This window comes from Mustela nigripes, chromosome 10 (genome assembly GCF_022355385.1).
Source record: "Mustela nigripes isolate SB6536 chromosome 10, MUSNIG.SB6536, whole genome shotgun sequence".
Taxonomy (NCBI): Eukaryota; Metazoa; Chordata; class Mammalia; order Carnivora; family Mustelidae; genus Mustela; species Mustela nigripes.
The window spans coordinates 28286280-28358368 of record NC_081566.1 but is presented as its reverse complement, the minus strand read 5'-3'; the positions used below and the strand labels follow the sequence as shown (position 1 = coordinate 28358368).

General features: G+C 38.7%; 3 protein-coding genes across 4 annotated transcripts in view; 1 reads left to right on the top strand and 2 right to left on the bottom strand.

Annotated features, from left to right (window-relative positions):
- Nucleotides 1-10712, bottom strand: part of SLC9C2 (solute carrier family 9 member C2 (putative)) — a 98542-nt gene extending 87830 nt beyond the window's left edge. The window contains exons 1-4 of the mRNA XM_059413937.1: nucleotides 10577-10712; nucleotides 8445-8545; nucleotides 5922-6050; nucleotides 1958-2123 (exon numbers count right to left, since the gene is read on the bottom strand). Coding sequence (XP_059269920.1) covers nucleotides 1958-2123; nucleotides 5922-6050; nucleotides 8445-8545; nucleotides 10577-10712 — 532 coding nt within the window. The remainder of the gene's footprint in view (nucleotides 1-1957; nucleotides 2124-5921; nucleotides 6051-8444; nucleotides 8546-10576) is intronic.
- Nucleotides 10713-14220: 3508 nt separating this feature from the next.
- ANKRD45 (ankyrin repeat domain 45) lies at nucleotides 14221-68919 on the bottom strand. 2 transcript variants are annotated; one of them, XM_059412881.1, is made up of 6 exons: nucleotides 68813-68919; nucleotides 58824-59181; nucleotides 42334-42501; nucleotides 24306-24400; nucleotides 21307-21445; nucleotides 14221-14514 (listed from the first exon to the last, which is right to left on the bottom strand). In XM_059412881.1, exons 2-6 carry the CDS (start codon nucleotides 59164-59166, stop codon nucleotides 14420-14422), a joined length of 840 nt encoding a protein of 279 aa, XP_059268864.1. In that variant the 5' UTR covers nucleotides 59167-59181; nucleotides 68813-68919; the 3' UTR covers nucleotides 14221-14419. The 2 variants fall into 2 exon arrangements, with proteins under 2 accessions (XP_059268864.1, XP_059268865.1); XM_059412882.1 differs by lacking the exon at nucleotides 14221-14514 and adding an exon at nucleotides 15595-18337.
- TEX50 (testis expressed 50) lies at nucleotides 36319-38046 on the top strand. The gene is made up of 2 exons (XM_059414042.1): nucleotides 36319-36642; nucleotides 37840-38046. The coding sequence occupies exons 1-2, from the start codon at nucleotides 36319-36321 to the stop codon at nucleotides 38044-38046; spliced, it is 531 nt and encodes a 176-aa protein (XP_059270025.1).
- Nucleotides 68920-72089: the final 3170 nt, after the last annotated feature.

Genomic DNA, 72089 nt, shown 5'->3' with positions numbered 1-72089 from the left:
GTTTGCATTCCCACTAACAGTGTAAGGACGTTCCCCTTTCTCCACATCCTCTTCAACACCTGTTGCTTCTTGTATTGTTAATTTTAGACATTCTGACAGGTGAGAGGTGGTATCTCATTGTGGTTTTGATTTTTATTTCCCTAATGATGAGTGATATGGAGCATTTTTCATGTGCCTGTTAACCATCTGGATGTCTTCCTAGGAAAAATGTCTGTTCAGGGGTGCCTGGGTAGCTCAGTGGGTTAAAGTCTCTGCCTTCCACTCAGGTTATGATCTCAGGGTCCTAGGATCAAGCCCCGCTTTGGGGCTTGTGATCTCTGTCTGTCAAAGAAAGAAAGAAAGATGTCTGTTCATGTCTTCTGCCTATTTCTTGACTGGATTTTTTGGGTTTTGGCTGTTGAGTTCTTAACAGACTTTGGATACTAACCCTTATCAGATAAGTCATTTGCAAATATCTTCTCCCATTCCTTTCATTGGTTGTTTCCTTCACTGTGCAGAAACTTTTTATCTTGATGAGGTCCCAATAGTTCATTTTTGCTTTTGTTTCCCTTGTCTCTGGTGATGTGTCTAGGAAGACGTTGCTACCGCCAAAGTCAAAGAGGTTTCTGCCTGTGTTTTCTTCTAGAATCTTGAAGGTTTCTTGTCTCACATTTAAATCTTTCATCTATTTTGAAGTTATTTTTGTATATGTTATAAGAAAGTGGTCTAGTTTTGTTCTTTTGCTTGTTGCTGTCCAGTTTTTCCCAACACCATTTGTTGAAGAGACTGTCTTTTATCCATTGCATATTCTTTCCTACTTAGTTGAGGATTAGTTGACCACATAGTCGTGGGTCCATTTCTGGGCTCTCTATTCTGTTCCATTGATTTATGTGTCTGTTTTTATGCTGGTACCATACTGTCTTAATGGTTATAACTTTGTAATAAATCTTGAAATCTGGAATTGTGATGCTTCCAGTTTTGTTTTTCTTTTTCAGGATGCTATTCAGGGGCTTTTGTGGTTCCATACAAATTTTAGACTGTTTATTCTAACTGTGAAAAGTGCTGGTGTTATTTTGATCAGGATTGCATTAAATGTGTAGCTTGCTTTGGGAAGTATAGACATTTTAACAATGTTTGTTCTTCCAGTCCATGAGCATGGAATGCTTTTCCATTTCTTAGTGTCCTCTTCAATTACTTTCTTAAGTGTTTTATGGTTTTCAGAGTACAGATCTTTTACTTCTTTGGTTAGGTGTATTCCTAGTTATCTTATTGTTTTGGTGCAATTGCAAATGGGATCAATTCCTTGATTTCTTTTTCTGCTGCTTCCTTATTGGTAAATAGAAATACAACAGATTTCTGCACATTGATTTTATATCCTGCTATTTCACTGAATTCATGTATTAGTTCTCGCAACTTTTTGGTGGAGTCTTTTGGGTTTTCTACATAGAGTTTCATGTCATCTGGAAAGAGTGAAAGTCTGACTTCTTCCTTGCCCATCTGGATAACTTTTATTTCTTTTTGTTGTCTGATTGCTTACGGCTAAGGCTCCCAGTACTATGTTAAATAGTAATAGTGGAGTGCACATCGAAAGGGAGGCAGTTCTAACAAAAGGTAGCAAGGCCTTGGAAAACTTTCCCTGAGGATAGCGCAGAGTTTCTACCTTGAGACTTAGAATTCAGTGGAATGGAATAAGAATGCTAATTTTTTATCACCTTCTAGAAAAGTTTCTTTTCTTCTTGAAAAAATTCTTTGAGATTATAATTAGTGCTATTTATCCCAGATTTGGGGTTGCCTTATTTGCATGGCATCTTTCAAGTCCATCAATGTCCCATCTCCAAGAAAAATAGCATAAATATCTACCCTGCTGCATGTATAGTTCATGCAAAAAAAAAAAAAAGAAAAGAAAAGAGAAACCAAGATTAAAAAAAAAAAGTATCTCTAATCTCCAAGGTAAGAGAGAGAAATAAATATGACTTACCAATTGTTTTCAGTGAATTCACAGAATGAATAGGATCTGTCATGCCAAGGATCATGCTAAAGAGTAGGGAAGTCTGCAAATCCCAGAAATCTCTGTTGAATTTCAGAACCACGTATCCAATTATGATGAATGACACAACAAAGCTAATTAATCCTGTTAACAAGACCTGTGAAACCAATTCATAACACAGAGTTAGATTCAACATTTAAAGATGGCATGGGTGCATTCACTTATGGAAGAATCAGATCTTATTTATATATTTTATATGACTACTCTGAAAAATAACTTTAAAAGGTATTCTAGGTTACCTGCCGCAAAGAAACCATCCTTTCCAAACAAAAGAAATTCTATCTTATTGTTACAAGAGCAATTCACTAATCTTTCTCTTTGTCAATCCAACTTAATAGTTCCCAACATCAAAATGTTCTTAAAATGAAATGCTGTTTTTTCCTGCTTCTGTGTGAAATGTTGCCTGGTTTCCTCAGTGTTTATTTACAGGGCTCTAGGCAGAAAGAGAGGTAAAACAAAGGGCAAAAAGCATATTCTGGCTGATTTGGCCCCTTATTAAGTGCTTTCTGGAAGCCTTACTCAACAGACTTTTGTATATATTTCACCAGTCACCCTCTCTTTCTGAGGCTACCCAGCTCCCACTTGCTGGGAAATAAAATAATTCACACTGGGCCCACTACCACACCAAGCAAAATCTAGTAAGTTTCTGTTATGAGAAAGAGAGAATGCATATCAGATAGGCAAGCAGTGTCTGCCTCAAAACATAAATTAAAAATTAGTTTTAAAAAAGCACTTTTGCTTTTTTAAAGGACTGCCTGGGTTGCCAAGTTGGTTAAGCATCTGCCTTTGGCTCGGGTCATGATCCCAGGGTCTTGGGATTGAGCCCTGCATTGTGCTCCCTTGCTCTCCCTCTCTGTCTGCAACCCCCCCTGTTTGTGCTCTCCATCACATAAATAGATAAAATCTAAAAAAAAATAAAAAATAAAAATAAATAGATTTGGACTGGTTTCTCAATATAATTTTGCACTTTGCATTTACCTTTGCTTCTCATTCTTTCTTCCCTTTATTTATTTAATTTCTATTTTTTATTAAGCTCGAAAACAATATAAAGACTCCTCAAAAAACTAAAACTAGAAGTATCATAAGATCCTATAATCTCACTTCTAGGGTTTTAAAAAATTAATTAATTAATTAATTTTTAAAAATAAACATATAATGTATTTTTATCCTCAGGGGTACAGGTCTGTGAATTGCCAGGTTTACACACTTCACAGCACTCACCATAACACATACCTTCTCCAATGTCCATAACCCCAACCCCTTCCCCCAAGACCCCTCCCCCCAGCAAGCCTCAGTTTGTTTTGTGAGATTAAGAGTCACTTATGGTTTGTCTCCCTCCCAATCCCATCTTGTTTCATTGATTATTCTCCTACCCCCTTAACCCCCCATGTTGCATCTCCACTTCTTCATATCAGGGAGATCATATGATACTTGTCTTTCTCAGATTGACTTATTTCACTAAGAATGATGCTCTCTAGTACCATCCATGTCGTCACAAATGGCAAGATTTCATTTCTTTTGATGGCTGCATAGTATTCCATTGTGTATATATACCACATCTTCTTTATCCATTCAGCTGTTGATGGACATCTAGGTTCTTTCCATAGTTTGGCTATTGTGGACATTGCTGCTATAAACATTCAGGCGCACGTGCCCCTTCGGACCACTACGTTTGTATCTTTAGGGTAAATACCCAGTAGTGCAATTACTGAGTCATAGGGCAGTTCTATTTCCAACATTCTAGGTATTTTTGTCCAAAGAAAACAAAACACTAATTCAAAAAGATATATGCATCCCTGTTTATAGCAGCATTATTTACAATAGCCAAGATATGAAAGCAACCTAAGTGTCTATCGATAGATGAATGGATAAAGATATGGCACATTTATTTATTTATTTATTTATTTATTTTTAAAGATTTTATTTATTTATTTGACAGACAGAGATCACAAGTAGGCAGAGAGGCAGGCGGAGAGAGGAGGAAGCAGGCTCCCTGCTGAGCAGAGAGCCTGATGTGAGGCTTGATTCCAGGACCCCGGGATCATGACCTGAGCCGAAGGCAGAGGCTTTAACCCACTGAGCCACTTAGGCACCCCTGGCACATATATTTAAAGGGCTATGACTCAGCCATTAAAAAAATGAAATTTTGCAACTTGCGACAACATGGATGAACCTAGAGGGTATTGTGCTAAGTGAAATAAGCCAGGAAGAAAAAGACAAATACTGTATGATTTCACTCATGGTGGAATCTAAAACAAACAAACAAACAAATAAACAAAAGCCAGAAATAGACTCATAAATACAGAGAACGAACTAAAGGTTGCCAAAAGGGAAAGGGGTGGGGGGGATGGGCAAAATAGTAGAAGGGGCCTAAGACATACAAACTTTCAGTTATAAAATAAGTCGCGGGGATAAAAGTACACGGAAAATATGGTCATTAATATTGTAAATCTTTGTATGATTTTGATAAAAGTCCACATCCAAAGCAAAATCCACAGACAAATGGTAACTATGCTTATCACGGTGAGCTTTTCATATGTATATAATTATCAAATCACTAGGATATACACCTGAAGTTGATATAATATTGTATGTCAACTATACTTTAAGAATAAATAAATAGGGCGCCTGGGTAGTTCAGTGGGTTAAGCCGCTGCCTTCGGCTCAGGTCATGATCTCAGGGTCCTGGGATCGAGTCCCGCTCAGGCTCTCTGCTCAGCAGGGAGCCTGCTTCCCTCTCTCTCTCTCTCTGCCTGCCTCTCCGTTTACTTGTGATTTCTCTCTGTCAAATAAATAAATAAATAAATCTTAAAAAAAAAAAAAAGAATAAATAAATAAAACAAACAAAATTCCTCCACACATAGGGAAAAAAATAATTAATGGTCTAAAGGAAAAGTATAGTAAAAGTTTTAGGTAGGTTCGGGATGATAATGAGAGCACTAAAAATCATGGGGGACCTGGATGGCTCAGTTGGTTAAGCATCGGACTTGATTTCTGCTCAGGTCATGATCTTAGGATTGGGAGCCAGAGCCCCTTGCTGCTCTGCACTGGGTGTGGAGCCTGCTTATGGTTCTCCAGCTGCCCCTCCCCCAGTGCCAGGTGTGTGTGCACTCCCTCCCCCAAACAAAACAAAAACAAAAAACACTAAAAATCAAAACACGGTGAAGCTAAAAGAATAGTTACAGAAAATTTAAAACTTTAAGTGTACAAAATACAAAAAAATAAGAAAACTAAAAATCAATCAACTAGCCTCTAACTCAAGGTGTTAGAAAAAGTACAGAATAAAACTAAAGAAAATGTGTTCTTTGAAAGAAAAAGTAAAATCATCTGACAAGCCATGATTAAGAAAAAGAGAAGCCACAAGTAAAACAATGTCAGCAGTGACAATAGGCAAATCTACAGATATATTTGAGATGAAGTCAGATAGGAGATCAGAATCTAGGCTCTGCCATTTGTCAGCCTTGTTTGTGATCTGTGAACTGCAATTTGTTTACATACAAAATAGAGACACTTGCTCAGTGCCTCATCACAGTGGTCACTCAGCAAATATTTATTCCTTCTCCCTCCCCCTCACTCCCTTTTAATTAGTAGTTTCACAGAATAAGGAGGATAGAACAACTAAACTGTGAGATTTGCCAATGACTAATCTTCTTTATAGACAAACATATTTTCTGCTAACATAAATAAGCAAGATTGGGGCGCCTGGGTGGCTCAGTGGGTTAAGCCTCTGTCTTTGGCTCAGGTCATGATCTCAGGGACTCTGCTGGGCAGGGAGTCCGCTTTCCCCTCTCTCTCTGCCTGCTTCTCTCCCTACTTGGAATCTTTCTCTCTCTCTCTCTGTCAAATAAATAAATAAAGCAAGATTGACCATAATTTTTTTAAATTGTGTTCTTACCTGCCAAAACACATTCTTGAGGATATAAAAGTCCACATCCAAAGCAGCCATAAATATAATTATAGGTGCAAAATAACAATAAAGTGAAAAGCTTGGTGTTCTTAGAAGAGGGTAGACAATTTGGTACACCTAAAGTAACAAGAACAAATAAGAAATTAGTTGGCTGCCATTTGGTCGTATTAAAAATCAGTGGTAGGTAATTTGAGGTATTAGAAATTGATGTGATATCAATCATTGTAAGTTTTAGTATATTCTAATCTGCAACTATCTGCAATTATCTACAAGACCAGTCCTGAGGGGTTTGTAGATTTCTTGATCTGACTGTCCAGATGAGGTGCATGCACAGTCCTCTGTTCACTAGAGAATTATGCGAGTTTGGGCTACATAAACATTGTTTGTGATAAGTACTGTAATCAGCATTTTCACAAGTGATACCCCTGCCACTGGTGATCCTTGACATGACTTTAGGTATCCACAGATAAGTATTTTTTTATTTGACTTTTAGATATTTGTTCTAATTTGCATTAAGAAACATAAAAGAGAAACTTGCCCAGGTACTTATGATTTCACAAACATTTGCTTAAGATTTTTCATTTCTCCTTCAGTGAGCTGGGGCACCTGGGCAGCTCAGTTGGTTGAGCATCTGACTTTTGGTTTTGGCTCAGGTTGGGGTCTCATGGGTTGTGGGACTGAGCCCCAGTTTGGGTCCCTGCCAGCCAGGAGTCTGCTTAAGATTCTCTCCCACTGCCCTCCTGTCTCCTGCACTCCCTCACACTGGTGCTCTCTCCCTCTCTCTCAAATAAATAAATCAATCTTTAAAGAAAACAATAAAGTCCTTCAGTGAATCAAGTAGAGAAAAATAACACATAGATAATAGCACATACTGTGTATGTAAGACATAAATTGTGAAGGTTGTATATTTAAAAGTTTTGGACTCAACTAATACTTTATTCTTCATTACTTAACCTCCCTGTGCCTCAGTATCCTCATCTGTAAAATGGGATAGAATACCTACTTCCACTGAGTTTCTGTGAAAGTGGATGAATTAACTCAAGAATTAGTAAGAAGTTGAACATAGCATAACACAGAAGTCGAATCACTATTTTGGATACCTAAAACAAATGTAACATGATGTGTCAACCATACTCAAATAAAACACATTTTAAAAATTAAACAGCTCCATTTTTAACTGGAAAAAAGAATAAATAATAAGTTAATAAACACAAAACACTTTAAAGAGAACCGGGCATATAGTAAACACTCAAAAGATGTTAGTAGTAATGCTACTAACATTACTAACATTACATAGTAGTGTCTCAGAAGAGTAACAAGAGGCTTTTAAAAATCCTAGACAGATACAAGCATCATCTTCATTTAAAAAAAAAAATAAAAGGGGAGACAAGTTGTTATTGATCACGTTATGCATTTGAAATCAAGAGTTAGTAAATTAAGAAAATGTTTCTTGTATCTATCTATATTATATATTATATGACACATTTTGCATTGAATCTAGCAGTTAGGAAAGAGTAACCATGTTTCATTATGACAATAACAGCTGCCTTTGATAATGTCTCTACATTATCATTATCTGCATTGTGTTGCAGACAATAAAGCCTGTGTATGGACATGGGAAAGAAACAAGAGCAAGGCTCCCAAAGCAGAACCCAAAGTGCAATCCAATTTTACTCACTTCCATACTAATGTCTTATCTTAAGTATAAGGGCCTACTTAATCAGAGGGAGCCATTTTGTTGCAGTAAACTTAGATTGTCCCTACGCAGTCAACTTAGATTGACCCCGTCCCCTCCCAGAGGAACTTACTTGCAAAGCCTAGATACAAGGACGGGTCAGGCCGGTGAAGACATCCAATCAGTGGGGCGCGCATATATCTACTCGGGTAAATTGAAATTCAATTGGCCCCCCGTATGTTACCTAGCAGTTTTTTCTGTGTGTGGCAGACTTAGCATGACTGCAGTTTTTTTCTGTGTATTGCAATCTCACGGGCCACCTGTGTATTGCCCGGCTAAACTACCTCTATAAAAGTTAGTCTGTGAGGCTGGGAGGGGTCACCTCTTTCCAAGAGACGGCCCTGACCCGTCAGTATGATTCTCGATGCTTGGCGCGAAATAAAGCTTTGCTTGACCTCCACTTTGTATCAGTCTTGCTCCTTTGATTACGGACCCTAATATTAGGGACCTCTAATTTATATGTCTTTTATTGTATGGTTTTTCATTTTCAAAATTTATAATATCAGATGAATTTTTTCAGAAGCTGTTCACATTTTTTTAATTTTTATTTTTTTATTTAAGGTGGATGTGGAGTGCAACCCCGGGGTCCGAACTCACAACCCTAAGATCAAGAGTCAGACACTTACCAACTGAACCACCCAAGAATACCAGCTGTCCCCCCACCCCCTTTTTTTTAATTCCATACATTCACAGACAGGGTGAGAGTAGACCTTGATTTTGGTCTCTGTTCTTTACTAACTTATTATTGTACACACATACATAAGGTACATACATACCTTAATAGAACTGTGAGCCAGTTGTCCTATCACAAACCCTGACGCTGAAAGAATTATCAAGACAGTGACTTCAGAACTCCTTAAATAGGTCCTCAAAAATCCTGAAGAAATACATGTATGTGTTATTTAGACATAATGTGTACTTTCAAAACATTTAATATCCCCTTTCTCTATTTCATTTTAAACTTCCTGAGGGTCACATCATATAAAAAACAATTGACAGCTCTTACAAATGCTGTCTCTTAAGAAACACATAATGAAGCTTTTCTTACAGGTGAATCTGGAAAATATTGAAGTTCCAACAATTTCCCATTTGCCCACTGACAGGCACATTATGATCACTGTACAAGAGGATCTATGGATCTGATGACGAGAGATTACAAAAAGTCAGACGTCGTATCTACCTGGTATACCTTTTATTAGTAATTACTCATCCTAAACTACAGCAACATATATTCTATAGTTTTCCTAAAAGTCAGAAATACTTTCAACTGAGCTCTAACTAGAAGGAAGCTGCCTTCACCAGACAAGTCACAGGAGACCTGCGTTATTGTCTACGTGCATTTTCTTACCTTGCTACTCTCTCCTCTGTTCAGTATTATTCAGCTCATTCCCTCCAGAAGCAATGTATGGACTTTAATCCAATCACTTTATGCCTAGGGCAAGATTCATTGGCATTCCAGATTCTGCGTTTCCTGTCTTCCAGCTGAATTAGTGCATATTTATTGAATAACTCTTTTGTGTAGGGCTGAAGAAATGTTTCTCCAACTATTTCTGCAATGCCCCTTACTGCTGAGCACTTATCTCTATGTAATCATTAAGGATCTAGAGCTGGTGAGATTCATGGTCACCACCACCTCCTAGTACCACAGGGGACCAAAGTCTTCAGTGTGTGTTTTCAAGGCTTGCCCGAGAGGAGGTGATTTTACTCTCTGACAAGTAAAATGGAAGATGAGTATTTGCTTCATCATTTCTTCATAGTATTCCCAATTCCAGAAAGGATTTTAAAGCAGCTGACCTTTTTTCCCCCAAAGAAAAATGTTTTAAAGAGCACTAGAAACTTTTCCCTCATCACTAGCATTGAACTGGGGTAATAAAGTACCTGTGTTTTTCAATCTGGTATTTCATCCGTGTGACTAACATTCACCATTCCTACTGACTTCTTTTTTTTTTTTTAACATTTTATTTATTTGACACACAGAGAAAGATCACAAGTAGGCAGAGCAGCAGGCTCCCTGCTGAGCAGAGAGCGCAATGCGGGGCTGGATCAGAGGACCCTGAGACCATGACCTGAGCCGAAGGCAGCGGCTTAAGCCACTGAGCCACCCAGGTGCCCCTCCTATTGAATTCTTTTTTTTTTTTTTTTTTAAGATTTTATTTATTTGACAGAGAGAGATCACAAGTAGGCCAAGAGGCAGGCAGAGAGAGAGAAAGAGAGAGAGGGAGGGAGGTAGGCCCCCTGCAGAGCAGAGAGCCTGATCTGAGGACTCGATCTGAGGACCCTGAGACCATGACCTGAGCCGAAGGCAGCGGCTTAACCCACTGAGCCATCCAGGTGCCCCTCCTATTGAATTCTTAATGATCATTTAAGAGTCCCTTAATTGTGAAGTCTCTCCTAATTCCCCACTAGGGGTTGGTGTGGGGGGGATGTTCTCTGAAGTAAAATCACATCAAAAGCCATAATAAAATGGACAAAACTAATTGCAACAACCGTGCAAATTGTGGAACAAATGTCTGGGTCCTATTTGCCCCCATTGCCCTGTCTTCATCCCAGATACATGTTGGTTAGGTTGGGCCTGGCAGGCAGGCAGCATGAGGCTTTCTAGGCCACCGCTGGACAGTTACACCAACCCCACTGCATCACAATTCCTGTCTTCCCAGTGAGAGGACTCCTTGAGGTTAAGGAACTGTCTGACTCCCCTTCTGCCTACCACTCTGCTGTGCTCAGCACATGCCCCTGAAGGAAGGAACATTGTACTGATGCTACTGATAATTAAATGAAGCTACCCTGCCCGCGTTCACTCACATCTTACAGTTCCACCAAACTTCTTTTGATGACGTTGTGATGGCTTTCTGCCCTGAAAAAGGTTCAGAGAGCAGAGGAAAGATGACATTTGGAAACAAGCACTTACCTCCCAAAACAACAGTGGAACACACAAGCATCAGGAAATAGCTATTTACAACGGTGTAGGTGGCTGTGCGCCCGCAGAGTAAGTCAGGTCTGTTACCTTCTCCTTGCATCCAGAAGGAAGAGTTCGTGTTTGGCATTGCGTTTTCAGTCCTAATTTGCTGAATTTATATAGGAGTTATTATTTTCACCACCACAGACTAACCTGTTAGGATACTCAAAAAAAGAAGAAAATGAGCGCGGCATCCACATTCTTTCTACCTAAGATGGTACCACACTCGGATCTGAGCACCTTTCTTCTTGTCACGAAGCACACACTGATACTTCCTCTTCTACCTCTTGCTCCAAGAGCATGTCCTAGGAACACCAAGAACACTTCCTCCACACTTCTACATATACTAGGGGAGCAACAGCACTGATTTCTGCACGTAATCATTGTATGAGTGGTGTGTTTGCCTTCCTCATTGAATAGTGAGTTTCTCAAGGCCCAGGGTTGGTTATTATTTTTCCTTAAGGCTGTGCACACAGTATGTGGCCCATAATCCACTCTCCATAATATTCGATCAATTGAACTTTTTTGGAGTGGTACCTCTTCCTCTGTGGGTACAAGTCATTCTGGAATTCCCCTTTACTACGTCAGTCCCATGTCCCTTTTCCCCTCTCTTGGGCCCCTCCAAACCCCAAATGGGAAATGAGGTCAAAGCAGAGTCACACCAGATAAGGTTGGGATGGAGAAGTGGGATGAATAACCTAAAAACAAAGGAAAAGACTAAAATTGTGGTTTTATCATACAATGCCTTTAAGTGAATTAGAAAAATTCCCCTTCCCAATGACAGGGCACGTGGCTTGGCACATAAATAATGGGTTTGATTCCAGTCCAAGTACCTACCCTCAGCTGGCGCCCTTGTGCAAAACATAGCCTGCAAAAATCTACGTGGTGGTCCTGAGAAGGACTCATTCGGTTTTATGTTTCCCTGCAGTTAACCTTAACCTAAAAATTCTTAGAGGTTCCTGAAGTATCCCCAATAATCTTTGGTTCTTTGTTTTGTACGTGTTTGGTCTGCAAGACACAATGATCCTGGTGTGAAGCAGAAATGGGCCAGAAATGAGATTCAAAATGCTACATCTTCAAATCACTTCACCTGTCCCTCAAATTGCCCTTCGCCTCCTGCCATCCCCACCTGTTATTACAGCATCACGCTCGAATCAAGTTCTCCAAATACCGAGACCCGAGTTACCGTCTTCCAAGGCCAAGCTGGTTCAGAGTTGAAATCAAGATGAAGGCTCTTGAAAATCACAAAGAAAAATGCTCAGCTCTGCTGGCTGTTTGCCAGGGACAGTACTGCCAACTGATATCACACCCAAAGTCATTTCCATGCCTAAGTCCCATTGGTTGCTTGCCGACTTACTTTCACTCTGATTGGCTACATATAACATCCCCACCCCCAACCCAGAAGCAGCTAAGTGATCCAGTTCCAGGGAAGCTTGCATTTCCTAATGCTGGAGCTGTGTCTATACCCACAACTGTTTTAACTGATTTTCTTTGCCTGACATAATAGCTGAAATGGTCATTCACCATGTAGACAGAAGATCCTCTTATATGTTTTTAAATATATATTCTGTTTTTCATTTTCCGGCCCTAATCCTCTTCAACACTACCTTTTCTCCCATCTGACTTTTTCATTCCTCCTTTCCCATTTTCTCTTTTTCTACCTATCTCTCCTTTTTGATGGGAATTTCTCACTTTTGGCCCTTAATTTGAAGAAACAACATTACTCACTCAGGAGGACAAACATATCCCAAATTCTGTGATGTCAAAATTAATATATTTTTGCCTCAAATCTAATCACTAAAACAGTACAGATTTAAACTAATGAACAGCTAATCAATTTATAGTTTCCTTCCAAGGAGGTTATTTTGTGACAATGAAATTCTACTCATTCTTACGTCATACTAGTATAATGCTCTTCCCCAGGGCACCAAGGATAGTACTACAGCAGTGAGATCACAAATTCTATAATCAATCTTCTCCATTACTATATATCAAAGAACGTTTCAATTCAAAGTCCCAATTCCTACTTGCAACTGAAGAGTTTTAGTCAACAGCTTTATGTCTGGCCCTGATTGAAGCAACCACCTTTGGTACCCATATACCATTCTCTAAAATTTTTCCTTCAGCATTTTGTTGTCTGGTATGGTTCTTTTAAACCATTCAGCCAACAAAGCCATCTTATTCACAGGCTGTCTCTTGAGATACCCATTCCTTACTCTTTCTCATGCCCGCCCTTAACTCTCTTGGTTACCACGTTCACTACTATTTCTCCCATTCATCTTTATGTTATCCGAACCTCTGGTCACCTTGAATTCTCTCAACTGCTTTCATATCATTTTGAGTAATGTCCATTCACCTTCTATCTAGTTTCTATCCTGCTGTTCCCTCAGATTCACTTGGGTCACCTAGACCCTACAGGAAAGTCTCATGAAGCTTTACATTTCAAAATTCAGATTCTCTATGGCTTTTAGAAAAATCTTCATACCTTGAGAAAAATTGGACAAAATTCATAGTTGGCTCTAGATTACATAGTTCTGCTAGAGATAGAATATAACTAAAATATAGAGATGATCAAGTTTCTTTAATTCATAATTTTTCCCATAGAACTCAAAGAAAAGCAATAATAAATCATATTTCATCAGTTTTGGTAGAGCCAGCTGAGTAGACTATGATAGCTTTAGGAGCTGAGGGCTGAGAGGCTGCCCAGTATGTTTCCACTACCCCCAACTGCATATTCTGAAAATAGACTATATTATCTGGCTGAGACAAGGATGGTTAGTCATATTTTCTCATCCCCCTATATAATAGTTGGTTCAGGAATGGGCACAGGACTCAGATAGGACCAGTCAGATGGCTTCTAAGCATGATATATACCATTATTGACAGAGAGCTATTCTCTTTGCATTGTGGTTTAGCTATGACAATGATTGCCTCCAGCAGATAGAGGTCATCGTCCTAGAGGCACTGAGAAAGCCTATCTCAAGGCTCAGAAGTTCCAGGAGGCACCACCTTAGGTATCTCTAAGGCCTATGACCTCACAATCCCACCTGAGATTCTTATTTTTTCTCAGAATCCATTTCCTAGTTTGAGAACTTTTTGCCATCTAGAAAGGCTAGGCATGAGAAACAATATTATTTTTAAACCCAGTGAGTACTGGTTGCAATATATTTCTTTTAAATTTCATTTGAAAACTGAACTGTTCTTTTCAGCTCATCTCTCTTCTCATATTGCCATAGAAAAAGCCAAGTGGCACTTGGCTACTATCTAGGAAAATCCTTAGCATGACCATTAAGCTCATTACTTAGACAACAGTGTGATTGAACTTACCACCATCACCTAACAAGGGCCCCTTTTCTCCAGCTTCTACTAACGCTTTCCTCTCTCATAACCCCTACTAATCACCTCCGAGAAGCCTTTAAACATTCTGCAGGCTTTCATTGAAACTCTCTTCTAGACCCTTTGGGCTTCTATCATCCAATCCCAAAGAAGGCAATACCACATATTTTATGGTTTGTTACATCCATTTCTCACTTCCAGCGTCCAAAATTGGTATGTTATATATTGCAGCACAACAAACAGACACCAAGCTTTGTAGGTTAAAACAACAACAATCATTTATTTAGCTGAAATCTACAATTTTGACAGGACTCAACAGAGAAGGCTTCTCTTGGCTCCATATAGCACTGGCTGTGGTGGCTTGATTGGAGGATCCACTTCCAAGATGGCTCACTCCTGTGGCTGGCAGGTTGGCGGGAACTGCTAGCTGGAGCTCAGACAGGGCTTCGGGTTGGGGCCTCAGTTTCTGTCCACATAGGTCCTTCCATACAGACTGGTTCCCAAGACTGGGCATCTCAAAAGAACTAACTGGAGACTGAATCCCTTTTTATGATCTATGGAAATCACAGAGTATTACTTCCACTATAATCACAGTCCTGCTCAGATTAAAGAGGAGAAAACAGAGACCCACCTCTCTGCATGAGGAAGGTCAAGATCACATTGTAAGAAGAACATGTGGGGCAGGAGATGTGGCCAACTTGGAGAATACAATGTATCACAAATCAAGTGTCAATATATTGTCAGTTCTTTACAACTCGGGGCATCATAACTCGGGGCATCATGTTAATCTAAATAGCATTCTGCCTGGTTCAGCTCAGTCTAGACAGTTGTTCTCAAAGGCTGGACCATAAACCAGTGGTGATTCATGATAAAAGTTCCAGCATACATGGCAAAATGAGAAAAATATATAAGTCCATAATTAAGCTTAATTTATTCAATTTAAAGAGCAGAGCCTTACAATGAATCATACCTTTGCTTCTTTTCTGATGTTAAAATGTCTCTTATTAAGTAATAGTGATAGCAGATAGTAGTTGTTTTCTTAGTGATGTCATTTCAATGTCCTCCATTTTTTCACATTTTTTTCCAGTGAAAATACAGAAGTCTTTAGAAACCACTGTCTAGAGTTTATCACAGCACTGAATTTAGCCTTTGCTTGACCACTTCTCAAATAATGTGATTTAATTTACTAGTATGCACACTGAAATTAGTCTGTGGGTGTTCAGAAAACATCTGCAGCTACCTGTAACAGTTCAAACTCAAAACACAAGGGTATTTTAACTCTCCCATGAATTCAATGCAATGACAGATCACGAGAAGTACTATAGCTCTCAAAACTCAGATCCTCACATCAGTGGAACCTTTGAAGTGAGATCCAGGAATCCCTTAGTAATCACCAGGTTCACATGACTACAAAGTCATGTGGAATCCAAAGTAAAGGTCAGAAAATAGAAAGTTACGGGGAAAACTAGATACATAGTCATGATGCTGTGTGTACATGCGGCTAGTCTACTGGGAGAGTGGGAGTAGAAATGGGGCACTGGCACAAACAAGATATGCAGAGGAGGGTTCAGGAGTCATTTTTAGAAAAGGTGAATAAGTTCTATAAATGAAGGAAGACTAGTGAGCTCCAGGAATAAGGTAGCACCAAAAGAGAATTTATTCAACTGTTATTTATTAACTTACTATCTTACAGGCGCTTAAGGTATGAAGAAAAACATGACAAAACCCCTACCCTCAAAAAGCTCATAATTCATGTGGGGAGGCAAACGTGAACGATTAAATAGAATATATATGTAGCTATTAGCACTATGGGTGCCCCAAAGGAGGAGGGAACCTAACACTGGGAACAGAGAAGGCCATGGGGTGGAGAGTTACAGACTTCTTTGCCAAGGGTCAGAATTGTGGGTTGTTGTTGTTGTTTTTTTCCTTTTTACAGCTTTATTGAGGTATACCTGGCATATAAAATTGTAAGCTAGGGGTGACTTTCGAGAAGTTTCCGTTGCTGGAGGCAAGATGAAGAACAGGAGCTGGCATCTTGGTTCAAGCTACTATAACGAAAGACCATCAATTGGATACTTTATAAACAACAAACATTTATTTCTTACAGTTCTGGAGGCTGGGAAGTCCAAGATCATTGGTGCCAGAAGATGCACTGTCTGGGGAGAGCCCATCTCCTTGACACATATCTTCTCACTATAACCTTGCATGGTGCATGGGGCAAGTGAACTGTTTGAAGGTCTCTTTCATAAGACAAGACCTTCAAAAGGCCCCACCTCCTCACACCATCACATTAGGATTAGCTCTTAACATATGAATTTTGGGGGATACAAGCACATTCAGACTGCAGAAACTAGTGAAGGTGTTAGAAAAGGAGATTGTTAAAAAAGGAAAGGAACTGGGGTGCCTGGGTGGCTCAGTGGGTTAAGCCTCTGCCTTTGGCTCGGGTCATGGTGTCGGGGTCCTGGGATCAAGCCCCACATCCAGCTCTCAGCTCAGCAGGGAGCCTGCTTCCCCCTCTCCCTCTGCCTGCCTCTCTGCCTACTTGCGATCTCTCTCTGTCAAATAAATAAATAAGATCTTTAAAAAAGAAAAAAAAGTAAAGGAACCAAGAGCACCTGGGTGGTTCAGTCAGTTAAGTGTCTGCTGATGGCTCAGGTCACGATCCCAGTGTCCTGGGATTGAGCCCCACATCAGGCTCCCTGCTCAGTGAAGAGCCTGCTTCTCCCTCTCCCTCTGCCCCTCCCCCAACCTGTGCTTGTGCGCTCGCTCTCTCTCTCATAAATAAATAATTAAAAAAAGAAGAAGTAAAGGAACCATAATGACATAAAGGTGCCAATCAAAGAATTCCAAAAGACAGCATGATTATATACATTACAAGTTTTAGGAAGTTTGAAGATAAGGACTGAAAGATAAAAAAGAGAAGGGTTTATTTTGTACCAAAATCTCCATAAGTGCCTCAGTCTCACCTAGGAATCTCTGAAGTGAGATTCAGGAATCCACCCTAATTACCGGGACCACATGCCTGGGAAGTCATGTCATATTCAAGAGCAAGGCTCAGAAAACAGAGAGTTAGAGCAGAAACAGTAAAAATGGCAACTAGCCTTGTCCCAAATTGCTGCAGTGCTTAAAGTTAATGGACTTCTCACAGCAGGAGAAGGATGGAGCGAACACAGAACCACCTGTAGGGCTCCCAAAACACCACTGGGCCTACCAGAGGGGAGTGACAGTTACTGCCCTGTTCTTTTGCTTAAGGCAACTGAAACTCAAGTGCTCATGCATAAAAATGATCTCAAAACTTAAAAATCTGTGACACAAATTTAAAAGTGTTACCAAAAAATCATGGTTGAGAAAATGTCAGCGGACAAGGAATGACTAAATTCCCTATTTCTTCTCTTTCCCCTCTATAAGGAAAAACCAGCTTTCAGGGAAGGACAAAAAAGGAAGTCATAAGGACAACAAATAAATGTGGGTTTTTTTCTTAAACATGTTCTTTCTAGAAAAGTTTTCCACAAAATCAGAATAATGGGAGGTTCAGGGGCTTTCAGATAAACTAGGGAAAAAAAGACATTCCAAATCACTAACATGAAACCAGCAGTGATACTTAAAACCTAAACAATAGAAAACAGAACAGAAAGAAAGATACCATGGAGTCCTGCTAAAATTTCTATATCGCCAAACCTACAGATTAGGGTAAATCTAAATGTGTGTGTGTGTGTGTGTGTGTGTGTGTGCGCGCGCGCACATGCACGCACGTGCGTGAAGAGAGAGAGAGAGGGAGAGTGACCAAGGAGGTGGAAGTTAAAGAAACGAGGTTTCACTAACAGACTAAATGCCACCTCACAGGTAAATTTTAATTTGGATGTGAAAAGTAGTCATTGCTCTAGAATGGTGTTCTACAGTTTCCTTTTGAGAAAGGAAGAACGAATTTTTCCTAACTAATACATCTTTTTTTTTTTAATATAATTCCTCAGTTGAATGGAAATGTCCTGCCTCAGTTACACAGAAAATTGTTAGGTTCTCTGTGCAGATGGGAGGGCTTGCAGAGAGCCTTGGCGAGTGATTTGCCCGCATGCTCTCTGGAAAGAGCATGTGGGACTCACACGGTCCTGCACTTGCGGCAGAGGCAAGGCCAGAGCGTCTGGATGTAAGCATGCTGAATAGGGTAAAATTTTGAAAAGGGTGATTTAATTTCATACTTAAACCTTTTTATAAAACCCCACATCGATTTTCTTAACTTCGGTTGGCGTATTAAGTTTGCTTTTATAAATACTAGAAGGAAGTGTGGTCTTTTATTAAATACATGTTCAGTAGAAGGTATGATCTTGACTTCTTTTCTGACCATGGCTTAGGCTACAGATTTGCCACTTTTCACATGACCTGAAAGGAAGCAGATTTTAAAATTACACTCAATTAGCTTGTTTTATAAAATAAAAATGAAGCCATTTTTAAAAATAATTGGCATGAAATAAATGAGTATGTCCCAGCCTGAACCAGTCTTGAATTAAGCCTTGGTGTTATGTCAAGAATTTTCCCCTACCCATCTCTCTCTCTCTTTTTTTCATATTTAAAGCTATGAGGTCACATTTCCCATAAAGCCGGTATTATTCTTCCTAATTCTGCTATGAATAGAATAACTTTGAATAAACTGCTTGCCCTCTCTGGTCTTCACTTTCTTCACTGTAAACTGAGGGGGTCATTTCAGAGGTTCCATCAAGACCTAACACTTCTATAGCATGAAAGTGTAAGATACTGGGTGCTTGGAGGGCATGGAGGAGATGTGGGGGGAGAGGTGATCTTCCTGGAAGATGGGAAGGGAAGCAGGGAGAGGTTACAGGCCAGGCTAACGGCAGTGGTAGAGCAGAGGGAGACAGTGGGAACCAAATGGTACCATTAGTAATTCAGGCCTTAGTCATCTCCCTCCTGGATTATGTTGGTCTCACTCTCTCTAATCTCTTCTTCAGCCATTTTATAAGGAAAGCCGTAGTATTCTCCCCTACTAAATTCCTCTTCTCTGCTACCTAAAGCTTTTAATGGCAACCCTCTGCCCTGGAAATAAAGACCAAACTTCCAAGCTTCTAATTCAGTACTTTTAATGAAGTAAGCACCAGTTAACTCTCCAACTTAGTTTTCTACTGCCGCTCACAAACTCAACCACAATCAGCCAAATGGATCTTGGCCACTTCTCTATTCCTGTGTTTGAACGTTTCATCATCATACTGGGCTTTCATTCTAGAATTCCCTTCATGTTCCACGCTTGCTACCCATCCGTTCAGGCAATTCCTCTTCCTTCATGATGCTTCCTCTTCATACTTAGGCATCTTTGAACATACACAGCACTGAGTTTAACTTTTCAGGTATGCACACTCACTCACAAACTGGGAGGTGGGCTGCTTACAGATAAGGACGGTGTAAAGCCTCAGTCTCCCTTCAGGGGACTAGGCAGAGGCTATGCATAAGCGCTACAGATACTGGGTAAAGACGGCAAGGGATATTCTGCCAGAAGATCTAGGTTTGTTTGTCTTAACCTTTAAAAAACCATAGCACCTTTTGATAAACAAAAAAATATTAGGTACTGAGTGTCCACATTCAAAAGAATGAGTTCACATCCTATATAAAAAAGAACTTAAAATGGACCATAGAGCTAAAAGAAAAGAGCTAAAACTACAAAACTCTTACAAAGAAAACATAGGAGTAAATCTTGGTGACCTTGGATAAAGCAAGGTTTCTTAGACATGACACACACAAGCAACAAAAGGAAAAACGGATAAATTGGACTTCAAACTTAAAGCCTTTTCTGTCTCAAAGAACACAAGAAAATGAAAAGATAATCCACAGAATGGGAGAAAATCTTTGCAAAGCATATATCTGATAAGGGACTTGACTCCACAAAATACATAAAGAACACTTACAAATCAACAAGAAAAAGACAACCCAGCTTGGAAATGGACAAAGGATTCGAACAGATACCTCTCCACAGAAAGTATACAAATGGGCAGTAAACACATAAAAATATGCTTAACATCATCCGTTATTAAGGAAATACAAATTAGAACTACATTAAGGTATCACTTTACACCCACTAGGATGGCTAAATTTTTTTAAAAGGACAATAACAAATGTTGATGATGATGTGGAGAAAACGGAGTCTTCACATACACTTTCTAAATGATTAGGCACAGCCTGGTAATTCTCCCAGGAGAAATGAAAACCAGGAGTCACACAAATTTGTATAGGAAAGTTCACAGCATTGTTATTTATAATAGCCAAAAGCATGGAAACTCAAATATCCACCAACTAATGCACGGATAAATTTGAATCCATACAACAGAATATTATTCAGGAAAAAAAAAAGGAACACTGAAACATGTTCCAACATGGAGGAACCTTGACAACAATAAGCTAAATGAAAGAATCCAGACACAGACCACCACAGATTGTATGATTTGTGAAAATGTCCAGAACAGGAAAAACTACAGAAATAGGAATGATTAGTGGTTGCCGGAGGCTCGTAGGAGGTAGGAGGTGATTGCCAATAGTGTTTCTTTTTGGGGTGATAAAATGTTCTGAGATTAGATGGTGGTGATGATTATATAACTCTGGGAATACACTGAAAACTGCTGACTTGTACATTCTTAAATGGTGAATTTTATAGTCTAAGAATTATATCCCAATAAACCTGATATTTTAAAAATTCTTAGGTATGCCTGCCACCAAGATTCTGATAGTGCACCCTCCTGATAGTGGGACAGAAGAGTATTCCCCCAACAGGCTTTACAAAATACAGTTATAAAACTGAAAGTGTTTTTTCAAATTCTGCCACTCTATCTCCTAGGAGGACATGCCTTCTTAGTTGAAATTCAAAGGCACAGTAAATTATGTAAAATTAAACAATGAGTAATGGTGACAATAGTAAGATTAGTATTAGACATTCTCTGTAAAAATAATTCAGTTATTATTTTTAGTTATTCTTTTTTTTTTTAAAGATTTTATTTATTTATTTGACAGACAGAGATCACAAGTAGGCAGAGAAGCAGGCAGAGAGAGAGGAAGGGAAGCAGGGCCCCTGCTGAGCAGAGAGCCCGATGTGGGACTCGATCCCAGGACCCTGAGATCATGACATGAGCCGAAGGCAGCGGCTTAACCCACTGAGCCACCCAGGCGCCCTTTAGTTATTCTTAATACTGAAACTAATAACAAACCCAGGGAGTTCATACTCATATATGTGCTGGTAAAAGGTTAATGGCTACTTAATGAAGATTGTTAAAATCAGAGTATCTCAGAATTAACAACACTGAACCTCATATTCATCTTTTCTGACATTCAAACCATTTTCATCCAAAACTTACGTGGTGTTGCCATTTTTGTGAAGATAGGAGTCACAATATCTTCCAATTGTTGTTTCTGTTCAAAAATCTCGTTAATGGAAGCTTCCAGATTGGTTTCCAACCACTCATTTTTTACACGGCATGCAGTGAGGATGGTATTCTAAAGACAGAAACAAAGAGTTTATTTTCTACTTGTTTATTGGAAAATAAAACTCTGTAGTATCTCTAAACTAGCACTGTTCAACACAATTTTTTTAGGATGATGGAAATGTGCTATCTGAATTGTCCAAACCAGTCACCATTTGACATTTATAGCCTCTGAGTACTAGAAAAGGGGCTAGTCTGACCAAGAAACTGGGTTTTTAATTTGATTTAATTTTAATTAATTCTAACTTAAAACAGCTACATGTGGCTAGTACTTGCTATGTTGGACACACAGCTCTAACATCAGTGGAATGTCGTATATAATAAAACTCATAATCTAGAGTCATTAAGTCTTGGGCCAGTGAATACCCTCTCCCTAATTCTTTAGTTTCAGTGGGCCCTGTGAGAAGAGAAGTGTTTGCAAAGGTTGGAGAAGAACAGATGGATGGTATGACCCAAAGGCAACTAAATACACAATGCTATTTTATTCCCTCTCAGATGGTTCAGAGAGGAAGTGCAAGAAATTCCAGAAGAGCTCCACCTCACTGAAAACGTCTCAGTTTGCACTGCAAAGCTAACTCTGTCGTGCACAGCAAACTGAGGGCGTCTGCTTTAAGATGTTTACTTGGAGGCCCCTGGATGGCTCAGTCAGTTAAGAGTCTGCCTTCGGCTCAGGTCATGATCCCAGGGTTCTGGGATTGAGCTCCACATCAGGTTCCTTGCTCGGCAGGGAGTCTCTTTCTCCCTCTCCTTCTCCCTCTGCCTGCCACTCTGCCAACTTGTGATCTCTGTCTGTCAAATAAATAAATAAATAAATAAAGTCTTAAAAAAATAAGATGTTTACTTGTTCTATGGTTAGTAATAAGAAAGAGAAATGAATGCTTTATTGTATGGCCTGTCCATACTATTAAAAACGCAGACATAGGTAGAATCAAGTGGATTTGAAAAGATGTTCATAATATATTATTAAAAGAAAGAAAAGCAAATTAAGGAATTATATTTAGTTTAAAAAAAGAATAAAATGTATAGTGTAATCCCACTTATATAAAAACAAAACCTTATAAAATGTATGTACGTTTATGTGTGCATACATATGTTTATAGAACTGATGGGACAAGTATGGCGAAATTAACACAAGCTTGTTATCAGAACCACAGGGTAAGGTAGTAAGACTGGAAATGGAAGAAAGAAAGTTAAGTTTACTTTAGGCATTTCAATTTTATTCTAATTATTACTACATGTACACAGTATTTTCTAGTTCAAATAACCAAATATTTAAAAATTGAAATTAAAAAAGCTTTTATAGTAACTTGTTAGACAAGGTACTGTCTGTGGCAGGAAATTTTTGTTTCCCAGATCCAATAGCTGGGAATTAGAATCCAATAGAGTCTAATAGAATTTTGCCTATATTTTGTTGGTCCCAAAAGAGATCTTTTGTAAAGTGTTTTACAAACCACAAGTAAAATGTGTAACTTTTCATGTTCTCAGAGGTGGGGATGTATTACATTTTGAGCAATAGGTAATTGCTTTTTATCAGAATTTTAAGTTACAAGGAATTCACAGAACATCTTGTACAGAAATGCAAGACATAATTTATTTTTGTAAAGATTTATTTATTTGAGAGAGAGAGTGCATGCCCAAGCAGGGGGAGGGGCATACAAAGAGAGAGAGAGAATCTCAAGCAGACCACTAAGTGAGGAGCCCTATGTGGGACTCCATTACACCACCCTGAGATCACAACCAGAGCTGAAATCAAGTCATCCAACCGAGTGAGCCACCCAGGCACTCCGAGAGAGAGAATTTAAAACCAAAACACGTTTCTGGTACCTGGAGCACATTTTCTTATTTTAGTGTATATGCAAAGCAATAAACTACTCTATATGCAGAACTTAGTATATGGTAAATGTGGGAAGCTGGCTTGACAATTAGCTCTCCTTATATTTGTGTATCTTTTTTTTTTTACCATTATGTAAACTTTGAATATATAATATATGTATACAAAGAAACTAAAATATGATATATATGTAAGTTTTAAAGCAAAGCTTAATGAAATGAGTATCAATAGACCCCACTAATCAACAGAATAACCAGAACATTGCCAGAATAACGCTATTTCTGTGCCCTGCCTGTAATTCATCTTCCAATCCTCCTCCAAGAGATAATGACAATCTGTGCTTATAACTTTGCTTTCTTTTCTAATAGTTTTACTCTATACATAGGTATCCCTAAACAATACAGTTTTATTTTGCTTGGTCTTGAAGTTTATAAAAATCTCTGTAGTCTTTCCTGATTTTTTTTTCCCACTCAGCAATACATTTAAAAAATGTATTCAAGTTCAAGTGCCTGGCTGACTCAGTTAAGCATCTGTCTCTTGATTTTGGCTCAGGTCATGATCTCAAGATGGTGATCTCAGGGTTGTAAGACTGAGCCTTGCATCAGGATCCCCACTCAGCATGCAGAGCCTGCCTAAGACTCTGTCTTCCTGTCCCTCTGCCCCGCCCCCTCCCCTCTTGCTCATGCATGCTCATGTTTTCTCTCTCAAAAAATACATAAGTTTATTTTTTTGAAAAAGTATCATGCTATTGAGTGTGATACTTAGTACATACATCTCTATGTCACTCCTTAATACTATTTCATTTAATTTTTATCAGTCTATTTCTTACGAGTAGTTTACCAAGGAAGGAGTAAGGGAAGGAAGGAGGAGGGACGAGGGTAGGAGGAAAGTTGGGAGGCAGGGACAAGACAGCAATAAGGACCACCATCTACCTCTAGAGCATTAGTATAGAAACTAAAGATGGAAAAAAAAAAAAGAAATTAAAGATGGAAAGCAAAAATCTCAAAAGACTTCGGAACGAACAATAATCACAATGCAGTACCTTGTCTTCCTTAAAGAGCTTCCCTGGTCCCTTTTCTGTGTCTGTAACAGCTCCAGAGACCTTTGCAATATATTTTTTCAGAGCCAGCCTTGCCTCTGAAGGAATAGGACAATAAAATGCACAACAGTAAGACAAAGACTAAAAAATATGCTCAATTATTTATAAGGTACTATTATATATCCGGCGTTTATAAAGACTATGTAATAGAATGGGCACCTGGGTGGCTCAGTTGGTTAAGTGTCTGCCTTCAGCTCAGGTCATGATCTTGGGGTCCCGTGACTGAGCCCCATGTTGGGACCCCTGCTCAGTGAGGAATCTGCTTCTTCCCCTACATCTGCCCCTTCCCTACCCGGCTCATTCTCTCTCCTCTTGCTTGCTCTCTCTCATTTAAGTAAAGTAAAAAATTTTTTAAAAAATGTGTGTAGATTTGTTAAGGTTGTTTCATTGAATTTCAAGATAGATAACTTAACTCGCATAGCACTTTGGGACATTCATTGTGTTCCTAAAATGATGCTAAAATTTTGAAGACAAATAAATATAAAATGTGACACCTAATCCTAAAGAGTCCATAATCCATTAAAAAATCTACTCTAGAGGGTGCCTGGGTGGCTCAGTGGGTTAAGCCTCTGTCTTCGGCTCAGGTCATGATCTCAGGGTCCTCGGATCGAGTCCCACATAGAGCTCTCTGCTTGGTGGGAAGCCTGCTTCCTCCTCTCTCTCTGCCTGCCTCTCTGTCTACTTGTGATCTCTCTCTGTCAAATAAATAAATAAAATCTTTAAAAAAAAAATCTACTCTAGAGAAAGGAACAAAAATTCATTTCCAATAAATAAGCTGTCACTTGCTTTTACCCTTTGTGGTTCTTCAAAATAAACTCAAAAATAGTTTTTTCTCTTTTTAAAATATTTATTTATATAAGTAATCTCTACACTCAACATGAGGCTCAAACCCATGACCCTGAGATCAAGAGTGGCATGCTCCTCCAACTGAGCCAGCCAGGCATCCAGATTTATTTTCTTTCTTTCTTTCCTTCTCTCTCTCTCTCCTTCTTTCTTTCCTTCTTTCAAGTGTTTAAAATAATTCCATTCATTATAGCATCCATAGTAAAGTCATCACAAAATCTGCAAAACCTATTTGAATAAAATTACACCTTGAGAGAAATAAAAGACTCAAATAAATGGAAAGGTTTACCATATTCCTAGATGGAACAACTGAATATTGCAAATTGTAGATAAGCCCCAAATTAATTTGAAGCTTTGGTGTATTTACCTTCTGTGGCTGCTATAACAAATGGCCATAGATTTTGCTAGCTTACAACAACACAAATTTATTCTCATAGTTCTGGTATCCAGAATTTAAAATTGGCATCAATGGGCTAAAGTCAAGGTGTTGGGCTGATTTCTTCTGAGGAACCTACGAGGAAGACCCATTTTCTTGCCCTAGTGGTAGCTTGTATCCATGACTGGTAGCTCTTTCCTCCATCTTCAAAGTTTATTGGGTCTCACCTTGATAATCCAGAATAATCTCCCCATGCTTGACTGAAGGATCTACAAAATCCAATTTGCCATGTGAAATAACATTCACAGTTTCCAGGTATAAGGACCTAGATATGTTTGATAGCCATTTTTCAGCTCATTACAGCCTGCCCTAAAATTCACAACTATCCCACATGCAAAATACATTCACCTCATCCCAACATCCAAAAATCTCAACACATTACAATATCAACCCAATGTCTAAATGCTCATCTAAAATATCAACTCAGAAGTCTTAAATCTCATTATCTAAATCATCTAAACAAGCTATGGGTGAAACTTTGGTGTGATTCATCAACCTGGAGTAAAATTCCTCTCCACCTACAGACTAGTGAAACTAGAAATCGAGTTCTCTACTCCCAAAACACAATGGTGGGACAGACACAGTGTAAGAGTTGTAGATACTGCCATTCAGAAAAGGAGGAAGTGGAAGGAAAACAGGAGTCACCAGTCCCAAGCAATTTTAGAATCCCACTGGGCAAATCCTATTAGATGTCAAGACCTAGGAATAATCCTGTGTGGTAGAAGGTTCCATCCTCTTGGCCGGCGCTCCAGACTGCATTCCATTTTTCTTTTTTTTTTTTTTTTTTTTTCTTTTAAGATTTTATTTATCTATTTGAGAGAGAGAGAGCACAGTCAGGGGAAGTGGGGGAGGGAAAAGAAGAAGCAGACTCCCCACAGCAGGGAGCCTGATGACACAATGCGGGGCTCGATCCCAGGACCCTGAGATCATAACCTAAGCCAAAACCAGATGCTTAACCAACTGAGCCAGCCAGGCGCCCCAAACAACCTTTTTACTTTTTGTTTTCTCATCTCCCTTTGTTCAAACTGACAATGCTGCTACTGGTACAACATCCTCAAAAACCTTGCGAGTCTCCCTGCAAGCCACAGAGACTCATTACGTTAAACAACAGGCTCCTCCATGGATCCTTCTTAGATAATCTTATTTCTATTTCTGGCTTCTGCTAAGATGGCTGAGGGAAGCCATGAGTAACGCACCCAATCTCTTCAGCACCCACAAAACACTGTTAAGTTACATCCTTGCTTTTTCTCCAGAGCACACTTTCCTAACAGTGAATCTCCTAATTTTAGCACTTTTGCTACCTGGATAGGCTGAGAATTTCCCAAGTTATCAAGTCCCATTTCTCTTTTATATAACAGGTTTTTTCCTCAGTATATCTTTTCCCTCTCACATTTTACTATAAGCAACAAGAAGAAACCAGGTCATGCCTTCAACACTTTGTTTGGAAATCCCTTTAGCGAAAGGTCCAAGTTTCCCACTTACAAATTCTGCTTTTGATATACAGACAGGACACAATTCAGCCAAGCTTTCTGCCATGTTTGTCTTTCCGCCGTTTTCCAAGAACATGAACCCTAACCAGCAGAATCTCTACTGTCTGTGTTTCAACCAACAGTCTACTCAAGGCAATCTAAGCTTTTTCTATTTTGTACCTCAAAATTCTTCTATCTACTCACTATCTAATTCCAAAACTGTTTCTATGTTTTTAGATATTTTTTTTATAGCTGTACCTTAATTCCAGGTACCAAAATCTGTCTTAGTTTTCCATGGCTGCTGTAATAAATTATCACAGACTTGATGGCTTAAGACACTAATGTATTCTTTTACATTTCTGAGTGCCAGAAGTCTGAATTGACTTCACTGGATGAAAGTCAAGCACAGACAGTGCTGACTCCTTTTAAAGGCCTGAGAGGGGAAACTATTCCTTGTCTTTTTCAGCTTCTAGCAATTTTCTGTTTTCCTCAGATTATGGTCCCTCCCAACACCTTCAAAGTACATCATGCCATTCTCTGCTTCCAGTCACATCACCTCCTCCTCTTCGTGTCCAACATCTATTTCCTTCTTTTAAGGACACTTGTGATTACATTTAGGGTCCACCAGGAGAATCCAGGATAATCTCTCAATCTCAAAATCCTTAATCATATCTGCGAAGTCCATTTTGCCCTATAACATTCATGGACTCCAGTTAATGACCTGGATATACTTGGGGGCCATTATCCAGCCTACCATGATCATCATACAGTCTCATGAAAGTCCATATGGGAGTTTTTGAGAGTTAAAAAGATCACTATACAGAGAACGATGGAAGCAGGATAGGGGGACGATAGGCTGATCTTGTCCCACAAACACAAGTAGATAATGATCATCCTAAATTTCCCAGAAACGAACCTGAACAAATTCTACAACTAAAGCGAGAGAGGAAGACACACAGAAGAGGAAGAGGAAGAGGAGGAAGAAGAAAAAGAAGAAAAGAAGAAAGGAGAAGGAGGTGAAGAAGAAAGAGGGGGATGAGGGGAAGAGGGAGGAGGCAGCAGAGGCTTAAACAAAGTGCCAAGATGGAAGAATTCAGACCATATGAAAGAATAAGATAAGGTTATGGATAGAGATCTAAATGAAACCAATATAAGTAATGTGCAATGTGCCTGATGGAGAAGTTAAGGCATCATAAGGATACTCTCTGAATTTGAGAAAAGAATGGAAGACTTCAGGGAGACCCATCACACAGAAATAATGGAGTTAAAAGGAATCTGTCAGAAATGAAATTGCAATAACTGAGATTAGAAACGGGCTTGAGGCAATGAACACCAGGCTGGAAGAAAAGGAAGAATGAATTAGCAATACAGAAGACAAAATAATGGAAAATAAGGAAGCTGGACAAAAGAGATAATGAATTATGGAACATGAGAATAGACTTAGGGAACTGAGTGACTTCATCAAAAGTAATAACATTTGTATTCTAGGAGTCCCAGAAGAAGAGACAAAAGGGGGCAGAAAATTTATTTGAAGAAATAATAGCAAAAAAATTCCCTAATCTGGGGAAGGAAACAAATATCCAGATCCAAGAGACACAAAGAACTCCCATCAAAATTAACCAAAGCAGGCCAACACCAAAAATACTGTAACTAAATTTGTAAAATATAGTGATAAAGAAAAAAAATCTTAAAAGCAGCAAGACAAAAGGAGTCCTTAACTTACAAGGGAAGACCCATAAGGCTGGCTGCAGATTTCTCAAGAAAAACACGGCAAGCCAGAAGGGAGTGACATGACACATTCAAAGTGCTGAATGGGAAAAATCTGTAGCCAAGAATATTCTACCCAGCAAGGCCATCATTCAGAAGAGAAGAAGAGAAAAAGAGTTTCCCAGACAAACAAAAACTAAACCAGCCCAGCTAGAAATATTAAAAGGGACTCCCTGAGTAGAAAGGAAAGACCAAAAGTGACAAAGACAAGAAAGGAACAGAGAACACTTCCAGAAACAATGACAAAACAAGTAATAAAATGGCACTAAGCACATATCTATCAATAATTATTCTGGGTGTAAATGGACTAAATGTTCAAATAAAAAAACACAGAGTAAAAAACAAACAAACAAGACATCTATATGCTGCTTACATGAGACTCATTTTTTACCTGCAGATTGAAAGTGAAGGGATAGAGAACCGTTTATCATGCTACTGGATGTCAAAAGAACACCAGAGTAGCAATACTTTTACAGGAAAACTAGACTTTAAAATGAAGACTGTAACAGAGATAAAGAAGGGCATTATATCATAATGGGATAATCCAACAAGAAGATAATTATAAATATTTATGCATCCAGTATGGGAGCACTCAAATACATTAAATAATAAAGAAACATAAAGGAACTAATTGATAACAAAACAATAATAGTAGGGGACTTTAACACCCCACTTATATCAATGCATACATCATCTAAACAGAAAATCAACAAGGAAATAATGGCTTTGAAGGACACACTGGACCACATGGTCTTAACAAATATATTCAGAACATTCCATCCTAACCAGCAGAGTACATATTCTTTTCAAGTGCACATGGGATGGTCTCCAGACCAGATCGCATACTAAGTCACAAATCAGGCCTCAACAAGTACAAAAAGACTGAGGTCATACCATCCATATTTTCTGACCACAATGTTATGAAATTTGAAGTCAACCACAAAAAAAAAAAAAAAAAAAAAAAGAAAAGTTCACAAATACATGGAGCTTAAACAACATGCTACTAAACAATGAATGTATCAAACAGGAAATCAAATAAGAAATAAAAAATACATAAAAACAAATGAATATGAAAACAAAATGGTCCAAAAGGTTTTGGATGCAGCAAAAGTGGTCACAAGAGGGAAGTATATAGCAATACAGGCCTACCTTAAGAGGCAAGAAAAATCTCAAATAAACAACATAAACTTACACCTAAAGGATAGAAAGGACAAGAAAAAGAGCTCAAAGCCAACAGAAGAAAAGAAATAATAAAGATTAGAAATAAATGATATAGAAACTAAAAAAAAAAAAAAAAAAAAGGAAAGATCAATAAAGCCAGGAGATGGTTCTTTGAAAGAATTAACTAACTTGATAAGCCCCTACATATCAAAAAGGAAAAGAAAAGAAAAGAAAAAGGACCCAAATAAAATCACACACAAGAGAGGAGAAACAACAACTAACACCACAGAAATACAAACAATCATAAGAGAAGATTATGAAAAACTATGTGCCAACAAACTGGACAGCCTAGAAGAAATGGATAAATTCCTAGAAACTTATAAACTACCAAAACTGAAACAGGAAGAAATAGAAAACTTGAACAGACTGATAACCAGCAAAGAAACCAAATCAGTAATAAAAATCAATAATAAAAATCTCCCAACAAACCAAAGTCCAGGACCAGACAGCTTCACAGACAAATTCTACCAAATATTTAAAGAAAAGTTAACATCTATTCTTCTCAAACTATTACAAAGAATAGTTTTGAAATTCATTCTATGAGGCCAGCAATACCCTGATACCAAAACCAGAAAAAGACTCCTCTAAAAAGAAAACTACAGGCCAATATCCCTGATGAACATGGATGCAAAAATTCTCAACAGCAAACTGAACCCAACAGTACATTAAAAGAATCATTCACCAATCATGGCCTCATAAAATGATTTTGGATATTTTTCTTCCTTTTCTATTTTTTGGAATAGTTTGAGAAGAATATGTATTAGCTATTCTTTATATGTTTGGTGGAATCATCTGTGAATAAAGGAAGTGGGGTTTATTCCTGGGCTGCAAGCATGGTTCAATATTCACATATCATCAATGTGATGCACCACATTAATAAAAGAAAGGATAAGAACCATATGACCCTTTCAATAGATGCAGAAAAAGTATTTGACAAAGTACAACATCCATTCATGACAAAAATTCTCAACAAAGAGGATTAGAAAGAACAAATGTCAGCATAATAAAGTCCATATATGAAAAACCCACAACTAATATTATTCTGAATGGGGGAAAAAAAACAGAGCTTTTCCTCCATGGTCAGAAACAAGACAGGGATGTCTACTCTCACCGCTGTTATTCAACATAATACTGGAAGTGCTAACCACAGCAATCAGACAACAAAAAGAAATGAAAGGTACCCAAATTGGCACTAAAGAAGCCAAACTTTCACTATTTGCAGATGATATAATACTCTATATAGAAAACCCAAAAGACTGTACCAAAAATCTGTAGAACTGATACACAAAATCTGTAAAGTCACGGGTTACAAAAGCAACATACAGAAATCTGTTGCATTTCTATATACCAATAATGAAGAACCAGAAAGACAAATTAAGACATTGATCCCATTTACAATTATATTAAAAACTATAAAATATCTAGGAATAAACCTAACCTAAGAGGTGAAAGAGCAGTGCTCTGAAAACTATAAAACACTGATGAAAAAGATGAATATGAAAAACAAAGAAATGGGAAAACATTCCATGCTTATGGATTAGAAGAACAAATATTGTTAAAATTTCTATACTACCCAAAGTGATCTACATATTTAATGTAATCCCTACCAATAGTATTTTTCACAGAGCTAGAACAAATAATCCTAAAATTTGTATAAAACCACAAAAGACCCCACATAGCCAAAGCAACCTTGAAAAAGAAAAGCAAAGTTGGAGGCATCACAATTCTGGAGTTCAGGTTATATTAAAAAGCTATAGTGATCAAAACAGTATGGTACCGGCATAAATACAGACACATAGATCAATGGAACAGAATAGAGAGTCCAGAAATGAACCCACAACTATAGGGTTAATTTATCTTCAATAGGGGCACCTGGGTGGCTCAGAGGGTTAAAGCTTCTGCCTTCAGCTCAGGTCATGATCCCAGGGTCCTGGGATCGAGCCCCACATCGGGCTCTCTGCTCTGCAGGGAGCCTGCTTCCTCCTCTCTCTCTGCCTGCCTCTCTGCCTACTTGTGATCTCTGTCTGTCAAATAAATAAATAAAATCTTTTAAAAAATTTATCTTCGGGGCACCTGGGTGGCTCAGTGGGTTAAGCCTCTGCCTTCGGCTCAGGTCATGATCCCAGGGTCCTGGGATCTCTGCCTGCCTCTCTGCCTACTTGTGATCTCTGTCAGATAAATAAAGAAAAAATCTTTAAAAAAAAATTTATCTTCAATAAAGCAGGAATTAATAGCCAATAGAAAAGAGTCTCTTCAACCAATGCTGTTGGGGAAACTGGACAGCAACATGCAAAAGAATGAAATTGAGCCACTTCCTTACACCATACACAAAAATAACTTCAAATAACTGTCACCTAAATGTGAGACAGGAAACTACTAAAATCCTAGCAGAGAACACAAGCAGTAACCTCTTTGACATCAGCCATAGCAAATTCTTTCTAGATATGTCTCTGGAGGCAAGGAAAACAAGAGCAAAAACAAAGGCTTGGACTTCATCAAAATAAAAATCTTCTGCACAGAGAAGGAAACAAACTACAAAACTAAAAGTCAACCTGTGGAATGGGGGACAATGATTGCAAATTACATCTCTGATAAAGGGATTGTATCCAATATATATAAAGAACCTATACAACTCAGCACTCAAAAAACAAATAATCCAACGAAAAAATGGGTAAAAGACACAGAGAGACATTTTTTCTAAAGAAGATATCCAGCTGGCCAACAGATACATGAAAAGATGTTCCACATCACTCATCATCAGGGAAATACAAATCAAAACTACAGTGAAATATCACCTCACACCTGTCAGAATGGCTAAAATAAAAAACACAAGAAACAACAGGTGTTGATGAGGATGTGGAGAAAGGGGAGCCCTCTTGCACTGCTGTTGGGAAGGCAAACCAGGGCAAGTACAGAGAATCCTCGAAGAGTCAAAACTAGAACCACTCTACAATTCAGCAATTGCAGCACCATGTGTTACCCAAAGAATACAACAACACTAATTCAAAGGATATGTGCGCCCTAATGTTTATAGCAGCACTATCTACAACAGCCAGATTACCGAAAGGACCCAAGTGTCCATCAACTGAAGGACATCTATACTGATGTGGTATATATATAAAATAGAATATTACTTAACCTTAAAAAAGGATGCAATCTGGCCATTTGCAAGGATGTGGATGGAGCTAGAGAGTATTATGCTAAGCAAAATAAGTCAATCAGAAAAAGACAAATACCATATGATATTGCTCCTATGAGGAATTTAAGAAAAAAAAACCAAAGGTGTATAAGGGAAAAAAAGAGGGGGGGCACACCAAAAAATAGATTCTTAACTATAGAGAACAAACTGATGGTTATGGGATGGGGGGGACTGCGTGAAACAGGTGATGGGGATTGAGGGGGGCACTTGTCGTGATGAGCACTGGGTGTTGTGTGGAGATGTTGAATCACTAAATTGTATATCTGAAACTAATATTACACTGTATGGTAACTAACTGGAATTGAAATAGGAACTCAAAAAAATTCACTGTAATATTCAGCTGTGTCATCTCTACTACCTAACAAACTCTTAAGCTTCATTTGTCTATCTGTAAAGTGGACATAATGAGAGGTCAAATTCAGACCCATGTCTGGAATAGTTTTTTGGGGTTTTGTTTGTTTGTTTATTTCTTCAGTAGGCTCCATGCTGGGCTCAACACAGGGCTTGAATGCACAACCCTGAGATTAAGACCCAAGTCAAGATCAAGAGTTGGACACTCAATGGACTGAGCCACCCAGGTGCTCCAGGAATTGTATTAATGTACAGGGACCAATTAACTAGTATCCTTGCTTTCATCCCTTCACAGCTTCAAACTCATCATTCATGCTACAAGCAAAATTAATTCCCTAAACTGGAATCCAAGGTCTAGATTTTGGCTACACTATTTGGGTAACTTGGAGTCAGTGGTAGTTCCAGAATTCCAATACAGGATGGAGGAATTAGAAGACAGGACTAAAGAACTTGTCATGAAACTGCATTTGTATAATAAGTGCACTGATTTTACCAAGAGCATGTGCCTATTTGGGGTGGTTTGGTAGAGAAAGGAGCATCCTCCTAACACCACCTGTGTAAGGCATTCAGGCTGCTATGGCAAAACATCACTGGCCGGGTAGATTATAAACAACAGAAATTCATTTCTCAAAGTTCTGGAGACTGAGAAATCCAAGATCGAGGCACCAACATGGCTGCGGTCTGAGGAGCGCGCTCTTCCTTCGTAGCTGGCACCTTCTCACTATGCCTTCACACGGTGGAGGGGACCAGGGAGCTCTGTGGGAATGCTTACAAGGGCACTAATCTTATTCGTGAGGGTTCCACCTAAAACTATGACACTGGGCATTAGTATCCAACATATGAGTTGGGGGTGGGGGAGACACAAACATTTAGACCACAGTAACACCTCTAAGTTTTGTCTATAAAAGGAATGTATTATAGTACAGTCCTCACAGAATTGTCCTAAGAACTAAACAAAGTGTACTATGATGCATGCAAGTGTCTTGGCGCAGTGCCTGGGACAGAGTAAAGCACTGGGTAAGTTTATTATGATGTCACTCCTCTCCTCAAAACTCTCTAAATGACCCCCTACTGACAACTGAATAAAACACAGATCCCTCCAACAACCATTTAGCCACAAACTACCTATCTAGCTTCAGCCCTTCCAGCATTCATCCAGAGAGTTTAACCATTATTTACAGAGCAATAGCCCCACCTGCCAACCTCACTCTCAGTTCTTCAGGTCTCTGTTCCGACATTTGCCTATCAGAGAGGCCTTTCCTGATCGCCCTCTCTAAGGGAACGCACATTCCCTTACTGGCGACTTCATAACCCCCTTTGTTGCGCTACTTTTCTTGAAAGCACTCCATAGATTTATAGATTTTGACATAAATTTCTGGGTCTTCCTCCTGGAAAGTAAACGTCAGGAACATATTCTGTTTTGTGCCAAGTTGTACATATATTCTCAGGTCCTGGAAGAGTATTTAGCACATAGAGGTACTCGATAAATATTTATTATATGAATGTTGACATACAATTTATTATGTTTCCTCAACCTAAGATGCCCTCTCGACATTGTCATCTTCCAAAATTTTACTCCTTTTCAAAAAAGATTTTATTTTACAGACAGATATCATAAGTAGGCAGAGAGACAGGCAGAGGTTGAGGGGGAACTAGGCTCCCCACTTAGCAGAGAGCCTGATCCCAGGACCCTGAGATCATGACCTGAGTCGAAGGTAAAGGCTTAACCCACTGACCACCCAGGCGCCCCCAAAATTTTTTTCATTCTTCAAAGCTGACTCAAATACTCTTCTGTGAAATTTCTGATTCTCCCAAGTAGAGCTCATTGCTCTCTCAACCGTTACATGATTATAATTTGAGTTAGCTCTCATTTTAGTCTGTCTTATAATTTTTCTGATCTTATTTTTTGCTTCTATCTCTAGACTGTAAGCTTTTTAAAGGCAGGATATATGTCTTATCTTTTTATCATACTCCATGCCAAATTCCCCACCCCTCACTCACTATCAGATAGTACCACATTGCCGCCTCAGGGACATAATTTAAAAGAGGGTTGGAACTCAGTTTTTGCTTAGCTATTTGAAGGGAAGAGTGAAAAAACAGAATGAAAAAAAACCAAACAAACAAAACAGAAGCAAATGCTAAATTGTGTGGAAGGGTATGGCTCTAGCAACTTATAAAACTGCCATACTTCAGAAGGCTTGGAAGAGATATAAGTAAATTATTTCCATGAAAATCTGTTAATGTGACTACAGAAGTTATTAGCAAACAAAAATTAGGAAAGTTTTCATTTTTCAGGAAAGGGGGAAAAGTCCAAAACAAAAAGTCCAAAAGTCATAAGAAATGCAGTAGGGAAGCCGGGCTGGCTCAGTTGGTGGGGGTTGTGAGTTCAAGTCCCATGCTGGGTGTAGAGATTACTTAAAAATACAATCTTAAAAAGAAAGAAAGAAAGAAAGCCAGTAATTGGCTGGATGACACCTTTTCATTCTCATGTGGTCCTTTATGACATCACTAAATCTATACTGAATCACTATGGCTGATGATGTTATAATGGTCATCGGTGTATATTATGCTGACGATGCATCCAGTGGAGCACCATATTAACTGATCCCAGAGTGATTCTGCTCTGTGACCAATTTTTGGCTGTAGATTTTTTTTTCCCAATTAAGAAAGATGTCCATTCAAGGACTATCCCTAACTTTTTCTCTGTTGTTTATCTGTTTCCTTAGGGAGAGCTGCTGCATTTGTGATGGAACTATCTGGACAAAGGTTGGATGGGAGATTTTTCCAGAAGAAATGCATTATCTGAAAGTTAAGCCTTCTCCGTCTCACTGTCTACCTTACCCTCTGGACAAACTATGCTGCAATTTTGCTAATATGGATCTATTTCAGGGTTCTTTACATCTCATTTATATTTTAGTACAAGCTCTCTTTTTAATACTGTCTGTTTTATCTGTACATTACCTGTGGATGAAATGGAAAAAACACCAAAAAAAGGTGAATTAGTGATGCAAATAGTAATAGTTCTAAATACCATAGACTTTAAAACATAAGATTATCAGCTTCTTTGAGGGAACGTACCATGTCTTATTCCTCTTTGTAACATCTCCTTGCTCCCACCACTCACCCCCAAACATGTAGTACATTGTCTTGCACATACTTGGGGTTCAATAATGTGTATTGAATTAGAAAGTCTTAGAAATAATCTTATTCATCCTCTCTCTTTCAAGTTACAAAATATATCAGGAAGATAATGAGCTACAATGAGTAGAATGGTTAAGAGATGAAGTTATCTGTTTGGGCCCATAGGTTAGTCACTCAATCTTTGCTGTCTCACCCATAAATGAAGTGTCTGGACAAGGGATCTGTAAAGTCCCTTGCAGACTTACCTAAGAAAGCTAAGTATGTCAAAGTTGTCATGTATTATTTTTTCTTTTTTAAATAGACTGCAAACTCATTTCTAAGGTAAGGATAATATTCTGGGAAATGGTACTCTTAACCTAATTTCCCACTTTGCCAATGGAACTGTATTTTGAGGCAATCTTAAAAGCTCATTGACTGGGGCACCTGGGTGGCTCAATGGGTTGGGCCTCTGCCTTTGGCTCAGGTCGTGATTTCAGGGTCCTGGGATCGAGCCCCGCTTCGGGTTCTCTGCTCAGCAGGGAGCCTACTTCCCCCACCCCCACCTGCCTCCCTGCCTATTTGTGAGCTCGTTTTCACTGTGTCAAATAAATAAAATCTTTTTTTTTAAAAAGCTCATTGACTTTCACAACAATTAGATATTTATGACATTACTAGGATTTGATTGCATTATATGTTGATGCATATTGATAATATGTTAGTAAAGGAAAATATTCTACTAATATTCAAGTAATTTCTTTCAGCAGAATGCTCTAACCATAAAAAGCACATATTAAATGCTCGCTGATCATGATAATGATCACTGTAATTTTAGATGATATACAAAAGAGCATTTCTTCTACGCTTACACCTTTCTTTTATAGTAACCTTTCTTTTGTATAGATAAATCCTATGTAATCATATGATAAATGATAGATATAAATATAAATCATAGATAAATCATATAAATCATAGAAAAATCAGTGTTTAGAGTTTAAGTGTACATATCCAGAAAACAAATGTAATTTGAATTACAGTAGGAAAAAAAATCTGTAATATCATGTCTTCTTTTAGCTGAAAAAACGAGCCTCCCAAGATACATTTGTTAAGGACCTGGAAAATCCGTCTATCTATGACATTGATCAAATACTCTGCCGGCTGGTGGCCACAACATCAATGATGACCAAGTACCTGAATCAGATGTCCCAGCATACTCCAGCTAAGAAAGTCAAGTACCGAAAACTGAAGAAGAGGAGTGAAGAAGGAGCCAAAGGATACTAGACCCATCTGTATGCCAATGTAGCCCAGTCCAACATGGAGGTTACATAAGAAATCTGTTGAAACAACTCATGCAAGGATAAAAATGGTTCTTTGAGAGCCTTTGTAATATTTTTTGTTACATACTTTACTGAATCTTTCCAAAGAAGTATGGGTTGAAAAATTACTTTTGCTAAAAAGGCATCCATACTTACTAGAAAAAGATTGTATACAATTACTTCTTCATATTTGTGTTTTTTCCTTTTAGTATATTAGATTATTAATCATTAACCAATATGTAGAATAGAATCTTGATTAAGTATTTCAATAAATCTGATGAAACAAATATTTGTGGGGTGCCTGCATGATTCAATTGGTTAAGCGTCCATGACTCTTAATCTCAGCTCAGGTCTTGATCTCTCAGGGTCATGAGTTCAAGCCCCACATTGGGCTCCACCCTGGGTATGGAAAGCTACTTTTAATTAATTAATTAGTGAGTTAGTGATTTTTTTCTCACTTTCTTGAGTAGATTTTTTTGGCCACACAGAGACTTTTAGGTTCCCATCTCAGATTGCTGAAATAGTATTTAAATATTAAGAAATAGGATAATTTTTTAAAGTATAAATTTTTCCATTTTCATTATGATAAATGATTAAGTACCAACATTTTTAAAATTTCAGGCTTTGGTTGATAATATACCTCAGTTTTTAGAAAGTATTCTGGGCTTTTGTTGATCAGCCACCTCAATTTTTATAAGTATGGCTACCATATTTTCCAAAAAAAATTGGGAGACCTATCTGAGACCAGGATAGAAGATTTGATTTAAAACATGTTGAAAAAAGCCAGAAAAACATGCCAGCTCTGTAACATACCTCCCCCCAAAAAACTTTTAAAACTTTTAAAAAACAATTCTCGAAACAGTAATATATAACTCTACAGTCTTTACAAGTAACAGAATAGTGCCTGCTCTAGGTTATTGTGGATTATTAAAAGTTTATGAGTCCACTTTCCAGACTTTCCTCCTTACCTTCCATTCTCCCTTAGCACAACCCTGCTCTTGCATCTCCAAAAATGTCTCTTCCATCCTTTCAGAGTTCTGACCTGTCAACCAATTCCCTCTAAGAAAACACTGATACAAATTTCTTTTAATGAAAAGTCTCCAAAATTCAAAAATCCAAAGCACTTGATCTATGATAGTGGAATTTTCATCAGTATGGAGGAGACCCTTTTTAGGGTAGGTACTGGAGTAGACAGGCTTTAACAGGCTACCTGGAGGCCAGCAAAGGGGGAGTTAAAATGGCTAGCGATTGGGAAAGTAAAGACTTGTCCTGACAGCACTCCCAATAGAAATGAAATGAAAACACGTTAGTCTGGCATTTCAGGCACTTATCTGGCTGTGATAACAGCAATAGCATTTTTCAAGTGCTAATTATAGACCAGGCCTTGAGGGAAGTGCTTTGTATTGTCTCATTTCATTCCTCACAACAACCCCATGAAGAATTTAAGTACCTTGTCCAAGGTGTCACAGGTTTCAAAATGGAGACACCAGTATTTGAACTCCAGCGAAATACCTATGTACTTTTGCTTTTATGATTCCACTAGTGCTGTAGCCCTCCTTTGCAACTTATGACTTGCTAATATTCTAGTAAGACAATCTCATCCCTGTCCCCCGATATGCGCACTCATTCCCAACCCTCAGGGTGTGTGCATACCCTGCCCCCTTCTCCTGTATTAAAATCCCATCTCCAAGGCCCAGCTCCAGTCCAACATGCTCCAACTTCACCTTCTCTGACCACCCCAGAGCACGGACCACATCTTCTGCTGATTTTAACCCTTCTTGGTAGGCTTTCTGATGTTTTTATGTCTATAGCTTATCATCCCCCACCTAACAAATGTCCAGAGGGCAGGAACAACCAGGTGTACCTGCAACAATGCTATTCTCATAGTGGGCATTTAATAAATGCTTGCTGAAAGCACAAATGCAAGAGAACCATGCGAAATGAATGCCAGGAACTTCATAAATACTAGTTTTTTAACCAATGTGTGTATACATTCATAATTACACAGGTATTATCTCCCTGGAATCTCTAAGGTATGTTCTACATGGCTGTGGAAATGAATTAACCAAAAAAAAAATCACTAAAACTCAAAATAACACATAGCTTTTTGACCTTTGATTGCAGCATTAACATACATGCAGAAAAGTGCAAAAATTATAAATCTATAGCTCAACAAACTTTCACAAATGAACACACCATGCACCAGATCAAGAAAAAGAACACTACATCCTAGAAATTCCCTTCCTGCCAGAAAGATAACTGCTATTCTGACTTCCAGCACTATAATTTTCCCTGGAAAGTCATTTTAAATTATTATATAACTGTATCTACCTGGGAAGGCAATATATGGTTCAAATACACCATTAAAAAAAGAAAAGGGGGGCGCCTGGGTGGCTCAGTGGGTTAAGCCGCTGCCTTCGGCTCTGGTCATGATCCCAGGGTCCTGGGATTGAGCCCCGCATCGGGCTCTCTGCTCAGCCGGGAGCCTGCTTCCTTCTCTCTCTCTCTGCCTGCCTCTCTGCCTGCTTGTGATCTCTCTCTGTCAAATAAATAAATAAAATCTTTAAAAAAAAAAAAAAGAAAAGAAAAGGAATGGTCCACTCTGCCTAAGTCTCTCAGAAAATGGCCCTGAACATATTGCATACATATAGCCTTATAAGAAATTATTGATGAAACTGTTAGAAATTAGTCAATCAACTAACTTCCAATATGTACAGTTTCTATTGAGTACAATGTTTGAGGTCAATAGCAAAATAGAAAAAAAAGCAGATTTCACACACCATCAGCAGCCGTGATTACATGTACAAATAAAACTTGATAAAAGCTGAAAATGCTTGAAAAACAAGACAGAGGATCATAGGGGAAGGGAGGGGGATAATGAAACAAGATGAAACCAGAGAGGGAGACAAACCATGTGAGACTCTTAATCTCAGGAAACAAACTGAGGGTTGTTGGAGTGGAGTGGGGTGAGAGGGATGGGGTCACTGGGTGATGGACACTGGGGAGGGTATGTGCTATGGGGAGTGCTGTGAATTGTGTAAGCCTGATGATTCACAGACCTGTACCCCTGAAACAAATAACACATTGTATGTTAACTTTAAAAAAAAAAAAAGACCTATATCTTAAAAAAAAAAAAAAAAAAAAAAAAGACGTGGTATATATACAATGGAGTATTATTCAGCCATTAAAAAAGAATGAACTCTTGCCATTTGCAATGACACATATGGAGCTAGGAAATATTATTCTAAGTGAAATAAGTCAGCGAAAGACAAATACCATATGACTTCACTCCTATGTGGAATTTAACAAATGAACAAAGGAAAAAAAAAGAGAGAGAGAAAGAGAGACAAACCAAAAAACAGACTCTTAACTATAGAGAACAAACTGATGGTTGCCAGAGGGGTGGTGAGGGGGGAGATGGGGGAAACAGGTGATGGGGATGAAGGCATGCACTTGCGATCAACACTGGGTGTTGTATGGAAGTGTTGAATCACTATATTGTGCACCTGAACCTAATACGACATATTAACAATACTGGAATTAAATTTTTTTTAAAAGCTGAAAATGCTAATTATCTCTTGATTTGTTGATGGTATAACCTATAACTCATAGGGGAAAAAATCCATCATTCAGTCCTTTTGCTACTGTCACCAGCTAGATACCAAGAGCTGGCCTTTACTACACACCTGGTTGTGCTCACTAACCTCTGTCCCTATTTTTCCTTAAGCACTTCTTTCCAGCTTCTCTCTTAACTCAGGCAAATGGAAATGAAACTAGCCCTTATGCACAGCAACTGCCCTGAGGCCTCCAACCAGCCCAGACTACCCAGACCAGTTTGAGCATAACCCATGTCTCCTGCCTGCACAGAAGGGCCATGGAGTGACCCCTAGAATAACCAACAACTATCTTTATCTCACTCTAATACTAAAATCTCCACCTGAAGAGGATACAAGCCTCGTTTACATAACATACAATGCATGTATAGGCATGTTGCCTTAAGGCGCATGGGGGACCTGCTACTCACCTGTACAAACAATGATGAGGATCCCCTTTCTAAATACCCTAACCCTTAATAAAAGGAGCCCATGTACCCTTGCTTGGGGAGTCATGGCTTTGGAAGTTGTTCTCTTCGATATTTACTGCAAATAAAGTTTCGTTTATGTGACAACTCACCTGGGGTAGTTTCTATCTGTGACTTAACAAGGCGTGAGAACTCGTGCTACTTAGGTACACTACCCTGGGTCTTCCTTACCTGCCCAGTCCAGGAATTCCACACACTCCGTCTGGGAATACCGAGCAGCAACATCTCGAGCTCTTTCTTCCCGGAAATTCAGCGCTTCTATATCAACGTCCAACTCCACTAGTGCTTTCAAAGTTTCCAGACGACCCCAGGCTGCAGCACAGTGTAAGAGTGTGTAACCTAACAAGAGAATGAAGATGGTCAGGTCGAACAGGCTACATTGTTTCAGGCTTGTTTTACTGAACAGAAGATCATAATGAAGATCAACTCTTGAACAATTACTGTGAGCGAGGCCCTAATCTACATGCTTTATACACAGTAAACTCATTCAGTTCATAAAAACCCTGAGGTCAGAACTATTATAATCCCCACTTCACAGATAAGGAAACTGAAGCCCAGAGAAGTTAAGAAGGAAATTGAGGTCCAGAAGCTTGCCGGAGGAATGCAGCCAGTGAGTGATGGATGCAAGATACCAACACAAGTAGCCTTAAGTCTGAGCTCTTTAACGCCTTTTAAAAAGGAAGACAGCAACCTCCCCAGAAGTAATCTATTTTGGAACACAATTAGACCCACAACTCTAGTCGAAGGGACTTTCAGCAAACTCTAATTATATTGGCATTATTGTTAATGCAATCTTATAAATTATGATCACTGTGTATGCCTTTGGTTTGAATATTAATCATTTGAATGAAAACTGAAATCATGACCCACCAGATTAGAAAGTTGTTTTTTAGATTTGCAGTGGCAACTACTAGGAGGGTGATAAAAAGGAGGCATAATTAAAATTTTTTCACACTGGTTTAAAACAATCAAGTCAAAACTTCTTTGTTTTAACTTACCCACAGGAGATATTTATGACTCATTTAACTGGCCAAAGAGGCATGTACTTCTAACACAAGAAGAACTGAGCAAAAGAATGAACAGATGTGTTGACTCTATTATGTACCAGGCACTTTATGTACTAATACATGATTCAACCCCTTCAAGAACCTCTGAGGTCTGTACTGTTAACCCCATTAAAAGACACAACGGAAAGTGAAGTTCAGAGAGGTTACCCTTGCCCAAGGCCACACTGGTAGTAAGTAGCCAAAGCAAAATTCAAACCCAGGTCTGTTGCCAAATAAAGCATTTGTAAGGAGTAGGAAACAGTACCTAAATGCTTGCCACTGAGTAGAGCAGGAAAAAAGAGAATCGTGATTCCTCCACTGCTGCTGCCCCCCAGAACAATTTGTTACTTAAACTGTAACCCCTGGAGGATTTTACTAGTTACCAAGCACATTTAGATATGGCCTTAAGAAATACATATACTGGCAACAGGTCTTTGGGGAGAAGGACGATGTAGGACCGTGAAGCTGGGCAGCTGGGGATGCCCGGCTCGCTCAGGGCGGAACGCCACCCTTCACCGAAGCTGAAGCCGGGCAGCCGGGAACGCCGGGCAGCCGGGAACGCCTGGCCCACCCAGGGCGGAACGCCGCCTGCTTCAGGGAAGCCGAGCACCCGGGAACGCCCGGTCAGCTCAGGGTGGAACGAAAACCGCCTGCTTCCCTTTTTCGTTGTCTCTCCTTTCTCTTCCCAGAACTGCTTGTTGTTGGTTAGAGGAGTCCTTTGAATGTGCTTGGTTAACTAGAAACCTGACCCTCCTCCTTGCTGGCGGGCAAGAGGTGACCTTCACCAATCCTTCTGTTGGCTATTGTTTTCTATCCAATAAAAGTGAGACTGCGGAGTTGCTCGTGGCAGCAGTCCTTTTCGACTGTTGTCCCCTGCTCCCAGTCTTTTGCAGCTGACTTGATTGTGCCTAATTCTTCTCTTGTTGCTGACTGGAAGCGGCACTCCACTTCCTTCCAGAAGCCTCTTCTTGGCTCCCTACTTGCCATATTCCCACAATCCCAGGTCTGTTTTACATGAGGTTGTAAACTACCTTTGTCTTAAGGATATCATAACCTGAAAGGTTAATAAGGGAATCAAAAGGAACATCAAGTGAACTACTCCAAGATCAGCCAAAATTGGAATCACCTCTCCTCTTTGGCCCAACTTTTTTTTTTTCTTAATATCATAGCAAATGAGAAATTTCAAAAATGGAGAGATAGAGACTGGCCCAAGAATTTCACTGTGCCTTATCCTCTACAAAAAAAAAAAAAAAAAAGAGAGAGAGAGAGAGAGAGATACCCTGATACCACCCTCATTGCTCTTGCCTTCTGCCTGAAGATGCAAGTCTTCAATGAGCCAAAAAAGTCTAGAGCCCTGAAAGCTGGAGGTGGGAGACACTGTCTACAAACAAGATGCTGCCAGCACGAGCCATTCCAAATGAGTTCTGGCTCCTTACATTGCTTTTCTCAAGGCTGAAGTTCCACACCACTGGTAACACCTAATTTTTTTTTTTTTTCCTATTTAACATACATAGCTTAAAAACAAGAAAACAAGATTTCTAAACAGAGACTTTTAACAAAAAATTTGGATGTTTTAAAAACACCGTTACATTTTTCCCCATTGTTGGGGATGGTCTGTTTTCTAGAGAGAAACACACAAATCTTGTAGTACATTAACCCCACTGCCTTCCCAGAAGAAGAAAAACATTTAAATAAGATGATTTCAAAAGTAACTAGAAGAGAAAGGGATTTTCCTAAAGTTCTCCCATAATGTTGGCAATGAGTGTTAGACCTCAGGTGATGTATACAGAGGGCCACATGACAGAAATCCCAGTAAGAAGAATGGTACCATAAATGGAATTGGGAAGGCTTGGGGTCGATTCTGAGAGAAAAAATAATCTCATTGTGGAGGACTACTGGTTACTGAATACAGAGTGAGTCATCTGAGCAGGTAGTTCATAGTAAGGCAAAAGATCAGACAGGAAAGGAATCTTTTCCTCTATGTGGGCACCGTTCTATGCACTTCGCAGCTATGAACTCATTACCATCCTATGAAGTAGGCACTAGTGTGTTCTCCTTTGTAAGAAAACAAAAGCACAGAGAAGATAAGTACTTTTCTCAAGGTTGCTGTAAGTTAATGAAGGTATATGGTGAGGTCAAAGTCCAAGACCAGGAATGATGAGTCAAAAACAAATAATAGGCCATGGAGCAAAATACTCACCTATCTAGAATACTTCTCACAACCTACCTCCCACCCCAGTACCAGACTCTTTGAATTCCCCAAATCATGTTTCACCCTCTACAACTTTGCATATGCTGGTTTTTTCTGACCTGAAATAGTAATCACAGTAATAGAATAAAGTAATTCCAGTACAAATATAATGTTTACTTAGTATTAATACTGGTATTTTATAAAATGGAGTTCAGAATTGATTTTTTAATTTTTTTTTAAAGATTTTATTTATTTATTTGAGATCACAAGTAGGCAGAGAGGCAGGCAGAGAGAGAGAGGGAAGCAGGCTTCCCACTGAGCAGAGAACCCGATGCAGGGCTCAATCCCAGGACCCTGAGATCATGACCTGAGCTGAAGGCAGAGGCTTAACCCACTGAGCCACCCTGGTGCCCTGAGAATTCATTTTTTAAATTTGTGAAACTATTTAATAAACTTTAATGTTAATACATTTATGAAAATGTACAAACAAAAGATATCCAAAAAAGCCTAAGTATGAAATAGAAATGTTAAGAATAGATTTTCATTCTATTAGCCATAAAAATTGTCAGATAAAACTGACAAAAATTGGGACGCCTGGGTGGCTCAGTCGGTGAACCATCTGCCTTTGGCTCAGGACATGATCCCAGGATCCTGGGATCCAGTTCCACATCATGCTCTTTTCTCCCTCTGCCTGCCGCTCCCCCTGCTTGTGCTCTCTTACAAATAAATAAATAAAATCTTAAAAAAAAAAACAACCACACACACAAAAATTAAGAGTAAAAAAAAAACACACTACAAAAAGAAATATAATTAATTAATCATGAAAATTTCAAATGAAACATTAATTTTTCTAAGTGTATCAATGGTATCACCAAGACATTTTTGTACAACTTTTTTTTAGCTGTTACAATTTTTCTCATTCAATATTAGTTGGAAGTGGTTATAAACTAATCTCAAGTATGTTAATTTTTTTAAAAGATTTTACTTATTTGAGAGAGAGCACAAGAGCAGGGTGATGGGCACAGGGAGAAGCAGACTCCCCACTGAGCAGGAAGTCTGATGCCAGGGCTTGATCCCAGAGGCAAAACAACATGCTACTACTAAACATGGAATGTGTCAACTAGGAAATCAAAGAAGAAATTTAAAAAATACATGGGAACAAATGAAATTGAATATATATAACTGTTCCAGACCTTTGGGATACAACAAAAGTGGTCACAGGAGGGAAGTATATAGCCATCCCAACCTATCCCAAGAAGCAAGAAAAATCTCAAACAATCCAACCTTACACCTTAGGGAACTAGAAAAAAGAACAACAAACGAACCCCAAAGCCAGCAGGAGGAAGGAAATAATAAAGATTAGAGCAGGTAAATGATATAGAAACTAAAAAAAACTCAATAGAACAAATCAATGAAACCAGGATCTGATTCTTTGAAAAAATTAATAAACTTGATAAACCTCTAGCCAGATTTACCAAAAAGAAAAGGACTAAAATAAATAAAATCACAAATGAAAGAAGAGAAATAAAACCAACACCACAGAAATACAAGTAATTATGAGATCATGAAAAACTATATGCCAACAAATTGGATAACCTGGAAGAAATCAACAAATTCCTAGAAACATATAAACTACCAAAAATGAAACAAGAAGAAATAGAAAAGTTGAACAGACTGATAACCAGCAAAGAAACTGAATCAGTAATAAAAATCTCCCAACAAACAAAACCTGAGGACCAGATGGCTTCACAGGTGAATTTTACCATTTAAAGAGTTAATACTATTCTCAAACTATTCCAAATAACAGAAATGGAAGGAAAACTTCCAAATTCATTTTACAAGGCCAGCATTACCCTGATACCCAATCCAGATAAGATTCCACCAAAAAAGAAAACTACAAGCTAATAACTCTGATGAACACAGATGTAAAAATCCTCGACAAAATACTAGGAAACCAAATCTGACAGTTCATTAAAAGAATTACTCACCAGAATCAAGTGGGATTTATGCCTGGGCTGCAAGAGTGGCTCAATATTCACAAATCAATCAATGCAATACATTATACTAATGAAAGAAAGGATAAGAACTATATGACCCTTTCAATAGAGGCAGAAAAAGCATTTGACAAAGTACAACATCCATTCGTGATAAAAACTCTCAACCAAGTAGAGTTAGAGGGAACATACCTCAATATATTAAGAACCATATAAGAAAAACCCACAGAGGGAGACAAACCATAAGAGTCTCAATCTCAGGATTGCTAGGGTTGCTAGGGAGTGGGCAGGGAGGAATAGGGTGGCTGGGTTATGGACATTGGGGAGGGTATGTGCTATGGTGAGTGCTGTGAAAAGTGCAACACTGATGATTCACAGACCTGTACCCCTGAAGCAAATAATACATTATATGTTAATAGGGAAAAAAAAAAAGGAAAAACCCTAACGAATATCCTTCACAATGGGAAAATGGAGAGCTTTTTCTCTATAGTTAGGAACAAAACAGGGATGTCTACTGTTACTCAACAAAAAGAAATGAAAGGCATCCAAATTGGCACAAAAGAAGGCAAACTTTTACTGTTTGCAGCTGAATGATATTCTATATAGATGACATGATACTTTGTACTCTATCTAGAAAACCCAAAGGACTCCACCAAAAAATTGCTAGAACTGATACACAAATTCTGTAAAGTCACAGGATACAAAACAACATACAGAAATCTGTTGCATTTCTATACAGCAATAATGAAGGACCAGAAAAAGAAATCAAGGAACCAATTCCATTGTAATTGTACCAAAACTGTAAGATACCTATAATAAACCTAACAAAAGAGGTAAAAGACCAGTACTCAGAAAACTATAAAACACTGATGAAAGAAATTAAAGATGACACAAAGAAGTGGAAAGACACTGCATGCTCATGGGTTGGAAAAACCAATATTGTTAAAATGTCTATACCACCCAAAGCCATCTATACATTTAAAGCAATCCCTACCAAAACACCAAAAGCATTTTTCACAGAGCTAGAACCAATAATTCTAAAATTTGTATGGAACCACAAAAGACCCCAATTAGCCAAAGCAACCTTGAAAAAGAAAAGCAAAGCTGGAGGCATCACAATTCTGGAGTTCAGGTTATATTACAAAGCTGTAGTGATCAAAACAGTGTGGGGCACCTGGGTGGCTCAGTGGGTTAAGCCTCCACCTTCCACTTGGGTCATGATCTCAGGGTCCTGGAATCAAGCCCCGCATCAGGCTCTCTACTTAGCAGGGAGCCTGCTTCCCTTCCTCTCTCTCTGCTTGCCTCTCACCTACTTGTGATCTCTGTTGGTCAAATAAATAAAATCTAAAAAACAAACAAACAAAAATATCCAGTATGGTACCGGCACAAAAATCAACACATAGATGAATAAAACAGAACAGAAAACCCAAAATGAACCCACAGTATATGGGCAATTAATTTGCAGGAATGAATAAATGTTCAAGTGGAAAAGACACTCTTTTCAACAAATGGTGCTGGGAAAACTGGACAGCAATATGCAAAAGAATGAAAACTAGGCCACTTTCTTACAACATATGGAAATATTAAATGCTTTTATCTTAAAGATTTTATTTATTTATTTGTCAGAGAGACAGAGAGAGCACAAGCAGGCAGAGTGGCAGGCAGAGGCAGAGAGAGAAGCAGGCTCCCTGCTGAGCAGAGAGCCCAATGTGGGACTCAATCCCAGGACCCTGGGATCATGGCCTGAGCCAAAGGCAGCAGCTTAACCAACTGAGCCACCCAAGTGTCCTCAAATATTAAAGTGTTTATAAATCTAACAAGTGGATAGTGATAGCTCATTGTTTAAATTTGCATTTTTAATAGTGAAGTTGACATTTTATGTACTTATTGGCCATGAACATTTCTCTTCCATGAATTGATTGCTTTTTCCTATCCTTTTTCTATTTTTCTATTGGGTTTAATTATTCTTATTAATTAGTAGATGATCTTAAGTAGATAACATCCTTTGTGGGTTGAAAAAAATATTACAAATATCTTCTTGTAGACTGTGTGTTATCTTGGCACTTTGTTTATACTATCTTTTGTATAGAATTTTAAATTTATATATATAAAATATAGATCTCTTTACTTTTGGTGGTTTTGTTCTTATGTCTTCTTTTAAGATATTGAGTAATATATCAAGAATATAACAGTTCTCCTCTATCTTTCACAAAGTTCGAAGCTTTTTCTTTTCACATTCACATCTTGCAAAAACCTGTAACTGATTTTTGTGCATAGTATAATGTAGGTATCTAATTTTTTTCCAAATTAATAACCACTGTTCTCCACACATTAAATATTTCATAATTTCCCCACTGAAATTAAGGGTCAGCTTCTTAGTTCCTATTTTTTAAAAAAACCTAATGTGATATTAACTAGATTGATAAATTAATTTGGAAGTAAGTTGCCATCTTTATGATATTCAATCTCACTGTGTAAAACACACACAATTTGGGTCTTCTTTGATGTAACTCAGAAATGTTTTAAACATTTTGCCACAAATGTCTTGCAATTCTTTTGTCAGATTTAGTCCTAATTTCTGTATGGTTTTGCTGTGAATAAGATTTGTATTTTTATTACATTTCCTTTTTTCTTTTCTACTTCAGTTGTTATTTTAGTTATTTATATATATTATTTATAAATATATATATTCATTCTATGTGATAGTGGTATTTACACATTTGGGTCTTTAAAACATATTTTGCTTACATGTCACCACCCTACTGTATATAATTTTGTAATTTGTTTAATTCTTATTTTTCTTGCCTCAATGTTTATTTAAATTTAAAAAATCAGAAGACATAGAGAATTTTAAAAATTCATCAGAAGGTAGATCTCAAGGTGAAGAGATGAGTTCATGACATTATTGAGGATGTAAGAAAAAATAAGCAACTGTCTACTACAATACATTTTACTTTTGATATTACACTATCAAGTTCACATTTGGGGGGCTTCTGGGGGGCTCAGTGAGTTAAAGCCTCTGCCTTCGGCTCAGGTCATGATCCCAGGGCCCTGGGATAGAGCCCCACATAGGGCTCTCTGCTCAGCAGGGAGCCTCCTTCCCCCTCTCTCTCTGCCTGCCTCTCTGCCTACTTGTGATCTCTGTCTGTCAAATAAATAAACACAATATTTTTTTTAAAAAGTTCACATTTGGATAATTCCAAGAAATTTCTCAGAATGAATGCTTATTACATTTCCTGATTGTTGATAGTACACAGAAAGCTACTGATCTGGGGTATTGATCTTAATGTCCATTTCTTGCTAAATTAAATTCTATTAGTACTAATAGTGGATTCCTTTGGATTTAAATCTGTATCCCTATGAATAATGAGAGTTTTATTTCTTCCAATCAAATCCTTATATCCAGCAGTTTCCTGGTGAATGTTTACCACTAGTTCTCTGGGGGAAAATCCCTGATTTGTACCATTAGCAATTTCCATGACATATACTCTTAACATGGCCAACTTCAACCTACCAAAGTGATGTCAACCAATTTACAAAACCTCTAAAATTTCAACCATCAGCTGGCAAGAGCTCGTAAAAGCCAGCTCCAGCACAGTACTGTGTTATGTCTCCTATTTATTTTTCTTATCTTACTGCACTTGCTAGGACTCCCACTCTAATCATTAATAAAAGTCATGATAGGGATGCCTGGGTGGCTCAGTTGGTTAAGTGTCTACCTTCGGCTCAAGTCATGATCCCAGGGTCCTGGGATCAAGTCCCATGTAGGGCTCCTTGCTTGGCAGGGACCCTGCTTCTCCCTCTGCCTCCGTCTCCCCCTTCTTGTGCACGCTCTCTCTGACAAAGAAATAAAATCTTTAAAAAAAAAAAAAAAGGTCATGATAGTGAATATCATAGCCTTGTTTCTGACTTTATTTTTTTGAGAGATTTTACTTATTTGAGAGACAGAGATAGCAAGAGAGATCGTGAGAAAGCGCACAAGCTGGGAGCGAGGGAGAAAACACCCGACTAAGCAGGGAGCAGGTCACCTCACACAGGGCTCCATCTCCTGATCTGAGCCAAAGGCAGACACTTAACTTACTGAGCCATCCAGGCACCCCTCATTTCTGACTTTAAAGAATGTTTCGACAAACCATAAGTGACTTTTTTTTTAAGATTTTATTTATTTATTTATTTATTTATTTGTCAGAGAGAGAGAGCAAGTAAGCACACAGGCAGGCAGAGGGGCAGCAGAGGCAGAGGGAGAAGCAGGCTCCCGGCTGAGCAAGGAGCCTGATGCGGGACTCGATCCCAGGACGCTGGGATCATGACCTGAGCTGAAGGCGGCTGCTTAACCAACTGAGCCACCCAGGCATCCCTCGACAAACCATAAGTGACTCTTAATCTCACAAAACAAACAGAGGGTTCTGGGGACAGGGGGGTTGGGAGAAGGGGAGTGGGGTTATGGACATTGGGGAGGGTATGTGCTTTGGTGAGTGCTGTGAAGTGTGTAAACCTGGCGATTCACAGACCTGTACCCTGGGGGATAAAAATATATGTTTATAAAAAATAAAAAATTTAAAAAAAAAGAAAGAATGTTTCTAAAGATTCAATTCTGAGGTGCCTGAGGGGCTGCGGTTTAAGTGTCTGACGCTTGATCTCAGCTCACGTCTTAATCTCAGGGTCATGAGTTCAAGCCCCACATTGGGCTTCATGCCCTACTTTTAAAAAATTAATAAATAAAAAATAAAGATTCAGTACAAGGTATTTTGCTTCAGGTTTTTGATAGAGAGCCTTAATTAAGGAATTAAGAAAGGTTTCTTCTATCTCTATTTCCCTAAGTGCATTCATCGTGGCTGAATGCAAGATTTTTTTCAAAAGACTTTCTGCATCTTTTGAAATTATCATGTGCTTTTGTTCATTCAGTTTTTTAATGTAGTCACTTATACTAATCTTTTTTTTAAAGATTTTATTTATTTATTTGACAGAGAGATAGAGTCAAGTAGGCACAAGTAGGCAGAACAGCAGACAGTGGGAAAGGGAGAAGCAGGCTCCCCATTGAGCAGGGAGCCCAATGGGGGACTCAATCCCAGGACCCTGGGATCCTACTGAGCCACCCAGGTGCCCCACTAATCTTTTTTCTAAAGTTAAATCATCCTCTCCTTAATGGGATAAACCCAACCTAGTATATTACATTTTATAAAATAGAATCTTAGATTTAATTTGCTAATATTTTATTTAAGATGTTTGCATCTTTGTTATTAAATGAGATTGGCCTATAATTTTCCTTTCTACTACCACTGTCCTTAACTTGTTTTGCTATAAAAGTTGTTTCTCTCTTAAGTTAAGCAGTTTTACAACTCTCTTTATATGCTGTGAACATTGTAAAAATTAGAGATTACCTTTTCCCTAAAAGTGCAGTAAATCTTACCTTTTAAAACATCTCAGCCCAGAGTTAGGTTGGGGTGGGGGAGAGATGCCTATTTTTATTACTTATTTATTTTTTCAAAATAACCATTGATATAGTCAAGATTTCTATTTTTTTCTGAATTAATTTTGGTAATTTATACTTTATAAGAAAATTGTCCATTTCATCCAACTTTTCAAATGTATTGTCATAAAATTATTTATAATATTTTCTAATTAATTTTTCTTCAAATTTTTATTTAAATTTTAGTTAACATATAGTGTAATATTGGTTTCAGGAATGGAATTTAGTGATTCATCACTTATAGATGATACCCAACGCTCATCACAAGTGCAGTCCTTAATACCCATCACCCACCTCCCTCCAACAATCCTCAGTTTGTTCTCTATGGTTAAGAATCTCTTATAGTTTGTTTCTTTCTCTCTTTCTCCCCCCTTCCCTTTTGCTCATCTGTTTTGTTTCTTAAATTCCATATGAGTGAAATCATATGGCATTATCTTTCTCTGACTTATTTCTCTTACACTCTAGCTCCATTCACATCATTGCAAATGGCAAGACTTCATCCTTTTTGGTGGCTGAGTAGTATTCCATTGCATATATACATATATATGTATACACACGCACACACACACACCACAATTTCTTTATTCATTCATCAATCTATGGATGTAATTATTTTTTTAAAAAAAGATTTTATTTGAGAGAGAGAATGAGAGAGAGCATGAGAGGAGAGAGGGTCAGAGGGAGAACAGACTCTCTGCTGAGCAGGGAGCCTGATGCAGCAGTCAATCCTGGGACTCCAGGACCATGACCTGAGCCAAAGGCATTTGCTCAACTGAGGTACCCAGGCACCTGGATGTAATGATTTTTTTTTTAAGATTTTATTTATTCACTTGACAGAGATCACAGGTACACAGGCAGGCAGAGAGAGAGGAGGAAGCAGGCTCCCCGCCGAGCAGAGACCCCGATGCGTGCCTCGATCCCAGGACCCTGAGATCATGAACTGAGCAGAAGGCAGAGGCTTTAACCCACTGAGCCACCCAGGTGCCCTGGATGTAATGATTTTTTTAGTCTTAGTTTTTCCTGTGTGTATTCTCTACCCTTTAAAATTCCAAATATTATTTATGTTTTCCACCTCTCTGATATTATTTAATACCAAAAATTATCAAATATTATCAAAGGTTTATCAACTTTGTCTTTTTCACTAAACCAGATTTGGTGTTATTGATCCTTTCTATTGTTCCTTTCTTTTCTTTTCTTTTCTTTTTAGAGATTTTATTTATTTGACAGACAGAGATCACAAGTAGGCAGAGAGGCAGGCAGAGAGAGAGGAGGAAGCAGGCCCCCTGCTGAGCAGAGAGCCTGATGCAGGGCTCGATCCCAGGACCCTGGGATCACGACCTGAGCCGAAGGCAGAGGCTTTAACCCACTGAGCCACCCACGTGCTCCTGTATCTTTACTTTCAATGTCATTACTTCACTTCTACTTTTTTCCTATTTTTCTTCTACTTTCTTTGAATTACTCAGTTGTTCCTCTTTTTCTAACTTCTTGAGTTAAAGGCCTTGTTTTCGATTTTCAGTGTTTCTTATATTCTAATATATGTATTAACTAAGAATTTTAATTCGTTTTATTCCACAGGTCTCACATCAAGTGATCATGCTGTCAGTTAAATATTTCATAAGTTCTAGTGTATCTTCTATAACCAACAGATGACTGAAAGTATGCTTTTGTTTCCAAAATTACAGGGGATTTTCAGTTATCTTTTTGTTACTATTTTCTAATCTTATTTTATTGTGGTCAGAGAATGAAGACTGCATGCTGTAGATCCTTTGATATTTGTTGAGACTTTATGGAATTACTTGTGATAAATATTTTTAAATATTCCATGTGAGCATGAAGAAAATGTATATTCTTTATTTCCTGTAGGTCATTATTTTCTTTTATTTTCTGTAATGACCATGTAATATATTTGCAATTCAAAAAAAAATAGTGAATGGGGCGCCTGGGTGGCTCAGTGGGTTGGGCCGCTGCCTTCGGCTCGGGTCGTGATCTCAGGGTCCTGGGATCGAGTCCCGCGTCGGGCTCTCTGCTCGGCGGGGAGCCTGCTTCCTCCTCTCTCTCTCTCTCTCTCTGCCTGCCTCTCTGCCTACTTGTGATCTCTGTCAAATAAAATAAATAAAATAAAAAAAAATAGTGACTGAATAAAAAGAGCTAATTAGATCATGACTGCAAAACTAAAAAATCTTCAAAGGAAAGAGATAACAATATTATTAAGTAATTACTGTATATCACTTCACTATGTGCCAACTATATGATATTTATATTTACTATCTTATTTAATCCTTACAACATCCTGTAAGGAAAATACAATTATTACTCCCATTTTTCAGATGAAGAGACAGAAGCACAAAAAGATTAGGTAACTTACCCAAGTCATAGAGCTAATTAAGAGTAAAGTCTGTGGGGGTGCCTGGGTGGCTCTGCTGCTTAAGCATCTGACTTTTGATTTCAGCTTAGGCTGTAATCTCGGGGTCGTGAGATCAAACACAGCAGTGGGTTCTGTGCTGAGTGTGGAACCTGCTTAATGTTCTCTCTCTCCAAGGGAGAGAGAGTTTAACTGAACAAATTATATCTGAGAACTTCCTTAATCTGGAGAAGGAAACAGGCATTCAAGGCCAGGAGACATAGAGAACACCCCTCAAAATCAATAAAAATAGGTCAAAACCTTGACATATAATAGTAAAGCTTGCATAGTTCAAAGATAAAGAGAAAATCCTGAAAGTAGCTCAGAACAAGAGGTCCTTAACCTACAAGGGTAGAAACCTAAGACTGGCCTGGGTGCAGAGGTAGGCCTGTGTACAGAGACCTGGCAGGCCAGAAAGGACTGGAAAAATATATTCAATGTGCTAAACGGGAAAAATGCGCAGTCCAGAATACTTTATCCAGAACGGCTGTCATTCAGAATAGAAGGAGAGATAAAGCGGTTCCAGGACAAAAAGAAACTAAAGGAATTTGTGAACATTAAACTAGCCCTGCAAGAAATATTAAAGGGGATCCCTTCGGTGGACAGAGAGCCCAAAATTAACAAAGACCAGAAAGGAACACAGACAATCTAGGAGGGAACAATGACATTACAGATAACACAACGGCACTAACTTCGTATCGTTCAATAATTATTCTGAATGTAAATGGACTAAATGCTTTAATCAAAATATATAGGTTATCAGAATGGATTAAAAAAAAAAAACCCGACACCATCTTATATGCTACTTACAAGAGACTCATGTTATACCTAAAGACACCTCCAAATTGAAAGTGAGGGGGCAGAGAACCATTTATCATGCCAATGGACATCAAAAGAAAGCTGGAGTAGCCATCTGTATAGATTTTAAACCAAAGACTAATAAGTGATGAAGAAGGATACTATATCATAAGTGTCTATCCAACAAGAAGATCTAGCAATTGTAAATATTTATGCCCCTAACTTAGGAGCAGCCAAATATATAAATCAATTAATAAGAAAATTAAAGAAATTCATTGATAATAATATAATAATAGTAGGGGACTTTAACACCTCATTTACAGCAATGGACAGAACATCTAAACAGAAGATCAACAAGGAAACAAGGGCTCTGAATGACACACTGGACCAGATGGACTTAACAGATATATTCTGTTACATATATTCAGTGTATTTTATCCTAAAGCAGTAGAGTACACGTTCTTCTCAAAGGCACATGGAACATTCTCCAAAATAGATCACGTACTGAGTCACAAATCAGATCTCAACCAGTATAAAAAGACTGAAATTATACTATGCAAATTTTCAGACCACAATACTTTAAAATTTGAAGTCAACTACAAGAAAAAATTTGGAAGGACCACAAATAAATGGGATTAAATAGTATTCTACTAAAGAATGAATGGTTTAGCAAATGAATCCATGGGAGCAAATGAAAATGAAAACACGACAGCTCAGAACCTTTGGCATGCAACAAAGGTGGTCCTAAGAGAGAACTATATTGCAATACAGCCTTTCTCAGAAAATAAGATAAGTCTCAAATACACAACTTAACATTACATCTAGAGCTGGAAAAAGAACAGCAAATAAAGCCTAAATCCAGCAGGAGAAGAGATATAATAAAGCTAGAGCAGAAATCAATGACATAGAAATTTAAAAAAATAATACGACAGATCAATAAAACTAGGATCTGATTCCCAGAAAGAATTAATAAGATCAATAAAATCCAGGATGACTGGATGGCTCAGTCGGTTAAGTGTCTTCTTTCAGTTCAGGTCATGATCCCAGGGTTCTGGGGTCGAGCCTTACAATGGGTTCCCAACCTAGCAGGATATCTGCTTCTCCCTCTCCCTTCACCTCCTCTCCCCTGTTCATGCTCTGTCTCTGTCTCTCAAATAAATAAAATCCTTAAAAACAACAACAACAACAATAAACTCCTAGCCAGACTTATCAAAAAGAAAAGAGAAAGGACCCAAATAAATAAAATCATGAATGAAAGAGGAGAGATCACAACCAATACCAAAGAAATACAATTATAAGAGAATACTATAAGCAATTATATGCCAACAAATTAGCCAATCTGGAAAAATGGATGCATTCCTAGAAATGTAAACTACCAAAACTGAAACAGGAAGAAATAAAAAACCTGAAAATACCCATAACAACAAAGAAATTGAATCAGTAATCAAAAATCCCCCAACAAACAAGAACCCAAGGCTGGATGGCTTCCAGGGGAATTCTACCAAATATTCAAAGATTAATACCTATTCTGAAACTGTTTCAAAAAATAGAAATGGAGGGAAAACTTCAAATTCATTCTATGAGGCTAGCATTACCTTGATCCCAAAACCAGATAAAGACCCCACCAAACACGAGATTACGTACAAATATCCCTGATGAACAAGGATGCAAAAATTCTCACTAAGATACTAGCTAAAAAAAAAAAAAAAAAAAAAAAAATTAAAAGGATTATTCACCACAACCAAGTGGAGTTTATTCCTAGGCTGCAAGGTGATTCAACATCTGCAAATCATTCAGTGTGATTCATCAAGAACCATATGATCCCCTCAATAGATGCAGAAAAAAGCACTTGGCAAAATACAGCATGGTTTCTTGAGAAAAACTCTCCATAGCGTAGGGATAGAGGGAACATACCTCAATATCATAAATGCCATATTAAAAAAAAATCCACAGTGAATATCCTCCTCAAAGGGAAAAACAGAGCTTTTCCCCTAAGGTCAGGAACACAATAGAGGAACAGAGGGGAAGGAAAAGAAAAATAAAAATAGATGAAAACAGAGAGGGAGGCAAAACATAACAGACTCTTAACTCTAGGAAACAAACAGGACTGCTGGAGGGCAAGTGGGTGGGGGATGGGGTAACTGGGTGACGGGCATTAAGGAGGGCGTGTGATGTAATGAGCACTGGGTGTTTCAGGCAACTGATGAATCACTAAATTCTACTTCTGAAGCTAGTAATACAATGTTAATTAAACTGAATTTAAAATTTAAAACAGATTCTCTCTCTCCCTCTGCCACTCCCCCCTGCCCCCACTCACGCGTGTACATGCAGGCTCTCTCTCTCTCAAAAAAAAAAAGTGTTAAGTCTGTGTACTTTACTATAAAATACTCTTATCGGGCGCCTGGGTGGCTCAGTGGGTTAAACCGCTGCCTTCGGCTCAGGTCATGATCTCAGAGTCCTGGAATCGAGTCCCACATCGGGCTCCCTGCTCAGCAGAGAGCCTGCTTCCCTCTCTCTCTCTCTGCCTGCCTCTCCATCTACTTGTGATTTCTCTCTGTCAAATAAATAAAATCTTAAAAAAAAAAAAGAAATTATAAAATACTCTTATCAACATGTATACACATACTTGCATATGCATATGTATGTATGCATATATATGCAAAACATAAATCAGGCACATCAAATTTATCCAGCTTTAGAGATGGTACATAGTGTCTTAAATAGTCATAAGTAATACTGATGAGTGAAAAAGACAAAATACCTCTGGTGGTTTTTTCATTCAGATTCACACCGTATTTTGCCAAAGCTTTAATCACATCACTTTGCCCAGCCATGCAAGCAGCATACAACAAATTTCTCCCAACGATGTCTTCTTCCAAGAGTAGCTGCATGGCCTGATCATGATGAGGGTTCTCAGGATCCTCAAAAATCGTCTGCAAACCTTCTACATCCCCTGTGAGAGCAGGTTGTAAGAGGGGATTAAGAGGGACTGTTTCCTCTGGTTCTTTTGGTTCTTCTTCATCTTCTTCTTCTTCATCGTCTTCTTGCTGTGAGAAAAATGCTTTTTCTGAACTCTCTGATTCTGGAGGTCCTTCTGGCTCCATTAATCCCAAAAACACCTGAGGCCAAGAAAAAGTAATAGTAATCTACTCAAACTAATCAGGATTTGTTTATCTGCTTATTTCATCAGTCAACTGACAATATAGATGGGATAAAAATACTTAACTGGTTGAAAACAATTATAGAATAAGACACTTCATCCATGGAATCAATAGAGTTTATTGTGAACCTACTATAAGTCAGCACACTGCCTGAATATACACTAAAATGCTGAATGTGTGATATAAACAGTAAATTCAACAGGAACAGAAGGAGAAACAGATCAATGTGGCTAGATTTATCAGGAAAAGATTGAAAGAGAATGCAAATGAGATTCACCTGCCTAAACAAGGGTTTATATTGGGGAAAAGTGAGAAATACAGAGGGATTACTGGAGCCAGATTGAAACCTTAAAATTTAGGGGCGCCTGGGTGGCTCAGTGGATTAAGCCGCTGCCTTCAGCTCAGGTCATGATCTCAGTGTCCTGGGATCGAGCCCCGCATCGGGCTCTTTGCTCAGGGGGAGCCTGCTTCTCTCTCTCTCTCTCTCTGCCTGACTCTCCGCCTACTTGTGATCTCTCTCTCTGTCAAATAAATAAATAAAATCTTTAAAAAAAAAAAACCTTAAAATTTAGGCAATGACATTTAGACAGAACTATTCATTCAGTGATGGTTACTAAAAGTTTACTAATATACTAAGTGCTCTTTGGGCACTATGTAAATTATGAAGAAGAATCAAATTTATTCCTGCCCTCAATGACTTACTATTTTAAGGGAGAAAATATGAGATGCACAAAATAAGTGTGATAAAAGGTAACAAGCGCTAAGTATCATAGGAAGGGATGAGATTAATTCCAGGCACAAGTAATCAAGGAATTCTTTGTGCTCAGTCTAGCAGAACACATATAAATTAGAGTAGCATATGTATAAGAATGTTCATAGCATCACTGTTCATAGCAATAAAAATCCTGGGCAGGAAAATGAAGCCCAAGAACAAAAGCATAAACTGTAGCAAGTCACACAAAATAGTATATAGTAATTAAAATGAATAAATTATAGTGACCCCCTGTGGTAGGCAGCTTCTAACATGGCTCCCAGTGATTCTCACCCTGTCTCCTAGTATTCACACCCTTGAATCAGTGACTTTCTTTTAATGAGAATACAGCAAGAGCAATGGGATGTCATTGCCACAATCAGTTATAGGAGACTGTAACTTTGTCTTGTTGGTATTCTCTCCCTGGCTCTTCTCATGCAATATGACGTAGAGGGTCACCTTTCAAGGAACAGAGGGCAACCTCTGGCCAACATTCAGTAAGGAATGGAAGCCCTCAGTCCATTAGCTCGTGAGGAACTTAACTCTGCCAACAACACTCAATGAGTTTGGAAACGGATCTGCCCCAGTTGAACCTTCAGATGACAGCAGTCAATGGCAACACCTTGATTGTAGCTTCATGAGAGATGCCAAAGTGAAAGATCTAGCTAAGCTGTGCCCTGGTTCCTGAGCCAGAGAAACATGGAGATAATGCATGTGCACTATTTTACATGTTTGGGGGTGTTTTGTCACCCACCAGTAAATAACTGAAGCACATAATATGAATGAATGAATCTTAGCAATACAATATTAACGGTAAAAAATAGATCCAAAAAGATTATATATAGCAAGATATATTTTTGTAAAGTTCAAAGCAATTAAAATTGCCATTTTAGGAATACAAATAGACTCAGTAACACTATTTTTTTTTAAAGAAGAAAAGCTGACAGGGGCCCCTCAGTGGCTCAGTCATTGGGTATCTGCCTTCGGCTCAGGTCATGATCCCAAGGTCCTGGGATCCAGCCCTGTGTCAGGCTCCCTGCTCAGCAGGAAGCCTTCTTCTCCCTCTCATTCCCCCTGCTTGTGTTCCTTTCTCTTCAAAAAATAAATAAAAATCTTTAAAAAATATATTTTAAAAAAAGAAGAAAAGCAAGATTCAATAGAAGATTCAAGATCATGTTTGTGGCAGGAGGGTAGGGGGAAGACACAGGAAATGGGATAGATTCATATATTTAGTAAAATATATAGCATTTAACCTGGGCCATAAAAAATGGGCAAGATTTGGCCATTCAGAAGTCAGAAGGAAGGGCAATCTAATTAGAATAATATCTCTATTTACCATAGCCCTACATTAATCTCTACCTTCACTAAATGTGTATACTTATAAGCTGATGAAGTTAGGAATTCCTTGATTACAGAAAACAGAAAAATAATAAGACTGACCTTCAAAAGTAAAAGATTATTTTTTCACATAACAAGAAATGTAAAGGTGGAGATGGTTTAGCAGCTCAAAAATACACATGCAAGCTCTTTCTATCTTTCTATTCCACCATACTATGTAAGATTTTCATATCATGGCTATTGCCTCATAGTGACAAGAGGGCTGTCATAACTCCTGGCATCACATCTGCATTTGTGGCAGGAAAAAGAGGGAATCCTCGAGAGAATAGCTATGCCATCCATCTTTTTAAAAGGAAAGCCAAGTAAAATCTTTCCTAACAGCCCCTAACAGAGGCCAAACTGTATCCCTATATTTAAAAGAAGCCCAAAAAATAAAGCAAATTTCTCTATTGTAATTATTATATCTCTATTATTTCTATTATAATAGAAGCAAACAAGGTAGACAGGGTTGGGAATGGGAGTTGTTAGCCAATCAGCCTTCACCATAAGATTTGGTCCAAAGCCTCTCTGCTCGTGGAGAGCCTGCTTCCTCCTCTCTCTCTCTCTCTCTCTCCCTGCCTCTCTGCCTACTTGTGATCTCTCTCTGTCAAATAAATAAATAAAATCTTAAAAAAAAAAAAAAAGATTTAGCCCAAAGCTTATCTTTTTTTTTTTTTTTTTTTTTTAAGATTTTATTTATTTGGGGCACCTGGGTGGCTCAGTGGTTTAAAGACTCTGCCTTCAGCTCAGGTCATGGTCCCGGGTCCTGAGACTGAGCCCCACACCGGGCTCTCTGCTCAGCAGGGAGCCTGTTCCCCTCTCTCTCTGCCTGCCTCATTGTCTACTTGTGATCTCTGTATGACAAATAAATAAATAAAATCTTTAAAAAAAAAAGATTTAAAATCTTTTAAAAAAAAAGATTTTATTTATTTATTTGATATAGAGACAGAGAGTGAGCAGAATTAGGCAGAACAGCAGGCAGGGTTCTGCTGAGCAGGGAATCCAGTGCGGGGGCCCAGTCCTGGGACCCTGAGATCAGGACCTGAGCTGAAAACAGATGCTTAACCAACTGAACCACCCAGGCGCCCCCTAAGGCTGATCTTTGAAACTGTTTCATTTAACTCCTTCATTTTACAGGATAAATATAGAAAAAATTTATAATCCTTTTGAGGGCTAGCATCTAACTCTCCACCCTCCCAACACACACACACACACACACACACACACACACACACCCCTTCTTAAAGAATCCCAATCTCCATTTTAGAGATTTCTAGTGGAAGACAAAGCTAACTTTCCACTATATAAGCCACAGAAGCAAGATCCTCCTCCTCTCCGTCTCAGCACAAGGTTGGGGACAAAAATGTAAATTAGGCACTGCCAGTCAGCTGCTCAATTCTAGGATCTTGACACTTTCTGCTGTTGTTTTTAATCATTTCATTTTTTTTCATTCACATATAACACTGTATTAGTTTAATTAATACAACATAATGATTTGATTTATATATCTATTGTAAAATAATTACCACAGCTAACATCCATCGCCCCATATAATTAAGAAATATTTTCTTGTGATGCAAACTTTTAAGATCTAATCTCTCGGCAACTTTCAAATACAATAATACAATACAGTATTGTATTTAATTCAATGCAGTATTGTTAACTATAGTCCCTATGCTGTACAGTGCATTCCCAGAACATATTAATCCTGTAACTGGAAATTTTTACCTTTTGACCCTCTTTACCCATTTCACCTACCCCTAACTCTACCTCTAGCAACTACCAATCTGTTCTCTGTATCTGTGGGTTAAGTTTTTTTAGCTTGTAAAATAAGGGACCAGGATCTTGACACTTGAACAGGGGACACAGGAATATGAGGCTAGTTGAAGGTCATTCATCACAGTGACTCAAGGGCGTACTGATCAAACTTCCTGCTATGAGAACAAGCTGTGGTTCTTGTGGTCTGACTCTCCAGAGCTCCCTTGGTTCCTGCTCATTTCCAGGCTCTGCATGATCATGCAAGCCTCTGATATAGTACTGACACAGCTGTCATCCCTAAAATCAGATCTCCCCTTTCTTTAGGAACAGAACCCTACTATCTTTTTTTAACCATACATTTTTTTAAAAAACCAATATTTATATTGGAATAAAACTGCTTCCCAGTCTCTTCTGCAACATGATGTGCCCATATGTCCAAATGGGAGACCTAAGATGTAAATCGTCATGTAGTATGCAACTTCTAGGAAAGTGTGGTTCCTTCTCACTGGATTGGACATGACTGCTAGCGCTTGCACAGCTAGTTTGGACCATGAGGTGGCTGTCCTGTCCAAACACATATACATTGTTTACATATATATTGTATTATACATAGTATATATAAATAATTTTTATGTATTATATAGTACATATTAGTTTATGATATCTTCTTTCAATTTTACATATGTAAATGTCTATATATCTATAGATATATATCTCTTCTACTAATAGGTAAAACAACCAATTAATTTATGATCAGTGGTAATGGACACTTGGGCACTTGTCCCGGGTACACTGCATATATGGGATATACTTGCATGTATATCATTAACCTAAATACCATTTATCCTTACCATATGTAATACACTGCTGTCTTTATTCCCATTATATTTTTAAAATTTTTCTTTTTTAAAGATTTCATTCATTTATTTGACAAAGATCACAGGCAGGGAGAGAGGCAGGCAGAGAGAGAGGAAGGGAAGCAGGTTCCCGGCTGAGCAGAGACCCAGATGCGGGGCTCGATCCCAGGACTCCAGGATCATGATCCGAGCTGAAGACAGAGGCTTTAACCCACTGAGCCACCCAGGTGCCCCAAAGTTTTCATTTTTTTAAGTAATGTCTACACCCAATGTGAGGCTCAAATTCAGCACCCTGAGATCAAGAGTCGCAAGCTCTACCAACTGAGCCAGACAGGCATCCCTATTCCCATTATATTTTTTAAGGCTGGTGCCACCCACCAAATTGATACAAGCCACACTGTGAAAAAACATTAGTTTTGAATAACCTCTATGGAACTATACCAGGAAATCAACAAGAGAGAATTTAACAGAAGTTAAACAGAATGTGTTTATGGTTAATAGCTTGGGTGACATATGTTTCAATGTACCCAGGGCAGTTCCAGTTACATCTGTTTCCCTGCTGTAATTTTTAATAGCACCCTCTCTTACTCTCAAAGGTGTCTATCATTACCACACAATAAGTTATTTTGTCACCCTATTAATAACATTGTGATCTCCTGGAACATATCCACTATAGATATCCATATTCAAACCTTAGGGAACAGAGGCAGAATATGCTTAAAATGCCTTTCCTCACCGGCCTAGTGGGGTCCCAGAGAGGAGACCTTAAAGATACTGAGAAAATCCTATTTACATCTCATATATATTCCTGTTACTAGGTCTAGAATAATGTTTCTTTTCTTCCTCCATTCCTACTATCCAAATCCTATTTAGGCCAAGCTATCAACCTATTTTCTTCCTGAAACTTTCCTGGACTCCTCTCTAGAATGAACAGGGGCCTCTTCCTCCTATGATCTCCAAAGGCCATTATACATAGTCTATAACATACAAGTTACCAAGTATGGTATTACATTATTTTCTATTTGTTTCAAATACAGAAGACATCACTTAATTAGATTAGAAACTGGATGGGGGCAAGGATCAAGCCTTAGATTTCTCTTGTGTCCCTTCCAGACTTACCACAATTCTTGACGTATGTTTTCAATAACTCTTAACATCAAGCTTGCGATTCCTACTGCTGCTCTTCACAGGCAAGAACAATGGGTTTTGGAGTAAAAAAGACTCGAGTTTACAATCTAATCCTGCAATTAATTTACTAGCTGCATAAATACTGGGTGATTTACCTAATCTCTTGTAGGAATACCACTAGACCTAGTTTGTAGGATTGTTCTAAGAATTAATAAATTTGATGTTGCATATGTCAAGCCCATGGTGAGCTCTCAGGAAACAAAACCAATCGTCGTCATTATGTCATCATTCCTCCAGCAAGAGCATTCATGAAATAAAAGAATAGATGGTAATACTATTATTCTTTTTCTTTAATACACAGTTGTCCTATGCATGGTGTGAGTAAATTATTTTCTACTCTACCACCACCAAATATTTGATTACAGACAGATTATTTTGCATCTAGAGATCAGTGTGGTCCCAAGTTAATTCAGAGATTGATAAATAAACTGGATCAAATACTGGAAATATTATTCAGGCCAGAATACTCAAAGCTACTTTGATATACCCTTGAATGGAGCTTAATTTCCATATCAGCCCAGAATTAACATGATTAGGGCAGCATTTCTCAAATTCCCTGATCTCAGGGCTCTTTACCCTCTTAAAAATGGAGAGCCCCCAAAATTTTTGTGTGGGTTATATCTATCAGTATTTACCATATTAGAAAAAAACATTTATCATATTAGAAATTAAAACTTAAAAATCTTTAAGATATGTATTAGTTCATGTTAAAACAATTACATGTTAACATACAAATTATAGTTTATGAAAAATATATTTTATAAGGAAAATTTGATCAGAAGAGTGGCTTATTTTACATTTTTGCAAATCCCTTTAATGTCTGACTTAATAGAAAAGAGATGGGTTCAAATTCCTGCTTCTGCTTTCATTCCCATGATGTGTGATGTTGTGATAGCAACTGTCATTGAGCCTCCAGAAAACCACCATAACATGTGAGAGAATGAGAATACAAAGACAAATGATGTGTAAGAATGAATATGCAGATAGCTTTATCGGTGAACTCCCTGAAAAATGTCAAAAGGACCCCAAGGGAATCCTCAGACCATACTTTAAGAGCCACTGGACTAGGACAAAGTCCTAGGACTTAAGTCACCCTGGTCTATGGTCAAACCTACAAGACTGTTCTACCCCAAATCTAAACTAAATTGAGATCAGCCTTTCCGAAATAAAAGGGCAAAGTGAAGTCTTCCAGAGCATTTATCCTTAAGCCTGCCTTTTAAAAGACATGTAATCTGGTGGGGAAAAAAGTAAACTCTTCTGTCATATGTTTGGTGGTCTATTGTTGACTGTGTCCTTCATCATACTGGTTTTTTTTTTTTTTTTTGAAGACAGAGCAAAGAATTCTATTCTTTATGGTTTCTTCTTCTTATAGCATAGAAGTTTTAGAATATTTTAAAGTACTTTTACTGTGACTATAAGTACTAATAGGATGATCATAATAACATAGCTTTTCCTTTCTTCCTGTTATCAATATTCTATATATTGAAATGTTTTTTTAAAGATTTATTTATTTGAGAGAGAATGAGAGTGAGCATAGGGAGAGGGAGAATCTCAAGCCGACTCCCCACTGAGCACAGAGCCCAACACAGGGCTGGATCTCACTACCCTGAGATCACGACCTGAACAGAAATCAGAAGTAAGATGCTTAACCGACCGAACCACCCAGGTACACCTACACTGAAAATGTTTAACTCTACTTCCTCACTAATATTTTTGTTTTAGAAAATACTTATTTTCCACAAGAAATATGTAATTTATATTTAACATATAATAGAATTATTTTTATTATTGTTAAAAGAAGTAATGTGTTTTTAATTCTCAGTTTTAATTTCTAATTCTTACTATATTTTTAATGCTGATTTTATGGCTAGATAAAACCCACCTAAAGGAAAGCTTTTCAGATCAGTAATTTTTTGAGTGTGTAATGGAGTACCGGCACCAAAAAGTTTGAGGACCACTGTTCTAAGACATGGATGAGATCCAGAAATGGCAGAGTCTTCTTGTAGGGGCCACTGGAACCAGAGCGGAAGGAAAGTCACAGAAGGTTCAGGGCACTGATCAAACCAGGAGAGATCTGTTCACAAGGGACAGGACTCCGAACATGACAAAGGGGCCTCAGTTGCCCAAAAGTTTCGTGAATCCCCATATATCCACACACCAGAACAGCATCTCAAGGACAGTATCAGGGGACAAGTTACCTGAGAACCTAAATATCTTTGCATAAGAGAAATTAAACATTAGACAAAGAAGCCAGTTACAGATGTGTCTAAACTTTAAAACCACAGAACATTTTAATTTTTTCCTGATAACTGATGAGTGAGGGCTCACAAAAGAATCTAGGTCACAGACAAAAAATAAATTCTGTTTTCTTTGCCCATAGAAGTTACAATGTAAATCAAAATTGCATGGGGTGCCTGGGTGGCTCAGTGGGTTAAAGCCTCTGCCTTTGGCTCAGGTCATGATCCCAGGGTCCTGGGATGGAGCCCCACATCGGGCTCTCTGCTCAGCAGGGAGCCTGCTTCCTCCTCTCTCTGCCTGCCTCTCTGCCTACTTGTGATCTCTGTCAAATAAATAAATAAAATCTTTAAAAAAAAAATTGCAACCCAGGTACCTATAACCAAACATTCATAGAGAATGTAAGCACAGAGAGGGGAGACAGGGTTGGAACTATGAAGGCAGAAGGGCAGAGCAGTCTGTGAGTCAGAGGGCCCATGCTTTAGTCCTAATTCTGGTATTTAATAATCACGTGACTTTTCTGAACTCACGCTCTTTATTCGTGAAATGAGAACAGCACCTGCTCGGCTTTACTTAATTCGTGTTGGAAAGCAGGGCAAAAACTCGTCCTTTTAAGCATGAAGTGCGAACTCATTTGAGGTTGCTCAGGCACTGTTAAAAGAACATCACAGGGGCCCCGGTCCTACCCCGTAGGCCATTCCCCAGTCCACTGGGGAAGCCACCAGTAAATCGGCAGTGACGGTGAGACAGGGATATAATGGAGATACAAGCAAAGAGCACTGAGAGTAAAGACACTGGACACTTAAATTAGACCGGCAGCGAGGAGGTTGGGAAGAGGCTTCCCAGAAGTGGGGACACCCCATGATGGAGGAGTAGGAAGGAGTCTTAAAACAAGAAGGGAAGGGCAACCCAGGTCATGAGAAGGAGACACAAAGGGCAAGGAGGCAGACAAGTTCGATGTTACGATGAATAGATCTTAAGGCCCTTTTAAGCTAATTGAATTCTTCTTCAAAAAAACATGGCCCCTCGAGGATTTTAAGTCCCAGCTCAAGGAGAGGGCCCCAAAGGGCAGCCCTGGGCCCCTGGGGTTAAAGAAAGGAAGGCCTGAGGAAGCGCAAACAGAGTGACAGTCCCAAGAGGCCCGGGGGGCGGGGGGCGGACACCAGTCACTTCTGGACAGCGGAGCTCGCCTTCCGGCCTGAATCCCTCAGGGACACTCGGGGATCTCCGAGGCTGCCCGCGGGGCGGGAGCCGCTCTGCAAAGCTCTGGGCAGAGGCAAAGCCTGAAGACGCCGCGGTCGACGCCCACTCCCCTAGGCTCGGCCCCCGCGGCCACACGGGAAAAAACCCATTCCTCTTCCCACCCCACCACGGCCCAACCTGGAGCGCCCACCGCTGCCCTCGGCGCAAGACCCCGACTCACCGCTCCCCAGGCCCCGGAGTTCCGCGGTTACCATGGCGACGGCGCACCCGCGCCCGGTAGCGCCGCCCAGAGCGCCGCGGTTCCGGCGGCGCGCGAGGGTCGAGGTCGGCAGGTGCGAGTCGAGAGCGCGGGAGGAAACCCAAAGGATCTCAGCCGCCCGCGTTAAATCGCTGCGTTCGGGTGGGGGCGGGGGCGGTCTTTATTTTGTAAATTTTCTACCGTTTGGACTGTATATACTCTACAGTTTAAAAAATAAATTTTGGAAAATAAGGCGTGCGCATTGGTTGCAGGTCCGTCTTAAGTCTTATCTTTGGCTTTTTGAACTAAAGAACTTTCCCAGAAATACGAGGATGCGTTCCGAAAACTACGAAACGTTGTAATATAACCGACAGCTTGCTTGATGTTCTAGGCTGTTAGAAGTCTTTTTCTTGTGGTTCATGGTCATTGTCACCAAGCCCGTTTCCTGAGAATTCACAAGTGCCAACTATGTCAGGCGTGGAAGGGCCTAGGAAATTAGTATCTAGCTTGCTTGAGGAATTTAAGATCCAAAACAACGTTTTAAAAGGGAGGATGGGAAGGGGTAGACCAGGGGCATCAAAAGGAGACAGGAGAAAAGTGCCACACTTACCCAGAAACTATATAAATGTCCGCATTAATCACAGAGTGAAGACCAGGAAGTTTTGGAGCTGATTCATGAGTGAAGGAAAGCATTTGTTTATTTACTATTTCTACAAGGAAATAGTTAAGGAGGAGGTAATATTTCAGTAGAGCTCAGAACATCTGAGCTGACGGCTGAATAGCTTAGTTTTAAAATAAATATTTGGCTTAAGATCCAAGTGAAATATTGCTACCATAGATCTGAACTTCTGGAATAAAAAATAAGTTTGAGAAAAAAATTTAATTATTAGATTTCTCTTATTCAAAGTAGTTGTAATAGTCAAAATATTAGAGTTTGACATTATAGATAGGAACAATAGTCTAGAAATTTTGTCATCTGCTAGCTCACTCCTGCAATCAACACATAGCACATTTGCTCTACTAAGCACTCATTTCCTACTGAAGTTGTTGAAAGAGCAAGATATTTTAGGTATTTCACTTTTAATATGTTATATGTATGTACTATGTTTTTCATAGTCTGGCTGAGGTTTCTTTTTTAGCATCTGGATGGGAGATGACTTCTGATGCATGATCGCTCTTGAATCTGTTTTTAATTTGTCTTCATTAGGTGTGAAGAATTCTCAAATACAACTGTTTATGGAAAGTCTTAAATGGATTCCAATACTGAAAGTTAAATAGAATTCGTAAAAGATTATTTTTAGTGCTCTGAATGCTAGAAAGGATGGGAAGACTCTAAGTAGGTCCGAGAAACCTAAAAGCAAAGGGGCCCTATTCTCTGCTTAACTCCATGTCAGAAACAATTGCCTGATTCATTTAGGCAGACCAGGTGAGAAACAGCCTTCCAGAGGAAAATTCTGGCATGGGAGTGGCCCAGATCCAGTAGAAAGATTTTCATGATCCTCTCTAACTCCCCTCCCCTGCCCCGCAAGTTTGGCACGAGAATATTGAAGAGAGCCATTAGATCTGAAGAGGCTAAATGGATGCAGAAGAGCAACAACCTGTGGGTACTAATGATGGAGGTCCAGATATGACAGTGAAGTCCTGGTGTACAAATGGCTTAAGGAGCAGATGAGTTAACCAGTATTCAAGCCCCCTCAAAATTAGGTCAGCTCCAGAAAATTATAGTGGGCTGGAGGTTTCCAAATTGATTGAAAGTAGAAGTATTTTATAGTATTTAGTAGAATATTTTATTCTTTTTTCAATTGTTACAATAAATTACTTTTTTATAGGGGCACCTGAGTGGCTCAGTTGGTTGTGTCTGTCTTCTGCTCAGGTCATGATCCCATGGTCCTGGGATTGAGTTCTGCACTGGGCTCCCTGCTCAGTGGGGAGTCTGCCTCTCCTTGTTCCTATACCCCTCCACTCTGCTCCTTCTCTGTCTCTCTGTCAAATAAATAAATAAAATCTTTTAAAACACTACTTTTTTTTTAAGTAATCGAAAAAAGGATTAGATTTCTATTACGTGTAACATCAATGTCTCATAATATGGAAAGGGGAAAATATAGTATGGCTTTATTTTAGAAACATGCTGTCCATCGAGATAAATTCCCAAAATGAAAGTTGGAAAATAAAATTGCAGGTAAGTGTTTTGCTTATAGAAGAAAAAACTGTGCATGAATATTATCAGTTAGAGGATCAATGTTATACAAAGACAGGTTTCTAGCAGGATGCTCTAGTACTCTCTCACTCTCTCCATTTCAACAACTTTGTGTCAGTGACTTAAGTATAGCCCTGTAAGGCACACCTAACAAATGACCCAATGCTCAGAATAATAAATAATATGATAGAAGATTACAGAATGAAAATCCAAAAGTGGGGGCGCCTGGGTGACTCAGTGGGTTAAAGCCTCTGCCTTTCAGCTCAGGTCATGATCTCAGGGTCCTGGGATGGAGCCCCCACATTGGTCTCTCTGCTCAGCAGGGAGTCTGCTTCCTTCTCTCTCTCTCTCTCTCTCTCTCTGCCTATTTGTGATCTGCATTTGTCAAATAAATAAATAAAATTTTTAAAAAAACCAAAACCAAAGGGTAAATAGAAATTCAAAAGGCAAAGAAGTGGGAAAAAGCATTAAAAAAAATTGTAAAAAAAAATGGAGTCATAAAATATGTCATAAGTCAAAAAATAAATAGAGAAACAAATGCATATGTAGATAGAAACAGGCCAAGGATATGTGGTTGAAAGAAGCAGGAGATGTAGTTAAAGAGATTGGAAGAGGTCAGACAGCAATACGGAGAACAGTTTGGAGGAAGATAAGACAACAGGCACGAAGAGAAGCCAAGGGTGACTCCCGGGTTTCCCCTGGGTGACCAGGTGGCTAGGGGTCTTCTAATTCAGAGGGAGGGTTTGAATCAGGATGATGTGTGCAGTCTTAGACACGCAGAGGCAGAAATATCAGTGTGCCTCCAGCCAGCATACATTTGAATCTAAAGGTCAGTAGAGGCGCCTGGGTGGCTCAGTTGGTTGAATGTCTGACTCTTGGTTTCAGCTCAGGTCATGCTCTCAGGTCATGATCTCAGGGTTGTAAGATTTAGCCCCTCCACCTCCCCCACCAGGCTCTGTGCTCAGCAGGGGAATGTGCTTGAGATGCTCTCCCTCCCTCGGCCCCTCCCTGTGTATCCTCACATGCATGCTCCCTTCTTTTCTCTCTCTCCTCAAATAAACA

What these genes read in the sequence shown, in the direction of transcription:
- TEX50 (XM_059414042.1), top strand. Translation starts at nt 36,319, where the DNA reads ATGTCCATTCAAGGACTATCCCTAACTTTTTCTCTGTTGTTTATCTGT. An exon ending in GGAAAAAACACCAAAAAAAG is followed by an intron (nt 36,643 to 37,839) that starts GTGAATTAGTGA and finishes GTCTTCTTTTAG; the next exon opens with CTGAAAAAACGAGCCTCCCA.
- ANKRD45 (XM_059412881.1), bottom strand. Translation starts at nt 59,166, where the DNA reads ATGGAGCCAGAAGGACCTCCAGAATCAGAGAGTTCAGAAAAAGCATTT. An exon ending in GGAATTCCTGGACTGGGCAG is followed by an intron (nt 24,401 to 42,333) that starts GTAAGGAAGACC and finishes CTATTCCTTCAG; the next exon opens with AGGCAAGGCTGGCTCTGAAA. An exon ending in AGCTCTTTAAGGAAGACAAG is followed by an intron (nt 21,446 to 24,305) that starts GTACTGCATTGT and finishes TTCTGTCTTTAG; the next exon opens with AATACCATCCTCACTGCATG.